General features: G+C 41.2%; 3 protein-coding genes across 7 annotated transcripts; all 3 read left to right on the top strand.

Annotated features, from left to right (window-relative positions):
* The first annotated feature begins 39,471 nt into the window (after positions 1-39,471).
* Positions 39,472-46,196, top strand: LOC120050382. The gene is made up of 9 exons (XM_038996968.1): positions 39,472-39,785; positions 41,326-41,460; positions 41,696-41,793; positions 41,915-41,963; positions 42,054-42,154; positions 42,441-42,527; positions 42,662-42,763; positions 42,974-43,093; positions 45,446-46,196. Exons 1-9 carry the CDS (start codon positions 39,617-39,619, stop codon positions 45,494-45,496), a joined length of 912 nt encoding a protein of 303 aa, XP_038852896.1. The 5' UTR covers positions 39,472-39,616; the 3' UTR covers positions 45,497-46,196.
* A 737-nt stretch (positions 46,197-46,933) lies between these two features.
* LOC120051095 (annexin A13-like) lies at positions 46,934-61,087 on the top strand. 5 transcript variants are annotated; one of them, XM_038997749.1, is made up of 11 exons: positions 46,934-47,056; positions 48,077-48,152; positions 48,340-48,434; positions 49,048-49,218; positions 49,342-49,375; positions 50,415-50,494; positions 50,853-50,921; positions 51,007-51,108; positions 51,329-51,404; positions 51,662-51,774; positions 59,382-61,087. In XM_038997749.1, exons 1-11 carry the CDS (start codon positions 47,042-47,044, stop codon positions 59,499-59,501), a joined length of 951 nt encoding a protein of 316 aa, XP_038853677.1. In that variant the 5' UTR covers positions 46,934-47,041; the 3' UTR covers positions 59,502-61,087. The 5 variants fall into 5 exon arrangements, with proteins under 5 accessions (XP_038853677.1, XP_038853676.1, XP_038853680.1 ...); XM_038997748.1 differs by having other exon boundaries at positions 49,045-49,218; XM_038997750.1 differs by lacking the exon at positions 48,077-48,152 and having other exon boundaries at positions 46,944-47,056; positions 49,045-49,218.
* A 3,128-nt stretch (positions 61,088-64,215) lies between these two features.
* Positions 64,216-71,863, top strand: LOC120051094 (annexin A13-like). Its single transcript, XM_038997747.1, has 11 exons — positions 64,216-64,822; positions 66,129-66,204; positions 66,395-66,489; positions 66,666-66,836; positions 66,925-66,958; positions 68,963-69,042; positions 69,325-69,393; positions 69,481-69,582; positions 69,722-69,797; positions 69,941-70,053; positions 70,404-71,863. The coding sequence occupies exons 1-11, from the start codon at positions 64,808-64,810 to the stop codon at positions 70,521-70,523; spliced, it is 951 nt and encodes a 316-aa protein (XP_038853675.1). The 5' UTR covers positions 64,216-64,807; the 3' UTR covers positions 70,524-71,863.
* Positions 71,864-72,089: the final 226 nt, after the last annotated feature.

The raw sequence follows: 72,089 nt of genomic DNA, 5'->3' as shown, positions 1-72,089 counted from the left end.
CTCAAAATTGGAAGCACAGAATCGTCTAAAATGTCCTTGTATGCTGTAGTTTTAAGATTTCCCTTCACTGGAACCAAGGGGCCCGAACCATGAAAAACAGCCCCAGACCATTATTCCTTCTCCTGGCGTTCTCCTGGCATCCGCCAAACTCAGATTTGCCCGTCGGACTGCCAGATGGTGAAGCGCGATAACTCCAGAGAATGTGTTTCCACTGCTCCGGAGTCCAATGGCAGCGAGCTTTACACCACTCCAGCCAACACTTGGCATCGCGCATGGTGATCTTAGGTTTTTGTGTGGCTGCTTGGCCATGGAAACCCATTTCATGAAACTCCCGACAAACAGTTATTGTGCTGACGTTGCTTCCAGAGGCAGTTTGGAACTTGGTAGTGAGTCTTGCAACTGACGACAGACCATTTTTACTCGCTACGTGCTTCAACACTCAGCGGTGTCATTCTGTGAGCTTGTGTCGCCTACCACTTCGCGGGTTGTTGCTCCGTGACGTTTCCACTTCACAAGACAGCACTTACAGTTGACCGGGGCAGCTCTAGCAGGGCAAAAAAAATGACGAACTGACTAGTTGGAAAGGTGTCATCCTATGACAGTGTCACGTTGAATGTCACTGAGCTCTTCAGTACGGGCCATTCTACTGCCAATGTTCATCTATGGAGATTGCATTGCTGTGCGCTCGATTTTATACACTTGTCAGCAATGGGTGTGGCTGAAATCAACTCATTTGAAAGGGTGTCCACGTACTTATTTTACCAATTTGAGGGTTATCTGTATAGTTGTCTAATGTTAATGGGGCATATCATTCTGTGTCAATGTTACTCCAGAATATATATATATATATAATAGTTTTTCTTGAGTTTATTTTTAACAAAGCTGAGATTCCCTTTGAATTTCAAAGTATAAGAATACAGGTAAAATCAGTTACTGACACAGATGCGTTGCCGTAACACAAAGATCAGAATACCGTGAACCAAGAGGTTGTGAGTTCAAATCCCAGGTCAGACCATGTTGAATAGTAGTTCATATATCAACATGCACAATCTAAGTAACATTTCAAAAATCCCCATCAAAATCCATCAGTTTAAAGATGCTCTATGCAGAAATTATTCTGCCATTTCCTGGTAGCCAAAAATTCATAATTTTCAGTTTATGTGCCGAAACAAGCAGTCATTGTGTAGAGAATCGTTGTACCTAAACTACTGAGAAATATTTATTTTTATGTAATTAAGGTATTTCTGGTTTTTATTTTTAATAAATTTGCAAACATTTCTAAACCTGTTTTCGCTTCGTCATTATGGGGTGTTGTGTGTAGATTGATGAGGAATGTTTTTAATTTCATCCATTTTAGAATAAGGCTGTAATGTAACAAAATGTGGAAAAAGTCAAGGTGTCTGAATACTTTCCGAATGCACTGTATGTATGTGTTATTCAATGTGTTTCTATGGGCTATAGTAGTGAAGACCAAATTCAATATTTTATCAAATCATAAAAAATACAAAAATTAATTATACCTAAAAGGGTCATAAAATTCTCAATTAAATAGCTAAATGATACATGGTATGACCATCGTAAAACAATTTCAAATGTTAGCTGTGAACACATTAAGAGGGATCTTTGACCATTCTTCCACACAGAATCCTTCCAGATTCTTGATTACCTTCGTCTGTGTTTATGGACTGCGCTCTTCAATTCAAACCACAGCTTTTCAATGGGTTTCAAGTCCGGAGACAGATGGCCATTGCAAAATGTTGATTTTGTGGCCAATTAACCATTTATTTGTGGATTTTGATGTGTGCTTGGTATTATTGTCTTACTGGAAGATCCACTTGCGGCCAAGTTTCAGCCTCCTGGCAGAGACAAACAGGGTTTTTGCTAAAATGTCCTGGTACTTTGTAAAATTCATGATGCCGTTGAGACGTTGTTCTTAACAAAGGACTTGTGCCGCTCCTAAAACAGCAGCACAAGATAACGCAGTACAGTTCTGTTCTTAGAGCAGCAGAAGACATCAGATCCTTCTCCAACAAATAACAACATCCCTACCATCTCTGCTAGCTCACCCAACACTCCCACCTCAGCTCAGCTCAGCTCCAAGAACAACATGGGGTTGTAGTCATTATCTGTGACTCCAATGGCAAACATCTACGGCAGTGGTAGGCAAACATGGTCCTGGAGTGCCTCAGGCACTTCATGTTTTGGATTTAACCTACCTGGAAGACCAGGTGTTTTGAATTTAGGCAATCACTGAACTGATGAATTAGCTCAGTTGGGCAGGTGTGGTGCCTAGTTGGAACAAAATCCTGCAGGACCAATCCTGCAGCACCTGTGGCACTCCAGGAACAGGGTTGCCTACCCCTGATCTACGGGAAAGAGAACTACTACCTGGCATGGAGGTGAGAAAAACACTGTGGGCCACGACCCAGAGTGCCATTCAATAGGAGAGAAGACAATAATAATCCACACTAGAAAGAACGACCTAAAGAACATGAGGATGTGTGGCCCCAGCTATGGAAGAAGTAGCTTTTATGGCCACAGAGAAATACCCATCTGCAAGAATAATAACTTCATCTCTTCTCCCGCGCTGCAATGTGCCATTCAATAATATTTTTGAAAACAATGCAGAGCTCTCACTAAAATATGCACTAAGGCCTAATGTATTTTTGGCACACCACAAAGTCATCCACCCTCACCACATGCAAAACCACATCCACCTAAACAGGTGGGGTGTAAAAATCTTTGCAAGGGCGCTAAAGTACATGGTCAATATGGGAAGAAAGACCAGGAGTATCCTGCCTATGGGAAGCCAGCAAATAAGAACACCACAGCCTCACACCCAGAGAGTCCAACTCTCCACTCCATTGGCCCTCACTTACACTTTTTTACAAACGCTAGGACCCATTTCTCAATGCTTAGATCACTTTTTCAAAACTCTTCATACAGTGAGCACAACAGCAGTCTATGTAGCCTAAACTGTGGATCATTTTCATTGCTTTGGCACAAAATGCATTCAATGACTACATCTTTCAAATTTCATGAATTATTTTCTCACTCAGACACAACCACCACCAAAACTTTATGTGCCTACAGGCCAATTTGCACATGTTTACATACTCTTTTCAAAACAGTTAAACTTAAGTTCAAAACCTAACATAACAAAAAATAGAATAAAACAGCAATTTGCTACATTTCTACAGTAATACCATATTGAAATATATTCCAAATCTAAAAAATGAAATACTATCAAAACAATTAGACCAACCACAGCTGATTCCCATTGTAGCTGAACACCTAGCCAGGTGTTAGTCTTTCAATTTCATTACCTTCTATATAAAAGGGGACATTGTAGGAATAACAGGGTACTGTAATGTCAACATGGACCCAGCTAGAGATAGAGACGTGGCTGACAGAGGAAGAAGAGTGGCTGGGAAAGGGAGAGGGAGAGGAGTACGTATGTGTGGTGGAAGAAGACTGAGAGGAAGATCAAGAGCTGTAGTCTCAGGTGAGATAAGGGGTACTATAATTGATCATGTAATAAATAATGGTCTATCAATGAGAGAGGCTGGTCTGAGAGTGCAGCCAAATCTGCAACGCTCAACAGTGGCATCTATTGTGAGACATTTCTGGCAAAACAACAGGTAAGATGTGCATTCTGCAAGGCCATCTGACTGAACTGCACATTACAGAAGTAAATTGAGCAAAGCCTCCAAACCCACTTGTGTGTAATTGTTTTTGTATTTCTGCTTAGGACCCAACGGTTACCTCCCACAGACGGGAGAGGTAGGATTTTCACTGCTGTGCAGTTAACTGCAATCGTTGATATGGTCATCAGAAACAATGGCATAAAACTCGCAGAGATTCGGGACAGAGTGTTGGCAGACAATATTACATTTGGAAATATTCACAATGTAAGCATAACAACTATTTCTATAGTCCTGAAACAACATCAAGTCAGGATGAAGCAGTTGTACACTGTCCCCTTCGAGAGGAACTCTGAACGAGTCAAGCAACTCAGGAACCAATATGTCCAAGTAAGATGACTATAAAATACAGAACTGATTTTGAACAAAACCAAACAGGGCAGAGGCACACAATGGCATGTTTTTAGGTATAATGTAACCTACCGTAATAGCCTAACTCTTATGTTGTCTTGTGGATTTATTTTAGAGATTCATGGAGATTGAAGCCAGGCAAACACCCCACATATTCATATTTGTGGATGAGGCTGGTTTCAACTTGGCCAAAACATGGCGGCGAGGAAGGAATGTGATTGGGAAAAGAGCCACAGTGGATGTCCCGGGCCAGAGAGGTGCCAACATCACAATGTGTGCAGCAATATCCTCTGATGGATTTCTGTTACACAAACCTCTAATTGGGCCAAACAACACCGAGCGTCTCATTTCATTCCTGGATGACCTCTATGGAAGGGTTGTGCCAGGTGAGGAAAGGGTTGCAGTGAGGCGAAATCGGCCAACGTTTGTAAATGTATGGGACAATGTGGCATTTCACCACTCCCGTGCTGTCACAGAGTGGTTTGCAGCCCATCCCAAGATGGTGTCACTTTTCCTCCCACCTTACTCTCCATTCCTCAACCCCATATAGGAATTATTTTCCTCATGGAGGTGGAAGGTTTATGATCACCATCCACATGATCAAATGTCCCTCCTAGACGCAATGAATGCTGGATGCCTGGACATATCTGCAGAAGATTGCCAGGGATGGACCAGGCCTGCCAAAATATTCTTTCCTAGGAGTATTGCCCAAGATGACATAAGATGTGATGTGGCTGAGAACCTGTGGCCAAATGCAGAAGACAGGGTTGACTAGCATTGCTACTGTATCTGTATCGGTAGATGGTGTATATACAAATGATTGTATTTTGCAATCACTCAATGCCAAATAAATGACATAAAACATATTGAAGCATATTGCATCATGTCTGATTCATTCCTGTAACATATACTGCAGTGAATTCTAAACAGTAGAGAGGTGTCGTTCTTGTTTTGTCAAGACATTTTTACAAAAGAAAACATTGTGTAATGCTACCTGTTGTTAGTGTTTTTTAGGTCATTGTTTTATGAGTGACAAAGTGTGCTTGTTGGGTGACAACCTTTGATAGTGTCATGGAAGAATGAGTTGATATGAGACATGTATGAAGTGTTTTGGTAGTTTTAGTGCATTTTGGACGTGAACTGCTGAACTGCTGTGCCAAGCTGAAAGTTGGTTAGGAGAGCTGTGTGAAGAGTTTTGAAAAAGAGACCTAAGTATTGAGAAATGGGTCCTAGCGATTGTAAAAAACTGTAATATCCCACCCTAATACCTCCGCATGCTGACAGTACAGCACGTCAGCATGCACTGTCAGTATCCAGATAATATGTGTGTATTGTTAGTTAAGGTCTCTGATGTTAACAGATAAATGTATTTTCTTGGTGACCTGAACATTGACTTGTTATTATCTAGTTGTCCTGTCAAGAGGAAGCTTCCTACTGTGACTAACGCCTGTAACATGACCAAGGTTATCACTCAACCAACTATAGTGTACTGTATACCAATAGTGTTGGATCTGTGACATCCACTTGTATTGATCATATCTTCACTAATGCTGCAGAGCTTTGCTACAAGGCAATATCAGTGCCCATTGGCTGCAGTGACCATAACATTGTGACAATAAAAAGGAAAGCCAAAGTAAAAGTTTAAAAAATTATATTACCAAAACAAGATAAATTACATTAAAAAACTGTGGAAAAAGACTTTGGAGCACCTTAAATGATATTATGGGCAGAAAACACAATTCATCTCCATCTTTCATTGAAGTTGATCGTCGTTTACAACAAAACGTTTGGATATAGCTAATCATTTCAATGACTATTTCACTGGTAAAGTTGACAAACTGATAAGTGAAATGACAACATTGAACGGTGAGCCATCATATTTGTGTATTGAAGATCTAATAATGAAAGAGCAGGATTGCTGTTTTGAATTTGGTCGAGTTTGTGTGGAAGAGATGGAAAAACGATTGTTATCCATCAATAATGAGGAGCCACCAGGTATAGACAACCTGATGTGAAACTATTGAGAATGGTAGCTGACTCTATTTCCACCCCTATTTGCCATGTCTTTAACCAAAGCCTAAAGGAGTATTTCAAGTTACAAGTTTTAATGTCACGTGCACAAGTACAGTGAAATGCCTTTCTTGTAAGCTCCAAACCCAACAATGCAGTAATCAATATCAATGTAGCACTAAAAATAACATAAGGTAGAACAAAAACACACGAGAAATAAAAATAAGAAGAACACGAGAAAGTAAGAAGCTATACACAGGGGCAGTTCCAATACCATATTTACAATGTGCAGGCATACTGGAGTGATAGAGGTAGATATGTATAGGGGTAAGGTAAGGTGACTAGGCTTCAGAATATATGATAAGTAGAGTAGCAGCAGCATAAAGGATGATTGTGTGTGTGTGTGTGTGTGTGTGTGTGTGTGTGTGTGTGTGTGTGTGTGTGTGTGTGTGTGTGTGTGTGTGTGTGTGTGTGTGTGTGTGTGTGTGTGTGTGTGCGTGTGCGTGTGTGTCAGTATAAATGTGTGTGCATGTTATGTGTGTGTTGGAGTGTCAGAGTGCATGAGTGTGTGGAGTCCTGTGAGTGTGCATAGAGACAGTGCAAAATAATGTTTGTATGTCCACAGCCGTGGAAGGAAGCTAAAGTAATTCCACTACCTAAAAATAGTCAAGCACCCTTTGCTGGCTTTAACAGCCGACCAATCAGTTTGCTGCTTGTTCTGTTCTGATGGAGAAAATTGTGTTAGAACAAATACAATGCTGTTTTCAAAAGAACAAGTTAACTACTGAGTTTCAGCAGGCATATAGGGAAGGACTCTCAACTTGTACTGCACTGACTCAGATGACTGATGATTGGCTAAAAGAAATGGATAATAAGATGATTGTTGGAGCTGTATTGTTAGAGTTCAATGCAGCCTTTGATGTTATTGTTCATAATTTGTCATTGAAAAAAAATCACCTGTTACATCACCTGCAATCACATCATTGGAGAATTACTTATCTAGTACAACCCAGAAAGTGTTTTTCGAATGGAAGCTTCTCAGGCTGTATCACATCCGGCCGTGATTGGGAGTCCCATAATGCGGCGCATAATTGGCTCAGCGTCGTCCGGGTTTGGCCGGGGTAGGCTGTCATTGTGAATGAGAATTTGTTCTTAACTGACTTGCCTAGTTAAATATATATATATATATAAAATATATAAAAAAACATCAGATATGTGCAGTGCGGTATCCCTCAGGGCAGTTGCATTGGGCCATTACTCTATTTTTACAAATGATTAGCCACTAAAATGACTATGTATGCTTATGATTGCCAATTCCACACATCAGCACCTACAGCCAGTGAGACTCTTAGCAAGGAGTTACAGTCAGTGTCAGAATGGGTAGTTAACAATAAATCTTGATTACTGTATGGTAATATGGTCAGGTGCAGCAAATAAAGACCTAGCAAAGCTGCAGCTGGGTCAAAATAAAGCAGCACGCCTTTCCCTTAACTGGAAACACAGAACTAACATCAACAGCATGCATGATAGTATTTTATGGTCGAGAGTTGAGGAGAAATTGACTACTTCTCTTTTAGTCTTTTTAATAAGCATTTTTATTGTTGAAAATGTCTCACCACTTGTATAATATTTGCATACACTTCAAACAGACATACTCTACCAGACATGCCACTGTGGGTTTCTTGACAGTACCCAAACCAAAAACACAAATACATAGCTCAGTTAATGTATAGAGCCATGTCTTCATGGAATGCTCTGCCACCAGAGGTTACTCAGACAAAAAGCAAGTTTACCTTTAAAAAACGGATTACATTTTTTTTTGTATCACAGCGCCTCTCCTCTTTCTAAAGATCTAATTGAACTGTACTGCGTATAAGAATAAGAATATGTATATATGAATAGTGTGTAAATAGTATTTTTGTTGTCTCTTGGTGTCTTTCCAATATATAAATCTTATTTCAATATTTATTTTGGATTTAATGTCCTTGTCTATAACGGTTCTGAACTTTGTCATGTATTTGTACGTGTTATGTGGACCACAGGAAGAGTAGCTACTGCATGTGCAGTCGGTACAGTAATGGAGATACTAATAAACTAAACTAAACACACACACACATCATCTTATTGTTAATATACATACAGTTCTATGAGATGAATTACTAGTTTTATCATCATTGTCATCATTGTCATCAACCCCATGTCTCTTTATGAACATTGTTTTCTCTCTTCTCTGTCCATCTCATTGAAAGCAGCTAAGAAATGGAATGGCTTCCCCTCTGCTCTGACAAAAATGTAGCAGCTTCCAAGCCTTCTCGACTGAGAGTCCAATTAGTCTTGTACTCATTGATTTTAACTTAAAAGGCCATACTAACTTTTAATGCATGGTTACATGCATAGTGGAGTCTTTTGTTTAGACATGTAGCTAGCTAGCTAAACAATGAACCATAATCCCAACTCATAACGTTACTACCCTGCATGAATCTGCAGGTAGCTAACCAATAAGGTTGAATGTTAGCTAGCTAACATTAGGCTATAAATAGCAATGCAAATGGCTCTGAGATACGAATAATATTATTACACAGATCATACACGTAATGTTAGCTAACAAGCCAGCCAGCTAACGTTAGCTAACTAGCTAACAGTACACTTGACTTGAATTGAAAACGACATTCTGACCAAATTAGAAAAGTGTAATATCTGAAAATGTAGCTAGCTAGACTATCTTACCCGTATACATGGATGGACGCTTCTCCCTCTCTGCCATGGTTGCCCTTAGTTTGAAGATGTAATCTGGAGACAGGTGTTTTATACAAGAGCCTTGTGTGTGTTCTCTTTTCAACTCCGTCTGCATATTTGCAATCAAATGCCAGAATTATCTCCATCTCCTTAACTATCATACTCTAATACCACTGATTTCAAAACTTGGTCCTTCAGAAAGTGGAGCGCAACACTTATGCAGTCCTATTACGTGATATCTTTAAAAAAAGCCATGTTAGAAAGGATTACCTACACATACTGACCAGTTCATGTTATAGACAGAAGCGTCATGTCAGACCAAATCCGAAATCATCTCTCGGCATGTCCAGCGCACTCATTATCTCAGCCAATCATGGCTAGCAGGAAGGTTGCTGACTTTTTCCGTGGCTAAACCAACTAAGCTCGTAATTGAACAGTTTTATTTGTATTTACAGATGACATACACATTTGTTATTAAGGCACATAAACGTTCACATTGTTCCAGAATGCGTTTTCTGCCAAAAACGCATTTTGATTAAAAAAGAGGTTCACGTTAAAATGGCTCTCCTGTGAAGTAGTGACGCTCGACATACGCCTAGTTTCCTGAAACGAGTCACAAATAGGCATAGGCCTATGCACAATCCACAGCTATTTTTAAAAAGAAGCTAATGATCCTCTGTGGCTAAGTCATGCTTTCTGGTGAAGTATTTTGAAGTATTTTATTTATTTATGTACAGACAGGACAAAATATTGTGTATATACTGTATATAATTTTAGCAAATGTATTTAAATTTACGTTAAGCCTATTGGACGGGGTTACCTGCTAAGGTTACCTTAGCACGTTCGTTCAAAATAATTCCATCATCCGAAGAGTACACCGTGCACACGCCAACTTTCCTTCAATTCACATGGATGAAACTATTTCCCTGGAGAAAGCATCCGGGCGAGCGAAACAGCACCCCTCTGTCTTACTATATGTAGCCCACTTATCTGATGCTGTCTGGCAAGAAATAGTATGACATGCCATACGGCATCAGATACATGGGCTACACATACTGAGACAGAGGGGCGCTATTTCGCTCGCTCAGATGCTTTATCTGAGATTGATGCGTCTTTCTGTTAGCACGCATCTCGGGTTAAATAAATTATCAATATTTGAACATTTTATTTGGACGGGCATGGAGGTACGGTAGCACGGGCCAGGCCCCCTAAGGCCCACCCATAACGCCGGGCCCTGCTCTCCTCCCTTCTTCCTGTCTTTCCCCCAGCTATGAGAAAGCAGCAGAGCTCTGATTCAAATGGGTTGGGTTAAATGCGGAAGACACAATTCTGTTGAATGTATTCAGTTGTGCAACTGGCTGGGTAGCCCATTTACCTTTCCCAAAGTGAGCCATGGAGATCAAAGAGGCAGATCCATCCCTGGTGTGTGGGAAGGCCCTGTCTTGACACTCGTCCAGTGGGGATATGTTAAGCCAGTAAAATTAAATCTATATTATTAATGTAATCATGTATTATTATTATAATAAAATAATGTGAAATGACATAAACAACACCATTTTCATGGCCTCAAACTCAGATTATGAAGGTTTTTTATTCAATATTCACAAACGTTTCCATATAAACATGTTTCTCTGTTACTATCTATGGAAGCATATAGCTGTAAAAATTCTATTTGAATTGGATAATGATAAATATATCACCAATATCACCACCGACTGACTGTAAGTCTTTCTGTATAAGAGTGTCTGGTAAATGACCAAAATGTTAATGTATTTTGACACCAACAGTATATTCTTCCATACCTATTGGATGTGTGCTCATATCAAATCATATAAAATTGTATTTGTCACATGCACAGAATACAACAGGTGTAGACCTTACCGTGAAATGCTTACTTATAAGCCCTTAACCAACAATGCAGTTCAATATAATACAATGAATCAGAGCTGTATTGATAAAGAATACTGAGATCTCTGGGGGCCCTTGGATCTGGGGGGATGGGGGTGGTCTGCCAGTCACTGGGATGAAATTTTGGAATCGGGGGTTTAGTGGGTGGAATAGTGGAGAACATTTGGAGGTTTACTTGGTAGCAATGCAAATATCATGGTACAGCTATATGGACACTCAATCGCTATGATACTTTTTAATGGTAAATTTACAAATATATATTATGATAAATAGAATTTAAACTTGTATCTCATTATGGTAAATGGTGAAATAACTATAGCCAGTTATAATTGTAATGGCTTAGCAGATAATAAGAAAAGACGATCAGTATTTACCTGACTGTATAGAAAGACTCATGTGAAGGCCAATTTACAGAGGAGGAAATTGATGCAATTAAAGCCTTTAAGTCCTGGAAAAGTCCAGGGCTGGATGGCATACCAGTGGAGGTATACCAAACCTTTTTTGACATACTAAGAGGACCGTTATTAGCATGTTTTAACCACTCCCATAAAAATGGTAGATTATCAGATACTCAACAAGAAGGTCTGATTTCATTATTACTGAAACAGGATCCAAGTGGTCAAAAGAAAGATCCAGTCCATTTAAAAAGTTGGAAGCCCTTTACACTTCAGTGTTGTGATGCAAAAAATTCTAGCAAAATGCATAGCGCATAGAATTAAATGGGTATTGTCGGATATTATTCATCCTAATCAGACATGTTTTTTACATGGACGATACATTGGAGATAATATAAGACAAGGAAGAAATAGAACAATATGAAAAATCTGGGAAACCAGGCCTGGTATTCATAGCTGACTTTGAAAAGGCTTTTGATAAAGTACGACTGGAATTTATATATAAATGCCTGGAATATTTCGATTTTGGAGAATCTCTTATAAAATGGGTTAAAGTTATGTATAGTAACCCTAGGTGTAAAATAGTAAATAATGGCTACTTCTCAGAAATGATTAAACTGTCAAGAGGAGTAAAACAAGGTTGTCCACTATCGGCATATCTATTTATTATGGCCATCAAAATGTTAACTATTAAAATCAGATCCAACAATAAAATCAATCGGTTAGAAATCCAGGGCTTAAAAACAAAGGTGTCATTGTACGCTGATTCATGTTTTCTTTTAAATCCACAATTTGGATACCTCCACAGCCTTATAGAGGATCTAGATACTTTTTCTAACCTCTCTGGATTACAACCAAATTATGATGAGTGTACTATATTACGTATTGGATCATAGAAAAATACAACTTTTACATTACCGTGTAGTTTACCAATAAAATGGTTTGACGGTGATGTGGACATACTACTTATACATATCCTGAAAGAAAGAAATGTTCTCACTACAATACATTTTAATAGAAAGTTAGCAAAAATAGATAAGATCTTGCTACCATGGAAAGAAAATACCTGTCTATTTGTGGAAAAATCACCCTGATTAACTCTTTAGTCATATCCCAGTTTACCTATTTGTTTATGGGCTTGCCTACACTTAGAGACCTGATTTTTAAACGATATAAGCAAAAAACGGCAAGCCAGACAAAATTAAACAGGCGTATTTATATAATGAATATGAATTCACAGGGCAAAAATTATTAAATATTAAAGCATTAGACATCTCACTAAAGGCATCAGTCATACAAAAGTTATACTTAAATCCAATCTTGTTCTCTAGCACAATAGTAAGAATGTCTCACCCCATGTTCAAGAATGGCCTTTTTCCCTTTATTCAGATTACAACCTCTGACTTTCGGTTATTTGAAAATGAAATCATCTGCAAAATATCGCTATTTTTAAAACAAGTCATAGAAAGTTGGTTGCAATTTCAGTTCAATCCACCAAAAAAGACAACAAATATTGTGGTTAAACTCAAATATAATTATCAGGTATGAAGGGAAAACCCAGATGCAGACATCGTCGAATTAACAATGGTTAAATAATCCAACAGGGGCAGGCAATAGACAGGTCAAGGCAGGCAGGGGTCAGTAAACCAGAGGTGGGGCAATGGTACCGGACAGCAGGCAGGCTCAGGGTCAGGGTAGGCAGAGGTCAATAATCCAGAGGTGGGGCAAAGGTACCGGTTGGCAGGCAGGCTCAGAGTAAGGGGCAGGCAGAGTGGTCAGGCAGGTGGGCTTAGAGTCAGGACAGGCAAGGGTCAAAACCAGGAGGACGAGAAAAAGAGAGACTGGAAAAAGCAGAGCTGAGACAAAAAATGCTGGTTGACTTGACAAGCAAGATGAACTGGCAACAGACAAACAGAGAACACAGGTATAAATACACAGGGGATAATGGCGAAGATGGGCGACACCTGGAGGGGAGTGGAGACAGCACCTCTCCTCCGGGCCATAACCCTCCCAGTCAATCAGGTACTGGAAGCCCCTGCCCCATGGTCGGACACTCAGGAGGCGTCTCACCGTGTACACCGGATGGCCATCGATGACACAGGGAGGAGGGGTGGGCCTGGAAATAGAAGACAAATCGCTGTGAGACACGGGCTTAATCCTAAACACATGGAAAGTAGAGTGAATACGAAGGGTACGGGTTAACAAAAGACAAACAGCAGTGGGGCTAATGACTCTAGAGATGGGAAACGGGCCGATGAAATGGGGGGAAAGTTTACGGGACTCCACCCGGAGGAGCAGGTCCCGGGTGGAGAGCCATACCCTCTGCCTGAGCCAATAGCATGGAGCAGGGGTCCGGTGGTGATCCGCTTGTCGCCTATACCTGGAAGTGGTCTTCAACAGAGCGGCTCTGGCTCTCTTCCAGGTACGGCAACAGCGGCGGATGAACATCTGGGCAGAGGGATTGCTGACTTCCTCCTCTTGCTCGGGGAAGAACGGAGGCTGATATCCCAAGGAACACACGTTAGGGCGAGAGACCCATGTTAGAGCAAGAAAGGGTGTTGCGAGCATACTCAACCCATACCAGTTGCTGACTCCAGGTGGTAGGGTTGGCGGTGACTAGGCAGCAAAGAGTCGTCTCTAAGTCCTGGTTGGCTCGCTCCGATTGGCCGTTGGACTGGGGGTGGAATCCGGAGGACAGGTTGGCCGATGATCCAATGAGCGTGCAGAACGCCTTCCAGAACCGGGACGAGAACTGCGTACCCCGGTCTGAGACCATGTCCACGGGGAGTCCGTGGATCCGAAAGACGTGCTGGAAGACGTTCTTCTCCGTGGCATTGAGGCGGTGGGAGAAGACGGCGCAGGGATGCAGCTTAAAGGTCCAGAGCAGAACATTGGGACAGAACAGCCCCCACTCTGACATCCGAAGCATCTGCCTCCACCACGAACTGACGGGAAGGGTCAGGATGAACCAGGATAGGAGCAGTGGTGAAGCGGTGTTTAAGGTCCCGGAATGCCCGGTCAGCAGCAGAGAACCACGTGAACGGAACCTTGGTAGAGGTGAGTGCAGACAGGGGGTGCCAGGGTGCTGTAACCCCAGAAAAAGCAGAGATAAAAGTTGGCAAACCCCAGGAAGCATTGCAGCTGCACCCTGGATGTAGGCTGAGGCCAATCCACCACCGCTCTCACCTTCTTGGGATCCATCTGGACACTCCCAGCAGAGATGATGTAGCCCAGAAAGGGAATGGTGGAGCGATGGAATTCACACTTTTCCACCTTAACAAACAACTGGTTCTCCAGAAGGCGCTGTAGAACCTGTCGGATGTGGAGCACATGTTCTTAGGGGAGTGGGAGAAGACGAGGATGTCATCAATGTAGACGAAGATGAACCGGTTCAGCATGTCGCGGAGAACATCCTTCACCAGAGCCTGGAACACGGCAGGGGCGTTGGTGAGGCCAAAGGGCATGACCAGATATTCATAGAGGCCGCTGGCCGTGTTGAAGGCGGTCTTCCACTCGTCCACCTCTCGTATCCGCACCAGGTGGTAAGCGTTTCGTAGATCCAGCTTGGAGAAAACAGTGGCCCCCTGGAGCGGCTCGAAGGCCGAGGAAATGAGTGGTAGCGGATAACGGTTCTTCACAGTAATGTCATTGAGTCCCTGGTAGTCAGTGCAAAGGCGCAGGGTCTTGTCCTTTTTCTCCACAAAGAAGAAACCTGTGCCAGCGGGAGAGGAAGAGGGATGAATAAATCCTGTAGCTAGGGAGTCTCCAATGTAGGTCTCCATAGCCTTGGTCTCTGGTCCTGACAGAGAGTACAGACGTCCCTGAGGCGGCATGGTGCTAGGGAGAAGGTCAATCCAGCAGTCATAGGGGCGGTGCGGCGGAAGGGAAGTGGCCCGGGACTTGCTGAACACCTCCCGGAGGTGCTGGTACTCCTCAGGAATGGCGGAGAGGTCCAAAACAACTTCCGAGCCCCCTGGAAGACATCCCAGGGCTGGTTGCGCCGACTTCAGACAATAAGCTCGGCAGAACGGACTCCAGCCCATGATAGCACCCGTAGACTAGTTGATGAGGGGATTGTGTCGCTGGAGCCAGGAGAATCCCGAAACCACAGGAATCTGGGGGGACTTGATGAGCAGGAATTGAATGGTCTCGCTGTGATTCCCAGACACACGTATGTTAATGGGACTGGTGTTATGGGTCACCCGACTTATAGAGTGCCCGTCCAGCACTCTAACATCCATGGGAATGGAGAGGGGCTGAGTGGGGATGTTCAGCTCGTAAGTCAGTGTGGCGTCCAAAAAGCTCTCATCGGCCCCAGAGTCAATGATTTTGCTGCGAAGAGACAGAATCATTAGATTGGTTGTTTTGTTACTGTCCATATGTAGCTTGTTTTTGGTCACAGGTCAAAGAATTGCAACATTTACCTGGAGCTAACTCTGCAGATAGCATTACTGGGTGATTTGAAAAGTCAATCGATCAATAATATAATAATACTTTTAGCAAAAAAATAGATATCTTTAATTTACAATCTGTAGAAACTATGACAATAGAAAGGTTCAGAACTTTTGTGAAACATCACAGCACAGTTGAAATATATATGGCAAATAGAAATCCTATATGGATGGTGTTATACGATAGATGGGAGGAGTTGAGTGGAGCTGAAGGGTGGGACTAATAACAACAAGATAACTAATGTAAAATGTATATAGTTTCAGAACTTTTGTGAAACAGCACTGTTAAAAATATATGGCAAATTGAAACGGGAGGGTTGAAGGTAGCTGGAAGATAGGAGTAAAAACAAACAAAAGATAACTATTGTAAAATAGATTGTGTCTGTAAAATGTATATGGTATGTATAAACTGGAAGTAGAAGGTTTGCGCGCGTGCGTGCGTCTGCGTCCGACATCACGCACGTGTTGAATTTGTCTACCCACGCCAGACGCGATCAGGACACGCAGGTTGAAATATCAAAACAAACTCTGAACCAACTATATTAATTTAGGGACAGGTCGAAAGGCATTAAACATGTATGGCAATTTAGCTAGCTAGCTTGCTCTTGCTAGCTATTTTGCCCTGGGATATAAACATTGTGTTGTTATTTTACCTGAAATGCACAAGATCCTCTACTCCAACAATTAATCCACAGATAAAAGGGTAAACCGAGTTTGTTTCTAGTAATCTCCCCCCCTTTGTGCTTCTTCTTCTTCTTTGGACTTTATATGGTGGTTGGCAACCAACTTTAAGGTGCATTACTACCACCAACTAGACTGGAGTGTGGACCTCAGTTCATCTTTCAATCACCCATGTGGGTATGTGCTCCTTAAAACCAATGAGAAGATAGGAGGCAGGACTTGCAGCGCATCAAGTTACACAAATAGAACCAAGTTCTATATTAGCTCCTGGCTATGCAGACGCTTGTTGCCGCTCGCAAGCAGTGTGGGTGCAATGATTGAATAGCATGTACAGTGGCAAGAAAAAGTATGGGAACCCTTTGGAATTATAAATTGGTCATCAAATTTGATCTGATCTTCATCTAAGTCACACAATAGACAAACATAGTGTGCTTAAACTAATAATACACAAATTATTGTATGTTTCTTGTCTATATTGAATACATCATTTAAACATTCCCAGTGTAGTTTGGAAAAAGTTTGTGAACCCCTAGGCTAATGACTTCTCCAAAAGCTAATTGGAGTCAGGAGTCAGCTAACCTGGAGTCCAATCAATGAGATGAGATTGGAGATGTTGGTAAGAGCTGCCTTGCCGTATAAAAAACACTCACAAAATTTGAGTTTGCTATTCACAAGAAGCAATGCCTGATGTGAACCGTGCCTCGAACAAAAGAGATCTCAGAAGACCTAAGATTAAGAATTGTTGACTTGCATAAAGCCCTGATGTTCATCAGTCCATGGTAAGACAAATTGTCTATAAATGGATAAAGTTCAGCACTGTTGCTACGCCCCCTAGGAGTAGCCGTCCTGAAAAGATGACTGCAAGAGCACAGCGCAGAATGCTAAAAAAGAAATCTCTGGAACATGCTATCATCTCTGTTGATCAATCTACGATACATAAAACACTAAACAAGAATGGTGTTGATGGGAGGACACCACAGAAGAAGCTACTGCTGTCCAAAAAACCACAATGCTGCACGTCTGAAGTTTGCAAAAGTACACCTGGATGTTCCACAGCGCTACTGGCAAAATATTCTGTGGACAGATGAAAATACAGTTGAGTTGTTTGGAAGGAACACACAACACTATGTGTGGAGAAAAAAGGACACAGCACACCAACATCAAAACCTCATTCCAACTGTAAAGTATGGTGGAGGGAACATCATGGTTTGGGTCTGCTTTGCTGCCTCAGAGCCTGGACAGCTTGCTATTATTAACGGAAAAATTATTTCCCAAGTTTATCAAGACCTTTTGCAGGAGAATGTTAGGCTATCTGTCCGCCAATTGAAACTCAACAGAAGTTGGGTAATGCAACAGGACAACGACCCAAAACACAGAAGTAAATCAATAACAGAATGGCTTCAACAGAAGAAAATACGCCTTCTGGAGTGGCCCAGAGTCCTGACCTCAACCCGATTGAGATGCTGTGGCATGACCTCAAAAAAGCAGTTCACACCAGACATCCCAAGAATATTGCTGGACTGAAACAGTTTTGTAAATGGTAAAAAATTCCTCCTGACCGTTGTGCAGGTCTTATCCGCAACTACAGAAAATGTTTGGTTGAGGTTATTGCTGCCAAAGGAGGGTCAACCAGTTATGAAATCCAAGGGTTCACATACTTTTCCCACCCTACACTGTGAATGTTTACACGGTGTGTTCAATACAGACAAGAAAACGTATAATTGTTTGTGTGTTATTCGTTTCAGGAGACTGGGTTTGTCTATTGTTGTGACCTAGATGAAGATCAGATTAAATTTGATGACCAATTTATGCAGAAATCCAGGTATTTCCAAAGGGTTCACATACTTTTTCTTGCCACTGTATGTGTAAAAAAATTGCAACTCTCGCGCAAGTGAAGCGGGCGGTGTGGTCAGCATGTAAGTGATGTTGTTCAATAGTTTACTCCAATTAGGGGAGGGGTGGTAGGGTTAGTTGAAAATAATATATATATATATACACAGTTGAAGTCGGAAGTTTACATACACTTATGTTGGAGTCATTAAAACTCGTTTTTCAACCACTCCACAAATTTCTTGTTCACTAACATTTACATTTAAGTCATTTAGCAGACGCTCTTATCCAGAGCGACTTACTAACTATAGTTTTGGCAAGTCGGTTAGGACATCTACTTTTTCCAACAATTGCTTACAGACAGATTATGTCACTTATAATTCACTGTATCACAATTCCAGTCGGTCAGAAGTTCACATACACTAAGTTGACTGCCTTTAAACAGCTTGGAAAACTCCAGAAAATGATGTCATGGCTTTAGAAGCTTCTGATGGGCTGACATCATTTGAGTCAATTGGAGGTGTACCTGTGGATGTATTTCAAGGCCTACCTTTAAACTCAGTGCCTCTTTGCTTGACATCATGGGAAAATCAAAAGAAATCAGCCAAGATCTCAGAAAAAGATTGTAGACCTCCACAAGTCTGGTTCATCCTTGGGAGCAATTTCCAAATGCTTGAAGGTTCCACATTCATCTGTACAAACAATAGTACGCAAGTATAAACACCATGGGATCACGCATCCGTCATACCGCTCAGGAAGGAGACGCGTTCTGTCTCCTAGAGATTAATGTACCTTGGTGCAAAAAGTGCAAATCAATCCCAGAACAACAGCAAAGGACCTTGTGAAGATGCTGGAGGAAACAGGTACAAAAGTATCTATATCCACAGTAAACCGAGTCCTATATCGACATAACCTGAAAGGCCGCTTAGCAAGGAAGAAGCCACTGCTCCAAAACCACCATAAAAGAGCCAGGCTACGGTTTGCAACTGCACATGGTGACAAAGATCGTACTTTTTGGAGAAATGCCCTCATGAGGAAGGAAAATTATGTGGATATATTGAAGCAACATCTCAAGACATCAGTCAGGAAGTTAAAGCTTGGTCGCAAATGGGTCTTCCAAATGGACAATGACCCCAAGCTTACTTCCAAGGTTGTGGCAAAATGGTTTAAGGACAACAAAGGCAAGGTATTGGAGTGGTCATCACAAAACCCTGACCTCAATCCTATAGAAAATTTGTGGGCAGAACTGAAAAAGCGTGTGCGAGCACGGAGGCTTACAAACCTGACTCAGTTACACATGCTCTGTCAGGAGGAATGGACCAAAATTCACCCAACATATGGTGGGAAGCTTGTGGAAGGCTTGACCCAAGTTAAACAATTGATAGGCAATGCTACCAAATACTAATTGAGTGTATGTAAACTTCTGACCCACTGGGAATGTGATGAAAGAAATCAAAGCTGAAATAAATCATTCTCTCTACTATTATTCTAACATTTCACATTCTTAAAATAAAGTGGATGACCCTTACTGACCTAAGACAGGGAATTTTTACTAGTATTAAATGTCAGGAATTGTGAAATACTGAGTTTAAAAGTATTTGGCTAAGGTGCATGTAAACTTCCGACTTCAACTATATACAGTCCCAGTAAAAAGTTTGGAGACACATACTCATTCCAGGGTTTTTATTTAATTTGACTATTTTCTACATTGTAGAATAATAGTGAAGACATCAAAACTATGAAATAACACATATGGAATCATGTAGTAACCAATAAAGTGTTACTTAAACAAATCAAAATATATTTCAGATCAAGGCAAAGTAGCTACCCTTTGCCTTGATGACAGCTTTGCACACTCTTGGCATTCTCTCAACCAGCTTCATGAGGTATTCACATGGGATGTATTTCACTTAACAGGATTGTTTAGTTAAAAGTTAATTTGTGTAATTTCTTTCCTTCTTAATGCATTTGAGCCAATCAGTTGTGTTGTGACAAGGTAGGGGTGGTATACAGAAGATAGACCTATTTGGTAAAAGACCAAGTCCATATTATGGCAAGAACGGTTTAAATAAGTGAAGAGAAACGACAGTCCATCATTACTTTATGACATGAAGGTCAGTCAATCCAGAAAATGTCAAGGACTTTGAAAGTTTCTTTAAGTGCATTCCGAAAAACCATCAAGCGCTATGATGAAACTGGATCTCATGAGGACCGCCACAGGAAAGGAAGACCAAGAGTTACTGTAACGTCCTGACCAGAGTTCTTATGTGTTTTGCTTGTTTAGTGTTGGTCAGGACGTGAGCTGGGTGGGAATTCTATGTTGTGTGTCTAGTTCGTCTGTTTCTATGTTCAGCCTGATATGGTTCTCAATCAGAGACAGCTGTCAATCGTTGTCCCTGATTGAGAATCATATATAGGTGGCTTGTTTTGTGTTGGGGATTGTGGGTGGTTGTTTCCTGTCTTTGTGTTTTGTCTGCACCAGCAAGGACTGTGACGGTTAGTGTGTTTTGTCAGTTTGTATAGTGTTTTTGTTTTGTCTATTAAATTTCATTATGTCTAATTACCACGCTGCACATTGGTCCTCTGATCCTTCTCGCCTCTCCTCGTCTGAGGAGGAGGACGAAGTAGACTGCCGTTACAGTTACCTCTGCTGCAGAGGATAAGTTCATTAGATGTACCAAAACCCTGCCATTTTATATGTGCCAAACAGATCATATTCCAAGTGCATTGTCATACTGTGGGCAAACGCATTCTGTATTCTGGCTAATACATACTTTATTGAAACAAAGTGTGCACAGAGAGTCAATCCATACAGTTTCAGAAGAGAAAGTTTCAGTTACAGGTATATAATTTTAAACAGCTGACAGTATGACATGGAGCAGCTCTGGTCCAGATCCTTTAAACTTCTTGACGCACGGATCCCTTTAGCGGGATCATTTTCGTAAACAACCGCTGAATTGCAGAGTGCCAAATAAAAAAGAAATACTAAAAATATTTATTTTCATGAAATCACAAGTGAAATATACCAAAACACAGCTTAGCTTGTTGTTAATCCACCTATCATGTCAGATTTTGAAAATATGCTTTACAGCGAAAGCAATCCAAGCGTTTGTGAGTTTATCGATCACTAGACAAAACAGTAAGAACACCTAGCAGCCATGTAGAATGGTCATGAAAGCCAGAAAAGCAAAAAAAGTAATCGCTTACCTTTGATCTTCGGATGTTTGCACTCACGAGACTCCCAGTTACACAATAAATGTTCCTTTTGTTCGATAAAGATTTTTTTTATATCAAAATACCTCCATTTGTTTGGCGCGTTATGTTCAGTATTCCACAGCCTTAGGCAAGTCATCTAGGCTTGACGAAAATTCCATATAGTATCCGCAAAGGTCGTAAAAACATGCCAAATGTTTTTAATAATCAATCCTCAGGTTGTTTTTAACATCAATAATCGATAATATTTCAACCGGACTGTAAACTATTCAATACTGGAGAGAAAGAAAATGTTGAGCAACGAGTGTCTGGCGCAACAACTAATGGAGGGACATTCGCCTATCCACTGACGCGTTTTGATAAATCTCGCTCATTTTTCAAAATAAAAGCTTGAAACTATGTCTAAAGACTGTTCACACCCTGAGGAAGCTACAGGAAAAGGAATCTGGTTGATATCCCTTTAAATGGACGAAAGGCAAGCAATGGAACAGTGATTTTTCAAAATAGAAGTCATTTCCGGGTTGGATTTCCTCAGGTTTTCGCCTGCAAAATCAGTTCTGTTATACTCACAGACAATATTTTGACAGTTTTGGAAACTTTAGAGTGTTTTCTATCCTACTCTGTCAATTATATGCATATTCTAGCATCTGGACCTGAGAAATAGGCAGCTTACAATGGGAACGTTATTTTTCCAAACATAAAAATTCTGCCCCTTAGCTTCAAGAGGTTTTAACCTTTAAGGCTAAAACCACACTTAAGACCCTGGACCAGAGCTAGACATGGACCAGATGAAGTAAAGGCAGGTTTGTCCTGCAGAGAAATGTTAGGCCTCTTTCACCATCATTCAAAATGTTTTAGGAAGGGAAAATGCATTACAGTAGTAATTATTGGTCAGAGGCTGCATCCATAACTGCAATGACTGATTACTTATTAAATTCAGAGTGTTACAACAATCTTTCCTCTCTGTCAACATGTGACACATAAGCATAATTAAATATACAGCTAACATCTGTATGTACTTGGTCCATTACATCAAGCTTAAGTTAATTTAAGAGAACTACATACGATTTAGGGGCAGGTAGTAGGCTAATGTTAGGGTATTGTAACTTCCAGTTTAGCTGTCTGATGCTGAAATTCAAATGTACAGCTATACGCTTCCACACTGAACAGGCTTACACTAGTAAATTCTTACCCTTAGTAAATTCCTACCCTTGGGGTACATGAAGATCATCAACAGCAGCACTTTAAGCTCATTAACCATGCATTGCCTTCCCTTTGTGCAGAGGTACCTGCAAGCATTATTGCTACTGTAGTACGGTTAGTGGTAAAGAAAGAGCTCGCTCTATTTTATCATGTGGAGATACAGTAAGATACAGTATGCCCGCTGCAATGAAGCTTGCGGTGTCAATGCTTCTTTATTAAAAGGTGGTAGATGTACAATGTTGGTGAAATAAGCGATGCATGGCGATGATAATGTATGCGTCCCAAATGGCACCCTATTCCCTTCATAGTGCACTACATTTTACAAGAACCATAAAGTAGTGCACTATATAGGGAATAGAGTTTCATTTTGGACATAGCCAATAATGGTTGCCTGAAAGCAGAGGTGTCTTCCTACTTCCCGGCTACATCTTCCTCATCTGAGCCATCAGCTCCTCTCCTCTAGAGTCTCAACCTCTCCCCTGCCCCTGTCTTCTGGGAACAGAGCAACAACATTGTGAGGAAAACTTTGTCTTGGATCATGTCTGAGTACCCATACTAGAGTTTCATTTTTGGTAATTGAGTATCCTTTCCAGCCATTACTATGAGCCGTCTTCCCCGGGCCCTCACCAGCCTCCACTGATACATGGTGACTTTGTTTTCTGTTCTCACCATACAGATACTACAGTATTCTTAAAAGGTTTGTTTGGTACTGACCTTCTCAGGGATGGTGTAGGCCACAGTGATGCCCTGTGGGAGGCTGGGGATGGGGCCTGTGGCTGCCTGGAGCTCCTCATCAGTCACCTCCTACACCAACTCAGAGAAACAACATAGGTCAGTAATGTTACTTAGACATGATGACTTACTATGGACAGTACATTGAGACAATATCACTCTAGCTTACCCCAGTCGTTCTCCTCGTGAACCACCTCCTCCTCCACCACTTCCTCTACAACCTTTTTTCTGTGGTCCACAAAGTACACAACACCGACAATATTAACTGGACTTGGTCATATACAGTACATCCCCTCACACATCCTAGGTTATGATGGGTGAGGTAGAGAGAGAGAGAGAGAGAGATACAGCGACAAAGAGGATGAGAGAGAATTAGAGAGAGAGATAAAGAGATAAAGAGATAAAGAGATAAAGAGATACAGAGATAAAGAGACAGCAACAAACACAGCGACAAAGAGGATGAGAGAGAGCGAGAGAGAGAGATAAAGAAACAGCGACAAAGAGGATGAGAGAGAAAGAGAGGGAGAGAGAGAGAGAGAGAGAGAGAGAGAGAGAGAGAGAAAGAGAGAGAGAGAGAGAGAGATAGAGAGAGAGAGACAGTGACAAAGAGGACGAAAGAGAGACCGCAAAGCATCCACACACCATGAATGAGTAGGTGTGTCCAAACTTTTGACTGGTACTGTATATATATATATAAAAAAGTCGGAAGTTTACATACACCTAATAGGCTGACCACACCGCTCGTGTCGCGTGTGCGAGTGTTGCAAAATAAATGTAGAAATCTATGTTATTCAATTATTGCACCCACACTACTCGCGCACGTCAACGAGCGTCTGCGTTGCCAAGGGCTAAAATAGAACTCCTTTCTATTTCTGACGCAGATGGCGCTGCAAGTCCTGCCTCTCCCATCTCCTCATTGGTTTATAGAAGCAGGTACCCACGTGCCATCTCCTCATTGGTTATACCCACGTGGGTGATTGAAAGACGAACTGTGTTGCCGATCGGTGTAGTACTACTATGAAAGCTTAGATGCCAATCACCGTTAAAAGATGAAAAAGCCTGGAAGGAGGAGAGATGACTAGAAACGATACGGTTGACTGTTTTATGTGTGGATTAATTGTCGGAGTAGAGGATCTTGTGCCTTTCAGGTAAAATAACAACTGAATGTTTATATCCCAGGACAAATTAGCTAGCAACAGCAAGCTAGCTAAACAGGACAAATTAGCTGGCAAGTGCAAGCTAACTAGCTAAATTGCCATAAATGTTTATTGCTTTTCGACCTGTTGTCACGCCCTGACCGTAGAGAGCTTTATATGTCTCTATTTTGGTTTGGTCAGGGTGTGATTTGGGTGGGCATTCTATGTTCCTTTTTCTATGATTTGTATTTCTGTGTGTTTGGCCGGGTGTGGTTCTCAATCAGAGGCAGCTGTCTATCGTTGTCTCTGATTGAGAACCATACTTAGGTTGCCTTTTCCCACCTGTATTTGTGGGTAGTTGTTTTCTGTTTTGTGTTTCTGCACCTGACAGAACTGATTCGGTTTCTGATCATTTCTCTTTGTTATTTTTGTTATTAGGGTTCAGTTGAAATAAAAGCATGAACACTTAGCACGCTGTGCTTTGGTCCACACCTTCTTCAACAGACGATCGTTACACCTGTTCCCAAATTAATGTAATTTGTTCAGTTTGTTTTGATCTTTTAACCTGCGTGTCGTGATCGCGTTTGGTGTAGGGGGACAAAATAAATGTATGCATGATGGCGCACGATGGCGCACGATGGCGCACGATGGCGCACGCGCGCAGCCGATTTGGGTTCCGTGTTAGCTAAATACAGTTTTCACAAATCCTGACATTTAATCCTAGTAAAAAAATCCCTGTTTTAGGTCAGTTAGGATCACCACTTTATTTTAAGAATGTGAAATGTCAGAATAATAGTAGAGAGAATGATTTATTTCAGCTTTTATTTTTTTCATCACATTCCCAGTGGGTCAGAAGTTTACATACACTCAATTAGTATTTGGTAGCATTGCCTTTAAATTGTTGAACTTGGGTCAAACATTTTGGGTAGCCTTCCACAAGCTTCCCACAATAAATTGGGTGAATTTTGGCCCATTCCTCCTGACAGAGCTGGTATAACTGAGTCAGGTTTGTAGGCCTCCTTGCTCGCACACGCTTTCAGTTCTATATCCACATAATTTTCTTTCCTCATGATGCCATCTATTTTGTGAAGTGCACCAGTCCCTCCTGCAGCAAAGCACCCCCACAACATGATGCTGCCACCCCTGTGCTTCATGGTTGGGATGGTGTTCTTCGGCTTGCAAGCCTCCCCCTTTTTCCGCAAAACATAACGATGGTCATTATGGCCAAACAGTTCTATTTTTGTTTCATCAGACCAGAAGACCTTTCTCCAAAAAGTACGATCTTTGTCCCCATGTGCAGTTGCAAACCGTAGTCTGGCTTTTTAATGGCGGTTTTGGAGCAGTGGCTTCTCCCTTGCTGAGCGGACTTTCAGGTTACGTCGATATAGGACTCGTTTTACTGTGGATATAGATACTTTTGTACGTGTTTCCTCCAGCATCTTCACAAGGTCCTTTGCTGTTGTTCTGGGATTGATTTGCACTTTTCGCACCATAGTACGTTCATCTCTAGGAGACAGAACGTGTCTCCTTCCTGAGCGGTATGACAGATGCGTGGTCCCATGGTGTTTATAATTGCGTACTATTGTTTGTACAGATGAATGTGGTACCTTCAGGTGTTTGGAAATGCTCCCAAGGATGAACCAGACTTGTGGAGGTCTACATTTGTTTCTGAGGTCTTGGCTGATTGATTTCTTTTGATTTTCCCATGATGTCAAGCAAAGAGGCACTGAGTTTGAAGGTCGGACTTGAAATACATCCACAGGTACACCTCCAATTGACTCAAATGATGTCAATTAGCCTATCAGAAGCTTCTAAAGCCATGACATCATTTTCTGGAGTTTTCCAAGCTGTTTAAAGGCACAGTCACCTTAGTGTATGTAAACTTCTGACCCACTGGAATTGTGATACGGTGAATTATAAGTGAAACAATCTTTTTGTAAACAATTGTTAGAAAAATGTATTGTGTCATGCACAAAGTAGATGTCCTAACCGACTTGCCAATTAACTTCTTTGGGATAGAGGGGCGGTATTTGACGTGCGGATGAAAAGCGTGTCCAAAGTAAACTGCCAAGTAAAACTGTTTGAATCATGTCTGTGAGTATAAGATAACTTATTTGGCAGGCGAAACCCCAAGGACAAACCATTCAGAATTATTTTTTTTGAGGTCACTCTCTTTTCAATGGTTTTTCATTGGGAATCCAGATTTTTAAGCGACTTTCTTGCTGTTCCTATCGCTTCCACTGGATGTCAACAGTCTTTAGAAATTGGTTGAGGTTTTTCCTTTGAGAAATGAAGAAGTAGCGCTGTTCAGAACGAGGGTAGAGGGAAGTGTAATCTTTGTTAGAGGCGCGTGACCTGAAAAGCACTCTCCACTTTGTTTTCCTCCGGTATTACATTACAACGGAACGACTTGATTAGTGTAGTGTTAGCTAGCTACATAGTTGTCTTTGCTGTCTTTGTATCTAAGATAATTGTGTAGTTTAGAGTAATTATCGAGGTTAGCTAGCCAGCTATTTTCGTCCGCCGCGCCGCGCCACCGTTCTCCTACTAAGTCAACAACTGCTAGCTAGCTAGTCAACTTCTACCGACTAGCAGCACTGTAGAAACTAATACATTACAACGGAACGATTTGATTAGTGTAGTGTTAGCTAGCTACATAGTTGTCTTTGCTGTCTTTGTATCTAAGATAATTGTGTAGTTTAGAGTAATTATCGAGGTTATCGAGGTTACCTAGCCAGCTACACTTTCAAACAAAGTCAACAACGCAGCCACTGCTAGCTAGCCTACTTCACCAGCCAGCAGTACTGTATCATTTTAATCATTTTAGTCAATAAGATTTTTGCAACGTAAGCTTAACTTTCTGAACATTCGAGACGTGTAGTCCACTTGTCATTCCAATCTCCTTTGCATTAGCGTAGCCTCTTCTGTAGCCTGTCAACTATGTGTCTGTCTATCCCTGTTCTCTCCTCTCTGCACAGACCATACAAACGCTTCACACCGCGTGGCCGCTGCCACTCTAACCTGGTGGTCCCAGCGCGCACGACCCACGTGGAGTTCCAGGTCTCCGGCAGCCTCTGGAACTGCCGATCTGCGGCCAACAAGGCAGAGTTCATCTCAGCCTATGCTTCCCTCCAGTCCCTCGACTTCTTGGCACTGACGGAAACATGGATTACCACAGATAACACTGCTACTCCTACTGCTCTCTCCTCGTCTGCCCACGTGTTCTCGCACACCCCGAGAGCTTCTGGTCAGCGGGGTGGTGGCACTGGGATCCTCATCTCTCCCAAGTGGACATTCTCTCTTTCTCCCCTGACCCATCTGTCTATCGCCTCCTTTGAATTCCATGCTGTCACAGTTACCAGCCCTTTCAAGCTTAACATCCTTATCATTTATCGCCCTCCAGGTTCCCTTGGAGAGTTCATCAATGAGCTTGACGCCTTGATAAGCTCCTTTCCTGAGGATGGCTCACCTCTCACAGTTCTGGGCGACTTTAACCTCCCTACGTCTACCTTTGACTCATTCCTCTCTGCCTCCTTCTTTCCACTCCTCTCCTCTTTTGACCTCACCCTCTCACCTTCCCCCCCTACTCACAAGGCAGGCAATACGCTTGACCTCATCTTTACTAGATGCTGTTCTTCCACTAATCTCATTGCAACTCCCCTCCAAGTCTCCGACCACTACCTTGTATCCTTTTCCCTCTCGCTCTCATCCAACACTTCCCACACTGCCCCTACTCGGATGGTATCGCGCCGTCCCAACCTTCGCTCTCTCTCCCCCGCTACTCTCTCCTCTTCCATCCTATCATCTCTTCCCTCTGCTCAAACCTTCTCCAACCTATCTCCTGATTCTGCCTCCTCAACCCTCCTCTCCTCCCTTTCTGCATCCTTTGACTCTCTATGTCCCCTATCCTCCACGCCGGCTCGGTCCTCCCCTCCTGCTCCGTGGCTCGACGACTCATTGCGAGCTCACAGAACAGGGCTCCGGGCAGCCGAGCGGAAATGGAGGAAAACTCGCCTCCCTGCGGACCTGGCATCCTTTCACTCCCTCCTCTCTACATGTTCCTCTTCTGTCTCTGCTGCTAAAGCCACTTTCTACCACTCTAAATTCCAAGCATCTGCCTCTAACCCTAGGAAGCTCTTTGCCACCTTCTCCTCCCTCCTGAATCCTCCTCCCCCTCCCCCCCTCCTCCCTCTCTGCGGATGACTTCGTCAACCATTTTGAAAAGAAGGTCGACGACATCCGATCCTCGTTTGCTAAGTCAAACGACACCGCTGGTTCTGCTCACACTGCCCTACCCTGTGCTTTGACCTCTTTCTCCCCTCTCTCTCCAGATGAAATCTCGCGTCTTGTGACGGCCGGCCGCCCAACAACCTGCCCGCTTGACCCTATCCCCTCCTCTCTTCTCCAGACCATTTCCGGAGACCTTCTCCCTTACCTCACCTCGCTCATCAACTCATCCTTGACCGCTGGCTACGTCCCTTCCGTCTTCAAGAGAGCGAGAGTTGCACCCCTTCTGAAAAAACCTACACTCGATCCCTCCGATGTCAACAACTACAGACCAGTATCCCTTCTTTCTTTTCTCTCCAAAACTCTTGAACGTGCCGTCCTTGGCCAGCTCTCCTGCTATCTCTCTCAGAATGACCTTCTTGATCCAAATCAGTCAGGTTTCAAGACTAGTCATTCAACTGAGACTGCTCTTCTCTGTGTCACGGAGGCGCTCCGCACTGCTAAAGCTAACTCTCTCTCCTCTGCTCTCATCCTTCTAGACCTATCGGCTGCCTTTGATACTGTGAACCATCAGATCCTCCTCTCCACCCTCTCCGAGTTTGGCATCTCCGGCGCGGCTCACGCTTGGATTGCGTCCTACCTGACAGGTCGCTCCTACCAGGTGGCGTGGCGAGAATCTGTCTCCGCACCACGTGCTCTCACCACTGGTGTCCCCCAGGGCTCTGTTCTAGGCCCTCTCCTATTCTCGCTATACACCAAGTCACTTGGCTCTGTCATATCCTCACATGGTCTCTCCTATCATTGCTATGCAGACGACACACAATTCATCTTCTCCTTTCCCCCTTCTGATAACCAGGTGGCGAATCGCATCTCTGCATGTCTGGCAGACATATCAGTGTGGATGACGGATCACCACCTCAAGCTGAACCTCGGCAAGACGGAGCTGCTCTTCCTCCCGGGGAAGGACTGCCCGTTCCATGATCTCGCCATCACGGTTGACAACTCCATTGTGTCCTCCTCCCAGAGCGCTAAGAACCTTGGCGTGATCCTGGACAACACCCTGTCGTTCTCAACTAACATCAAGGCGGTGACCCGTTCCTGTAGGTTCATGCTCTACAACATTCGCAGAGTACGACCCTGCCTCACACAGGAAGCGGCGCAGGTCCTAATCCAGGCACTTGTCATCTCCCGTCTGGATTACTGCAACTCGCTGTTGGCTGGGCTCCCTGCCTGTGCCATTAAACCCCTACAACTCATCCAGAACGCCGCAGCCCGTCTGGTGTTCAACCTTCCCAAGTTCTCTCACGTCACCCCGCTCCTCCGCTCTCTCCACTGGCTTCCAGTTGAAGCTCGCATCCACTACAAGACCATGGTGCTTGCCTACGGAGCTGTGAGGGGAACGGCACCTCCGTACCTTCAGGCTCTGATCAGGCCCTACACCCAAACAAGGGCACTGCGTTCATCCACCTCTGGCCTGCTCGCCTCCCTACCTCTGAGGAAGTACAGTTCCCGCTCAGCCCAGTCAAAACTGTTCGCTGCTCTGGCACCCCAATGGTGGAACAAACTCCCTCACGACGCCAGGTCAGCGGAGTCAATCACCACCTTCCGGAGACACCTGAAACCCCACCTCTTTAAGGAATACCTAGGATAGGATAAAGTAATCCTTCTAACCCCCCCCCCCCCCCCCCCCCCCCCCTTAAAAGAGTTAGATGCACTATTGTAAAGTGGTTGTTCCACTGGATATCATAAGGTGAATGCACCAATTTGTAAGTCGCTCTGGATAAGAGCGTCTGCTAAATGACTTAAATGTAAATGTTAAATGTTATTGAAGACAGTATGTCCCGTCTTAAATTTTATTGATTATTTACGTTAAAAAATACCTAAAGTTGTATTAGGAAAGTAGTTTGAAATGTTTGGACAAAGCTTACAGGTAAATTATGAGAAATTTTGTAGTCATGTTGCGCGAGTTGGAACCGGTGTTTTTCTGGATCAAATGCGCCAAATAAATGCACATTTTGGATATATATTGATGGAATTAATTGAACAAAAGGACCATTTGTGATGTTGATGGGACATATTGGAATGCCAACAGAAGAAGCTCGTCAAAGGTAAGGCATGAATTATATTTTTATTTCTGCGTTTTGTGTCGCGCCTGGAGGGTTGAAATATGATTGTCTGTGTTTGTTTGCTGGGGTGCTATCCTCAGATAATTGCATCGTTTGCTTTCGCCGTAAAGCCTTTTTGAAATCTGACATGTTGGCTGGATTCACAACAAGTGTAGCTTTAATTTGGTGTATTGCATGTGTGATTTCATGAAAGTTTAATTTTAATAGTAATTTATTTGAATTTGGCGTTCTGCATTTTCACTGGATTTTGGCCAGGTGGGACGCTAATGTCCCACCTATCCCAGAGAGGTTTTAACAAGAAATTTGTGGAGTGGTTGAAATATGAGTTTTAATGACTCCAACCTAAGTGTATGAAACTATGTATATACATACGCATATATATTTTCAAAAGTTTGGCGTCACTTAGAAATGTCCTTGTTTTTTAAAGAAAAGCAAATTTTTTGTGTTTTGTTAGCTAATCCAAGTTTATTATTTTAAAAGGCTAATTGATCATTAGAAAACCCTTTTGCAATTATGTTAGTACAGCTGAAAACTGTTGTTCTCATTAAAGAAGCAAAACTGTCCTTCTGTAGACTAGTTTCAGCATTTGTGGGTTCGATTACAGGCTCAAAATGACTAGAAACAAAGACTGTCTTCTGAAACTCGTCAGTCTATTCTTGTTCTGAGAAAGTAAGGCTATTCCATGCGAGAAATTGTCAAGACACTGAAGATCTAGTACAACGCTGTGTACTACTCCCTTCACAGAACAGCGCAAACTGGCTCTAACCAGAATAGAAAGAGGAGTGTGAGGCCCCGGTGCACAAATGAGCAAGAGGACAAGTACATTAGAGTGTCTAGTTTGAGAAGCAGACGCCTCACAAGTCCTCAACTGGCAGCTTCATTAAATAGTACCCGCAAAACACCAGTCTCAGTGTCAGCAGTGAAGAGGTGACTCCAGGATGCTGGCTCTTCGCTTCTTCATATACAGTGCATTCGGAATGTATTCAGACCCCTTGACTTTTTCCACATTGTGTTACGTTACATCCTTATTCTAAAATTGATTCAATATTTTTTTCCCCTTTTCAATCTACACAACTTATGTTTAATACATTTGGAAAAATTCATGAAAACCTGTTTTCGCTTTGTCATTATGGGGTCAGTGAAGTGGATTGAATACTTTCCGAATGCACTGTACCTTGAAAAAAAATGGATCTGAAAACCAGTTAGTATCTGGTGTGACCAACATTTGCCTCATGCACGCATCTCCTGTACGAAGTTGCTGGATATTGGTGGGAACTGGAACACGCTGTCGTACACGTTGATCCAGAGCATGCTCAATGGGTGACATGTCTGGTGAGTATGCAGGCTATGGAAGAACTGGGACATTTTTAGCTTCCAGGAATTGTGTATAGATCCTTGTGACATGGGGCCGTGCATTATCATGCTGAAACATGAGGTCATGGCGGCTAATAAATGGCATGGTATCGCTGTGCATTCAAATTTCCATTGATAAAATGCAAGTTTGTTCATTGTCCATAGCTTATGCTTGCCCATACCATAACCCAACCGCCACCATGGGACACTCTGTTCACAACGTTGAGCAAACCACTCGCCCACACAGCGCCATACACATGGTCTGCGGTTGTGAGGCCGGTTGGACGTCCTGCCAAATTCTCTAAAAAGACGTTAGAGGTGGCTTATGGTAGAGAAATTAACATTCAATTATCTGGCAAGATCTCTGGTGGACATTCCTGCAGTCAGCATGCCAATTGCACCCTCCCTCAAAACTTGACACATCTGAGGCATTGTGTTGTGCACATTTTAAAGTGGCCTTTTATTGTCCCCACAGCACAAGGTGTAATGATCATGATGTTTAATCTGCTTCTTGATATGCCACACCTGTCAGGTGGGTGGATTATCTTGTCAAATGAGAAATGCTCACTAACAGGGATGTAAACAAATTTATGCACAAACTTTGAGAGAAATAAGCTTTTTGTGCATGTGGAAAATGTCTGGGATCTCTTATTTCAGTTCATGAAACATGGGACCAACACTTTACATGTTGTATTTATATTTTAGTTAAATGTAGTTGACACAGTTCTGTTCAAAGACCAACAGCGCTACCAGTATACTAATGCTGCTCCCAGAACAGCAACATAAAAGATGACACAGTACAATTATTCTCTTAGAGTAGCAGAAGACCCTGTTGGCTCAAACTGATCTCAGAGCAGCAATATCTACTGTGGTTGACACAGTTCTGCTCCAAGAGCAGCAGTGCTCCCTGTTCATTCATGCTTCTACTAACACAGCAACATATTTATCTGGCTAGCTAGCCTGAATGCTTAAATTGGTAACCTAAGGCTAAAACTAGATTGCTAGCTTGGTAACTAATGATAAACTATGACAGTTTAGCCTTAGTTACCAAGCTAGCTAGCTAGCCTAACAGTTGGCTAGCTAACAACATTAGCTCGAAAAACACATTTTAGCTAACTAACTCCAGCTTGCATCACATTTAATATTTAATCAATTATTTAGACTAGCTGGAAACAGGACATTGATGTGCAAAATGAACAACTTGCTAGCTATATTGAACAGCCCTTCCCCCCGCCACTCTGTTTGGTATTCACGTCACCTCTCCATTTTCATTGGTTGCCTGACACAACCAATCATAATCCTTTCTTCTCTGAGAAAATGTTTGAGTAAGTCAAATTCCCATGAGCAACCTGCTCATCCATGTGATTGAGACAGCGAGTGGTGATCTGATTAGTCTTTGTGCCTCTGAGGCCCCCTGGTCTCATCTTATAACACGCTACACGTGGATCTCTCTCCTCAGGCCTCTCTTCATCATGATTTCTCTCCCACCTAAAGAGCAACGTCTTGAGGGAATTCGCCTGTGCTGAGCCCCACTCCTCCTCTCTGCATCACAGGCCTCCCACTCTTCCTCTCCTGTTGCTCGTGTGTGCTGCATGTGAACACAGCGGTTCAATTGGCCAGACTGATGGGATGTTGTGTCTCTGCGTGTTGTCTTTATGGGGAAACATCATTCTGAATGGCAGGATTTATTTTTAAACCTCAGACGATGATTGGTGTGTCCGGATGAATCATATACCCTTTGTGGTGGGGTGCGTGGGTGGGGGAAGAGAGGGAGAGAAGGAGAGAGGGAGCAGGACAGGAGATGGGTGAAATCTGATCGCTAGGCCCAGGCCAGGCTGTGTCACTGACTCATCTTTCTTTTTGCGATGGTGGTGAGGGGCGGGGAACGAGGGAGGGAGCCAGGGTCAATGAGGTCATCATGTCTCGTGGCTGGCTCATGACTCACACGCCTTGGCTCAGTGCATGCATGGCAGGGGCAGCAGGATGGCACACACACACGTGACATTACTATAACACCCCTACACTCTATGCATGTAGCCCACACACTGGCTTGAGGGAGGTTTTAGTCCTGAATCATAGTTGTCTGCCAAGCAAATAGTTGGAGAAAGTCCCTCCCCTTCTGCAAACAGAGGCCAACTTTTGCATCCTCTAATCAGATGCAACACTTTTCTGCTGGAGGCTAAACATGACATCAGCAGAAGGCAAGTGGCTACAGTCAGTGGACTGTAGACTTCCAATCCTAACAGTCTAACAATGTCGGTTATGTCACTGAAGCTGGACTGTGCTCAAGGTGACTTCCCACTGAGCACAGATGTCAGTTTAGTTTTAATTTATACTTGGTTGCATTTTCAACTAACATGAATTCAACATGAAATTAACAAAAGATCACCATGTCATTGCATTTAGGTTAAAAGATGTGTGGGAAAAAATAGGAAATGCCGTGGAGTTTATGACTTTTTGCTAATCCAATCAGTTTCCCACGTCGATTCAGCGATATCACATAGATGAATGGTGTGTCCGGATGAATCATGTTTTGGGTTGAAATAATGTGGAAACTATGCTGATTCAACCAGTTTTTTCCCAGTGGGTTTGTTACAGAAGTAAAAGGTCCGGGTCTGGTGTTGATTAAACAAACAAGATATATGGCTTATAGCAGCGATATGAGATTCAGCACAAGATTCAGCACAAAATTATGGCATTCAGCACCACAAAATAGTGGACAGCGGCCATCTGTTACAACCCGTCCACACTCGGCGAATCTCAAGATTAGTACAGCTAGCCTGCTGCAGCTATCTTACATTTTTCAACCCAAACCTTGAGAATTATAAATAATAGGAAATTATTCTGCAAGTGATTAAACCATACATTTCCGGTGCCCGTAATTGTTTGAAACGGTACGCCTACAGTGCTCAAGGTGATCATGCTTTTCTGATTAGCTGCTTGTGTTTTTATAACATATTTTTTTATTTGGGGATTTTCTTGGCAATTGGAATTCATTTATGGGTAAATCTCATAGTCCATTGGATTATCTATTCAATAAATAGGATTGTAACATCTCAGAGTAATATAATTCAAATAATCAAATCCGTATAGTATTAACGTAACCAGCACTGCCAGTGGGTAGACCGCCACCCACAGAGATCTGTAGCTCTTCATTTTATCCTCAACAAATCCCAATTCTGGTCCGGACACCTACACAGCTTTTTCACCACCGCTGTCATCACTACTAGAGGGTCCCCCGTGTTGCGTAGGGGTTCCATGACTCACCACGCTCCATTGTTGAGCACCCCCGTCGTCCGCCCGCGACTAGACAGCGCCGTTGTTAAAGTAATGAATGTGTAATCTATTTGCCCATTATTTCTCCATGTCAAGGTTTAGCCCGATTGATTGTGTTAAATTGAGATGAACTGCTGGAAATCAGATGCTTTGGGTAATGGCATGTTGACCTGCTATTACGCACATGTAGGTGTTTAGCCTGTGTCACGCTGCAAGGGAAACAAACACATCAAGCAACACGTGTGTGTATGGGCCATAGTCATCTGTAGGCTTCACACGTCATTAAAATAATACATTTATCTGCATTGGATGCCTCAATCTTCTGGATGTCCTTAACTGTGAGGCCATAATAGTGATATGGATGTGTGGTTTACATAAATTAATCAATAATCGTGATTGCAGTGATGAAATGACATCGCAAATTATATAGGCCTATCATGTAACACGACAGGACATAGGCTATTACCCTACTTAGTACTATCTGGCCTCATATTGTAAACACTATAGCACACCTTTGCAATACTGCACATCAAATCAACAAAATGAGGATCAAGACTTATTGAAATTAATAGCCTGATGCATATTCATTGAGATTTTGAGACCAGCTTATTATGCTTGAATGGTTAGTTATAAAACATTGTTTGTAACACCTTTTCAGCCAACCACTTTCACTTGTCATCAATAATCCCCCATTTAAAAGTTGGGAGACATTGTATTTTGTGCATCATAATAAGTTATTATCTGAGCGAGATATACAATCAGACATCATCTTTATTTATGTCCATTCTCTGGTGCTAATGAAGGACTTTTGCTGAATGTAATTTCCACAAAAAGTACCATGTCTATCTCTGTGTTCAAGAGGCAACAGGTGCAATCTACCAAATTAATTGAGCAGTTTCAATAACAATGCATATAATATGTGAGCTATTGTCTAGATTAAATATGATTATAGACTAACTTACTGTCATTATCAAAATCTGTTTTAAACATGCAATATATTTATATGGGGGGGGGGGGGGGGGGGGGGGGTCAGTGTCTGACCAATAAAAATGTAAGACTATTGTTATTTATCTATACTGTTTGGGAGGTCATTGAGGGATTGTCGTGTTCAAATAAGCAAATGAACACATATAGCATTGATTCAGGAATTGAGGAAGCTTAGAGGTTAGATTGACATACACAAGCCAATGAACTGAACACATAGTAGTCTATAGACTCCAATTAGAACATGAACAGAAAATGCTGGGTCATGATTTCCTCAGGCCAACCTCAAAAGTCTCCACACTCCTCATTGAATGGTGACTATTTCCCAAATCATCTTTCTTCTGTCTTGTCTTTCTCCTTCACTTTGCTATGATTAACTGCATGCCCCTGTGGCACCTTCCCCCAATTAAAAGTTCCTTTCAGCAGCCTCTTGTCTTGTGTGGAGAGAAGACCATTTCTGTGAGAAATATCTGTGTGCGCCTGCCAGAAAATACTGTCTGCTCGTTGGAAGCACACCCACACCTTCTCCACCCGCACCAGTTTTATAAGATTGTGTAGGGTAAGTCTATAGTATGTGTGCGTGTGTGTGTGTGTGTGTGAGAGAGAGAGTGTGTGAGAGAGAGGGGGGCATTTGGCTTACAGTCAGTTGCCTATTTATTGCTATTAGATTGAAATGGCTTCTCTTAGGGTAATAAAGTGATGATTATTTGACGTAAGCCTTTATTGTTAGTAGTTTGGACTTGAATCGTGTGGAGCTTATGACCCTATGCAATCAATACCAATAGGCTATCTGTTTCGTGCTGCAGTAAAGGATTTGAATGTCTGTAGCCTTTAAGACACAGTTGGCTATTTTCTAATCTATTACACTTGCATCCTCGCTTCAAGAGCGTTGTTTAGTATACTATTACATTTTCGTACATCGACTTTGCTAGAACGGGTTCTCAACCTGAGGGAAATCAGTGGTTGTGCACTGACCCCTCGTGGATACAACCAGTAGGCTACTGTCACAGAAACGAGGAAAACATGAATGAAAGCAGTGCGCAGTTTAGGCCTACTTGATGAAGAAATCAGAGACGCGCGTTGTCATGGCATTTGGCATTTATGACGTAAGGATAAAGTAGATCGCAATGTTCTAGATCAATTTAGCGCCATTCGCGACACCATCTATGTCGCTTTCTCCCAAATTCCCATTTCTGATCGGTTTCTATCATCTGAGTCGTCTGCGGTCCAAAATTATTATTTTATGTGCGAGTGTTATATAAGATCAGTTCTTGTAAGTATTGACTGTATGAATTAAAATTATTTTATTTGAGTTGTTTTATCTAATGAAGAAGCTCTCAAATATGTTTATTATGACCACTATAGTTAAGCAGTCTGCCTGCATTTTGATTTATTCTCATAAATCAATGATATATCACCTTGATTAATGCTGTAGGCTACTGAATTACTTCTCATGATTTGGTTTGTTTCAAAAGTTGGCCTACATCAGATCTACCATCAAGGGAAAGTATGGAGACTCCGGAAAGTGACCAGTTCAATCCTACTCAGGAAATGCAGTGTCCATCAATTGTGGTGTGTATTTTTCCACATGCATGGGTTTTGCGTACTGTAGGGCAGGCAATGTCATTCTATGCTTCCCTCATTCATATTGTAGGAAACCACTTGGAGTGATGTTTATGCCACTGCCCATGTTAAATCATCACCCTAAATAAAATAAAGACAAAATAAAGTTATGTAAGAAAGAATAGACCGACAGAGTTCATTTCAAGAAGTGAAGAGTTATTTCGATAGTCAAATCTATGACTTGAATTTGGTTGACAATAAACGTATAATGTTAATGTCGTAAACCACAAGGTTCCATGGTTGAGATGTGTATAGGCTGTGGGGTCCACCCTGGTCATTCCCTAGCCACACCCGTAACCACTTCCTTGTTTAGAAACCGACTTGATTTTGCAATTTCGTTTGTGACTCTTGGCCTGATCCTACAATCTACATGTGAGTGCATTTTGGGGAATTTTGGTTAGATTCTCTATGGCAACTGATTCATCTGTGAATGCACGTGATGCCTTTTAGTGCTGATTGACAATTAAAATGTTGTCTGTGCACTGGATGAAGGGCAGGCGAAGTGTGGAGATGAAAAGTGTCGCGAAGGAGTTCTTCTGTCTCACTGGTGAGACGGACCAAGGGAGGGTGAGTGTGTCAACACGTGGAGCCAGTATGAGGAGCAGCCACACTCCTGGACACCGCAAAGGGTGTGAATCTGTGCTGCGCAGGTGAGTACTTCCCGTTTATTGGCATGCTAGTTAAGTATAGGTAGCAGCGTCCCGGACTGGTCTCGGAGTAGTAGGCGTGTCGAAAGAAATGGGAAAAATACATTTTGATTGAACCGGGTTTTTGCCAGTGCCACTGTTTAGAGTAGCCTATTTTGTTCAGTCGCTTTTCGGAAGTGCATGGAGGATGCTAAAGCATTTTTAATCACATACAACTCAAACTTTTATGAAAGCGAACATGGCAAATTGTTCCCCTTGTACTAAGTGCCATGAACAGTATTGTTTAGTCTCAATAATTTTCACCTACACACCTCTAACTTATATTAAAGCAATCGTGACGAAACATGAAGATCTGCCTTCAGGGTAACCTAATTGTAATCTCCTGATTTTGTAACGTGCTAGTAGTATCAGACGGGTATCAGTGTAGGCAATTTTCCCGGGAAGCTCACTTCGTAAATTGGTCATCAACTGCAGCCAGGCACGCAACCCATGTCTGCCCTTGTGTTTAGAAATGGGGCATCGACAAGTTTAATAATGACATTGCTTACACTAGCTTATACAATTGCAATGGAATGGGATACATGTAAAATGTTTACAACATGAAAGCATGTTAAGATACGTGCATTTACATGCAATGTTTTTCCACTGCCTGAGTTATTTCACGACACCACCATTCTGAGTTTCCCAAACGTCCTCAAATTAATTTCGATGCGCATTCATACACAGTCATGTTTCCACAAATATCTGCACTCGCTGACAGAAAGTCAGACCAATACATGTGCGCTTTCGATACGCCTACTTTCTTTCGACACACCCAGTCTCTGGCCGCCATATTGGGCTGCAGCTATCCCCTTCTCATGCTAGTACTTACAGTGATTGGCCAACATAGGCCATGAACTGGTGCTTTCAAGACAACTGGGAACTCGGGAGGAACGATGTCATATCATGACGTCAGTGATCTTCAGGTCAGGAAGTCAGAGCTCGAGAAAGCTACCCGAGTTCACTTGGATTGTTCAAAACTATTTTTGTCATGAACGCTCGGGAAGTTGGAGAATTCCGAGTTTCCAGTTGTTTTGAACGCGGCATTAAGAATCAAGAGACTTCTTTCAGGACTGTGACCTTGGATTATAATGATGGTGATGACTATGATGATACAGAGGGAATCGCTGAACATACAACAAAACCAGAAGTCACAGAAGGTAATAATTATTTCACTCTGTACAATACAACTAGCATAACAGATAATAGGCAGTGGAAATAATGTATCAGTTATTGACACTTCTCTCAATTACAGTCTGTTTGCTTCTGTGTTTAGAATGGATGTCAGTCATGGGGGCAAAACTCCCAGAGTTACCAGTTCATAAAAAGGAGACCTCAAGAACGGTAAACAAGAACAAGGACCTCCCATGACGCAGACACAGAAATATAGAATTAATTGAACAATTAAAACAAATATAGAAATAGAATTGATTTTTGAATTTCAGAAATGTGAGTCACCAAAAGAATATATTCAGCTCCAAAGTGATAAAGGTACATTGTACACTGTAGACATAATCATGATGTTCTGTTACATCAACAACTACCTATAATCTCTCATGCCAACTAAGAACTACCTAAACAGACTGACACTTGTTTTGTTTTCAGTCAAAGAAAGAACTAGCTTATGTCCTCAGAATGCCAGTCTGCAGTACTTGGCCTATAACTTTTACAATTTGAACTGCTCTCCTACAGTATACTGTAAATGTTGGCATTTGAAAAAGCATGACATTTTATTTTATAAGGGATGAGTGTACCAGAAACACAGACAAGGATGAAAGATCAGGCCAAGATACTGGTGAGTCACAACGTACCAGAGGAGGCTGGTGGTAGGAGCTATAGGAGATCTGGCTTATTGTAATGACTGGAATGGAACAGAGTCAAACATGTGATTTACATATGTTTAATGTGTTTGATACGTTCCGTTTTTTTCCATTGCTGCCACTTCAATGAGCCGTCCTCGTATAACTCCTCCCTCCAGCCTCCTCTGCAACGTACTGTCTGAATCAAGGACAAGTGCCCATAATTACCACCCGTACGTCATTATACACTCTTTCCCCTTGTATTTTCTCTGAAATTTCAGCATGAATGTTGTATGTTATAATACGTTAAAAAACTTGCTCGTTACCTAAGGTTATGCCATACTTTCTGTTTCATGTTCTTGCTTGATGTAGATAGGCTCTAGCCAAGTACTGCATTTGAGATTTCTCAAAACCTACTGAAAGCCCTTGCTGTTAGGGCCGCTGTGGTTCACTGTGTTTACGCTATCTGCTTTCAGTTACCACTAAAGCCTTTCAGTGAGGGATATGAGGCTGCATTCCTCAGGGACAGAAGTGAGATCATTATTATTATTATTATTAGTCATTTAAACATTACTGTTACAAATGGAGGTATGCGTTATCATCAATCACATTGATGACATAAGTTAGTTTCAAGAGATTTGAGTCTCAAACATTGATTATGATAAATGACACTAAGGGAGGTTGAAGATGGGTCGTCCCCAGGCTGGTGTCGTTTAATCAGTATAATTACAAATAATCCTTGATCATAGATCATTTTTATGAAATATCTGCCTCCCATTGAGTCATCCCATGATGTCTGTGTTTTGGTACTATCATGATGATGGAGTGTCTTAATGGAGGTTTCCTCTGTGAAGCCACCTGGTTTGTGTCATGGTCCTCTGTCACTTCCTGTGTTTTGCAGTGCGAAGGCTCTGCAGAAGATCAGGACCTCCTTTCTCGCTGTTCTCCCCTACGGAAAGCCTGCAGGACATAGTGTACAGGAAAACCAAGCATGTGTTTGACTACACAGTCACGGACATGAAAGACAAAAAGCCTGGTGAGTCAGCCTGATAGTGGGATTTGAAAATAAAATGTATTGAACGCTACAACAAAGAGACAGATAGGATAGCATCTATTGGAAAGGCCTGGGGCCCTATTCAGTCATAATCGGTCACAGGCGTTCAGGATTAATGCCAGAAAATATATTTGTATATAAGTATAGTAGTATGATCTTTTTTATTTCACATGCTTTGTACTATAGATTAAATTAATCAAATGATGCCACATTTCAGATGTTTCAAGGTGTGGTTCCAATCTAAGCCAATGTGTTAGACCAGCCCCCTTCCCAGTACGGAAGGGCTTCAATGTATCCACATCTAGGAACAGCCAGGTGAGTAATATACTGTAACTGAGATGATGTTCACACACACACACACACACACACACACACACACACACACACACACACACACAATGGTACAGTGGTAACCTGTATTTACCTTCTTTTTCAGAGAAGGGAACAATCAATTTATCAGATGACGGTGATCAGAAAAGATCATGGTAAGATCCTATACTAATTCCCTGTGTTTTAATGTACAAAGAAACACACTGGACATACCCAATTGTAAACTGTTCTTGTTCCCACTTTAGTCGGTAGGCCTTTACTGATGCTGAAAGGCAATGCAAGTCTAACCAACATTGATGGCAGCAACAACACGGATTCATTTGCTTATTCATCCAGACTCACAAAGGTATCAGAACCCTTTATTGATATCATGTTGGTATTGATATAGTGAGAATGTCATTAAAGTTTTACAGTCCTGAATAAACTAAGCAACATTTTTATAGCCGTTGGCTTTTTTTACTGACATCATTGATAATGAGCCAGTAGTGGTACATGTACTAGCTTCAATTAAACACAGGAGGCCAGTGTTGCTCTACATTTGACTCAATCATCCAACATGCTAAGTTTATTCATATGTGGACCACGTAGGATAGGCTCTGCCATAACAAAATATATTGACATCTTTAATCTAGGGAAAACCATCAACCTCTTCTCAGCCAGGATCTGACATCAGGATCCCACCAGTAGTAACCAGGAAGCATTCTGCCATCATCAGAGAGGTAATCACTTTAGAAATTGGTGTGCCCCCCAAAATAAGCTTTTGTCCATGTTAAAAGAGCAGATCATGCTAATTTTGCTGTTTTTCTTTTTCATGTTGAACCATACTCCATGACCAATATGCTGTAACTTATAGGAAAGAAAGATGCACTACTACAAAGACCTGTGTCAGCAGGTGGAGGAGAAGAGACAACAAAAAGTGAGGGAGAGGAGAAGGATTACCACCGCCGAACAAACTGTGAGTCATCGCAAGCATAATGATTCTATGTTACCCATACCTTCTATATAGAGATCGGACAGGAACTTGTCACCTTTTTTAGTCACATGATCCTCATTTTTTCATGATTGTTTGGAATAATTATACACAACAATGGTCACTGATAGTGATTGACTCAATTGGAAGGACGGACATTGACAGATTGCACTTCAATCGCCTTGTCGTTGGCAGCACAACGAGACAATGCAGTTCTGCACCTGGGGGATGCCAGGGAGCGGAGCCCCAAACTACCACCTGGACTCTGTGAGAAGGAACAAGTTCAGTTGCACAGGAATGATACCCCAGGAACAGGTAACATATCAACATGACGTTTATGTTTAGTAGAGGAGACCAGGGAACAAAGTAAAAGTTTTAGGCTTTTGCTTAGTATGAAAATAATATGGGTTAGGATCAGGGTTAGGATTAGAATTTTAGGTAAGGATTTAATTGTAACAAATGTTACAATTAACCCCCATTACAACTCTAATCCGAGTCTTAATAATTATTGTCATCAACTATACCAATCAAAATACCTATTTTTATTGATAACAATGATACATGATTAGATACATGGGAAATGTTCTGCAGGTCAATAATCAAAAAAGAGAGCCAGCAAGAATATTTAGAATTCAACCACATTTTTTGGGGGGGGGGTCAATAAAACAATTATTTATGGATTTAAGCAAAATTTCCTAGGCAGGTACTGTAGATACATTAGCACATTGAATAACAGCCGTCAAAGTTATTTCTAATTTGAGTTATTTAGTTACTATGTGCCCGTGTTACTTTGTTCCCCGGTCTCCCCCACTACCATTCACTACATAGAAGCAGGTAACCTTTATTAACAGGTTTCAGGGCCCATATTCACAAGATGTCTGAGTTGGAGCACTAATCTAGAATCAGTTTTATTTATTTTAATTTTTTTCTTAGGGGAGAATAAGTTTAGCCTTTTTACATAATTAATAAGATTATATGGACAAGGGGGATCTCATCCTAGACCAGCACTCTTACTTCAAGACCATTTGTGGATCCGAGATTATATCCACTATACAGTGCATTCGGGAAAGTATTCAGTCTGCTTGACTTTTTCAAATATTTTCTAGCCTTATTCTGAAATGAAAAAAAAATAAAAAAAATCAATACGGTTTGACACAAAACCCATAATGACAAAGCAAAAACAGGTTTTGGGATTTTTTTGCAAATGTATTACAAATACAAAACTGAATACCTTCCGAATGCACTGTATAACTGTGCCTTGTAAAGAATCCGTCAATTTAAGCAGCATCCACCTGTCGGCCTTCCGCATCTCCGATGGAAGGTTGCCGAGCTACAGCGGTGTTTGTCAGACCATGAGACATCCCGAAAATCGGTCTTCTGACGAAACGGTTTGGCCTACGGTTTGACCTTTCTATTCTATGGAAAAGGGAGACTCTCACGAACACGATGGTGACTCATCTGAAGTTGGTAATGCTGATGTGCCAACTTCTGTCTGTAGTGTCCGAACCATTTGAGCTACAAACTCATTTTAAATCACCACCTCAAAACAATTCCACAATCCCCCCCTCCTCCTTAGACATTTAGAGGTTTAAAGAAGCCAGTGAAACGTGACACTTTGATTATAGATGATATAGCACCAGGAGTTACCCAGACTTAAAGCAAGTCTTGTTTGAGGTCATTTGAAAAAGAACAGGAGAACCGCAATACTCTAGGAGCTCAGATGCAATAATTTAATAACCAACGTTTCGACAGACAAGCTGTCGTCATCAGGGTATAATGAGAAACACTGCGGGTCACTAGTTTATATAGTTTCAAGGGACACACAGGTGTCTGTAATCATGGCTGGGTGTGGCTTGATTATATTGGTTAATTTACAGATATAAATAGAACATTTAAAAAGCATGAACGGATAACATACGATCATAGATACAATTTGGCTACATAGGCCTACAAACATTTACAATGAATAGCAAAATCACAAGAATGGCTTCAGATCAAAGTCTACGTTGAGACCGACGGGAGCAAGGGTCTTTAAATTAAAGATCCAGGCAGCCTCTCGTTTTAACAATACATTTTCCCTCTCCTAGGGAAGGGGACTTGTTCGATGCCGATATAATGAAGGGACAAAATAGAGTGGTTTGCTTCCAAAAAGTGGGCCGCAACTGGGTATGTAGAGTTTTTGCACCTAATGGTGCTTTTGAGATTCTTACTTATAATTCACGCTTCGTTTTACCCACATAATTTTCGTTAGTGGAGTTCAGTACGTGATAACACCTTTGACTGGGATCTGTTTCCCTGTTTGAGGGTGTTTGAAGGATCTGCATTTGTAAGAGCCATTACACTTGTAGTTTCCATCGGGGAGAGGCGCAAATAGACATTGTGCGGGGGTATTTTTGGGTGTTAAATCAGTGTTTACCAATTGATCTCTGAGATTTCTGCCCCGTGAGAATACAACCAAGCGAGGGTCTGAAAACACATTACAGATACTGTCATCAGATCTTAGAATGTGCCAATGTTTGTGAACGATTCCCTTAATTTGTTCAGAGCACTTTGAATAGCACGTTGTTTGAGGTCATAACATAGTCTGGATGCTGATTCATAGTGCCAATTAAACCCTGTTTTGGTGGATAGATGGACCTCTGAATGCTGTCTTTGTTCTCTCCTCAGCTCCGCTGTAAAGGCTTCAGCGGGATCCCTTTTCATCTGCATGTCAAATGACGTCCGTTTTATGGTCCCCAGCCCAGACGATTGATGCTCAGCTCAGACAACTGATAAACCCATTAAACTAACGCAGTAGTAGACCAAAACACTACACTCTGCTGACTTTTGTCCCATAGGTGGTAGATAAGTCATCGATTAGCTGGATTTCAGCACTCATTGGCACTTGTATCCATTGATTCATTTACTGTTTCAAACTCCCATGCGTGCATAACCACACTCAAAACAATTCTGGATCTAAGGTTTTACACATTCTGATGGTGTTCAAATCAGTTGTGATGGTAGTGATGCACATAAACAGTTTTTTTTTTATATATATATATATATATACACACACATAAATGGGTATATAACAATGGGAAGTGTAACTATAGTATTTACAAAAAGCTTTTCAACATGAGGACCGATGCACAAACGAGCACTGATACAGTAAGCTGCTCTTCAGGTGGCCACTAACATTTGTATATACAATGTACTACAATGATGACATAACATGCGACTATAGGTATTTTTATCTGTATAAAATATAGCTGATTGATCATTGTCTAATACATAGTAAATGTATGTTCTAATGCCTTATTGTCATCCACAAACTTCCTGTAAGGGTAATTAATTACGGTAAAGTTGATAACATTGAATAGGTTGTTCCTGTTGGTGCTGTCAGGTTGGCTTGCACATTAAAATCCAAGAGGGTGAGTCACTCTCTCTAATTGCACTGTTCTGTTGCTGTGGCATTGTGATATTTAATTGTCCCATGGTTTTTTAGGCCAACTGGGTTTAATTTCAGTGGGGACAGCATTATTTTCCTCCAGTGGGTGGCTAATTAACATAGAGAGAATTCTAAAGTGCAGGGAAGAAGCTGTGATTAAACTGTAGGCTACCAAGTTTGTAATTTCAATGAACAGCAGCCTGCCTAATCAACACGAGAGGTGGCTGTGAAAAGGGGTCTAGCTGTCACTGTGATACTCTGGACATAAATCCTGATCTTACTGTTGTATTGGTTAGTGTGGGTGGACAGTGGGCACGCACAGACATCAATACTGTCAGCAGGTTGAATTTGATTCCATCAGCATTTTCTTTGGAAAGTTTTAGTAGGTCTAGCTCTTAGGCTACTTGATTTACTTGTATATTTTTAGTAATTATTGATATATCCATATTTACTAGTATAGACAATTGGAGCACAAAGTTCATACATTTTATTATTCTGAGTAGCATATGTATCAATGTAGTCTCTTGGAATCATCTTTGAGTATAACATAGTTTGGAGAATACTAATCTGTTTAATAATATCCCCATAGTAATCGTAAATGTAGTTTTGTGTTCATAACATTTCAAATTTAAGGATGAAAATCAGAGTCGCCTTTCGAGTCGCTATCTCCGATGTAAGTAAATGGTTAACTGAAGGAGGTGCTTTCAATTCTGTTATATTTCTGGGCGATGACGTTGCACATTCGTGTCACTCGCCAGTCCTTCCACAACTACCGTAAATAATCCGACTCTCGCCAGCAGCCTAAAACTCACAACAGCGGGACAAACATTTCGAAAATGGGCAACTGTCAAGTGAGTACCATGCTTGTTTTTTACGCACCAAATGTAGGCCTATGCGCATGCTGAAATTGCGGATAGAAATGCGAATTAAATGTTAAAATTTAGGCCCCTAACGTTACCCTATGGTCAGAAGAAAAACATCTCGAAGATGTGGAAAAAACGTAGTAAAATAAGGTGTATCTATTGAAAAGTATAGGCCTATAAAATACGTTGAATACATTTCTACAATTGCTGTGTAAAGGTTTCATTGTAAGGGATATGGACATCTTCATCAAAACGATTATCCAAACGACATTCCACACTGATCTCAAGTAAAATCTCGCGTAATTTGGTCAACTACGTGCAGAATGTTGCCACGGGAGATTACACACTACTACAATTGAATGCGGGGTTATGGATCACTTTCTGAGATAGATTTTTTTTAAATCCACATAGCCTTTGAAATGTGACGCATGTGACAGTGAGGCAGGGGAAAAGCAGAGGAAGTGGCCACTGCGGAATTCGTCACAATCCCGTTAGATGAATGTAGGCCTAAACAATGAGTGAATCCGAGAGGAAGGGTACGGATGGGAGTAGGGGGATGAGTGTGTTTCCATTGTCCTCTCAATTTCGCCTATGGGGCGCTGCGCCCTTCTACTTTGTTTGGTTAAAACACGGCAGCGGCCAAATTCCTGAGCCAGTGCATTTCTTGCCATTGCAGTTCATTGCGTTCTCCCCCTCCCATGTCATGTTACATTCTAATAGGCTTACTGCAGTTTTATAACATATGTGAACAATTGATTCAAAACTTTAATAAAGCTATTCAGATGTCCAATATTTTGTTGATTTGAGGGGTGGCAGACATGAAGAACTAGGCTAAGGGAAAGCAGAGATGACCGTTTCTGTTGTAGTGTGTTACAATAGATTAGGCCTACTAAGTGTGTATTTTTTTAAAATTCCCAACATAACATTGAGATACAATGGTTGTGTTGATATTAGCATTTTATTGTCCTGTTTATGTCATAACAACAACAAGAAATATGTTAATTTCAGCCCACTATCGTGCCATATGAGGAGTTTGATGTTATGGCTGATATAAAGGCCATACGCAAAGCTTGTAAAGGCTTGGGTAAGTTGTGATCTTTTTAGTTAATATATAATTCTGGCATTCCAGGGATGCTTCTGCTCAGTGAGTGAGAGATTGTTTGGAACAGTCTGTCAATGTGTGTTTGCTTATAATTAACATATCTGTGCGAATGCTCTTTAAAGGTACAGTGTGGCACCAGTTTATTTATTGATTGCGTCCTGTTGTGCAGGCACTGATGAACAAGCCATCATTGACATACTGGCTAACCGCTGTGCAGCCCAGCGGATGGAAATTAAACAAGCCTATTTTGATAAATATGACGATGTGAGTATCAAACACATTTTATTAGAAGTAGAAGAATCTGACCATAGCACCGGTTCCAATCCAAGTGCCAATGGCGTTTAGCAAACTCCAGGCGGTGCTATGGTCAGATGACATGAAAATAGAGGTCTTTGGTCACAAATATCAGTCGTGGGTTTGGTGTCAAAAAACCGATGCATATGCAGAAAAGAGCCTCATACCTGCTGTAAAATATGGTGGTGGATCTTTGATGTTATGAGGCTATTTTGCTTCCACTTGTCCTATGTTAAGGTCTAAGACATTTTGAAGTACTAGGACATTTTAGCCCAAAACCTGGTCACCTCTACCAGGAGGCTGAAACTTTGCTGCAAGTGGATCTTCCAGCAAGACAATCACCCCAAGCACACATCAAAATCCACAAAGATATTGTTAATTGACCACAAAATCAACATTTTGCCTTGGTCTTGGACTTGAACCCCATTGAAAACCTGTGGTTTGAATTGAAGAGGCAGTCCATAAGCACAGATGAAGGATATCAAGGATCTGGAAAGATTCTGTATGAAAGAATGGTCAGAGATCCCACCCCCCCAATGTGTTCTACAATCTCTCTCTCTCTCTCTCTCTCTCTCTGGAGAAGGAGTTGGTGGATGTGCTGAAGAGTGAGCTGGGGGGGAACTTTGAGAATGCCGTCCTGGCCATGTTGGACCCTCCAGTCGTCTATGCAGTGAAGGAGCTCAGGAGGGCCATGAAGGGAGCAGGCACTGATGAGGATACTCTGGTGGAGATTCTGTGCACTGCCACAAATGCTGTACGTTTCAGTTTCATTCTGAATAGAATCTTTTAAGTCATGTGAAATAGAAAAGGCTGTTCAAGATTTAAAAACATAATGGTCTGCTTAAGAGGATTTCTTTTTCTCTTTCTTTTCCGACAGGATATTCACATGTTCAAAGAATGCTACTTTCAGGGTAAGTATCAATTTCACCCTCACACTGAACCTTAAAGCTGGAATCTTTAATGGTGAAACAGCCACATCCAGCCAGTACCAATGCTCACCTCACTCAATCAAGTTGTCTTTTTACATAATTATTTCTAACAGAATACTTACCAGGGTTGTGAACGCAGGAGGACACTCATTGGTCTCCAGTTAATAGTTGGCATAACTTGAGAGGCCCATAAGGCTTTGTAGCATACAGGTCACATTATCAAAATCTAGAACAGTGACTAAAGTTCTAAAGGTACCTGCTGTGCTAGGCGGTGATACAGCCTGACAGGGTGCTCTCAATGGTGCGTCTGTAGACGTTTGTGAGGCCAAGCTGTCTGTGTGAATGGACCCTTTTAGGTTGCCAGTGGCGTGCACACCGAGGAACTTGAATCTTTTGAACCTCTACTGTAGCCACGTCTACGTGGATGGGGGCGTGCTATCACTTTTGTCTCCAGTAGTCCACAATCAGGTCCTTTGTTTTTGTTGAGGGAGAGGTTATTCTCCTGGCACCACTCCGTCGTTGCACAGGGAGGGTTTCAGTCACAGGGTACCTAGCTTAGTGATGAGCTTTGAGGGCACTATGTTGTTGAAGGCAGAGCTGTAGTCCATGAACAGCATTCGCGAACGCTGCCATCTATCCAGGTTTTTGGGTTTGGATACGTTCTAACTGAATCGGGGTCGTTATGTTTCCATTCTGCCCATCCTGTTGTTTTCTGTGCTGCTGATTCACTTTTGATTAGGGTTGCGATTTTTAAAAAAAAGAGAGAAAAAAATTGTTTTAAAAACACTTCTTGTTTTTATGACACGCATAATAACAAGATGTTTTTTTTAACCACAATCCTGAGTCAGAAGTTAATCAGCAGTACAGAAAACCACAACCGGTTGGGAAGAATCTTAACAGAATGACACCCGCTTTCCACAATGGCTCAACTGGAATAATGACATCAGCAGTTATAAATAACAAGGGAACTCCCATTCCTCTGCCCTTAATCTCATATTATCTCTGTCTGTGACTTCTCTAGTGCATGAACGGGACCTGGAATCAGATGTCGAAGGGGACACTAGTGGAGATGTGAGAAACCTGCTCACTGCTCTTTTACAGGTAAGTGGCCCCATGGTTTCACGCTTGGACTCTTGCCATGTAACACAATTCGATTTCTTTGGACTGAAATCGAGCTCCCTCTGCCTGACCTCTCTCTTAACCCTAAGTCTCTCTCTTTCGGTCTCTCTTTCGGTCTCTCTTTCTGTCTCTCACACACACACACACACACACACACACACACACACACACACACACACACACACACACACACACACACAAACACTGGCTGGTTGGCAGTCTGCCTGCTTTTCCGATTTCCTTTCATTAGTAAAATGGAGGCCAGATACAATATCCTGAGCCAGACAGAAAGGCTACATTTCATCTCACCACAGAAGTCAGTGAAAGCTTTCTGTTCTAGGGCACCAGAGATGAGAGTTACGATGTGGATGAGGGTCTGGCTGAAGCAGATGCCACCGCCCTGTTTGAGGTATTGCACGGAGAAGTACATTCAAGAAACAATAATATCAAGAAGTGGATTTACCCGTTTCATTTCAGTCATATTTACTATTTAGGCTGGTGAGGGATGTTTTGGAACGGATGAATCCACGTTCAGCTTCATCCTGGCCAACCGAAACTACCTTCAGCTACAGGCCACCTTCAAGGTGTATGAGCAGGTGGGTCCACTATTAGCAGCCTATGTCTGTTCACACAAGCTGAAATGAGTGCCTTGAATATTTATAGATATAAATAATAATATATGGTTATACTTCAGTGTAGTTTATTTAGAACCTGTGATAAGTCTATTTAATTGGAAGCACATCAGGCTCCTTTTGTTGTAGCTACCCTCTGTACCAGTGTTTCTGCTTATATTCATTCCCTCCCTGCTTTCCCCAGCTCTCTGGAACAGAGATTCTGGATGCCATTGATAATGAGGTCTCTGGGACACTGAAGGACTGCTACATCACACTTGGTATGTATACAAGTTGGCTTGTGTGGGTGCAGAGATCATCTGAGGCCAGAGACACCGAAGGGATGCATGTGACTTGAGTAAAGTGGGTATTACTCACTATTTAGTTGGTTGTGTGGGTGGCTGTTCAGAATTTCCTTTAGCTAGCCTGCGTTTGTTCAAAATGTGAAATGGTGTTTTACAATACAGGCCTAAAAACCAGTAACGAATTAGAAGTAACTGACAGTATATTTGAATGCCTTTTGATTATATATTTTCAGTGAGGGTTGCTAAAAACCCTCAGCTGTATTTCGCCCGGCGACTGAATGAAGCCATGAAAGGAGCAGGCACTGATGAGGACACCCTCATCCGCATCCTTGTATGCCGCTCTGAGGTACAGTAACATATGGATCCAAACTCTGACAGAACCTTAGCTTGGTTCTATCAGACACCAAATAATTTGACAACTGACTACATTGTGATTACATGCATCTAAGTGATTTTTGAATACTTTTTGTTATGGACACGTGATAATTTCTCAATAGCACATTTTTAAAACCGGGGGAGTCTATGCTATCAAGCAAGGCTATACTAACTTTGTGGACTACCATGGCAACACTTGAAGGCATTATAAACTCAGCAAAAAAAGAAACGTCCTCTCACTGTCAACTGTGTTTATTTTCAGCAAACTAACGTGTGTAAATATTTGTATGAACATAAGGTTCAACAACTGAAACATAAACTGAACAAGTTCCACAGAACAAGTTCCAAGGTACCTGCAAGTTCCCGGACATTTCTGGGGGGAATGGCCCTAGCCCTTACCCTCTGATCCAACAGGTCCCAAATGTGCTCAATGGGATCCGGGCTCTTTGCTGGCCATGGCAGAACACTGACATTCCTGTCTTGCAGGAAATCACGCACAGAACGAGCAGTATGGCTGGTGGCATTGTCATGCTGGAGGGTCATGTCAGGATGAGCCTGCAGGAAGGGTACCAATTGAGCATTGAGATTGTCTGCAATGACAACAAGCTCAGTCCGATGATGCTGTGACACACCACCCCAGACCATGACGGACCCTCCACCTCCAAATCGATCCCGCTCCAGAGTACAGGCCTCGGTGTAACGCTCATTCCTTCGACGATAAACGCGAATCCGACCATCACACTTGGTGAGACAAAACCGCTCTCAGCCTATTGTGGACAGTCTGAGCACTGATGGAGGGATTGTGCGTTCCTGGTGTAACTCGGCAGTTGTTGTTGCCATCCTGTACCTGTCCCGCAGGTGTGATGTTCGGATGTACCGATCCTGTGCAGGTGTCACACATGGTCTGCCACTGCGAGAACGATCAGCTGTCCGTCCTGTCTCCCTGTAGCGCTGTCTTAGGCGTCTCACAGTACGGACATTGCAATTTATTGCCCTGGCCACATCTGCAGTCCTTATGCCTTATTGCAGCATGCCTAAGGCACGTTCACGCAGATGAGCAGGGACCCTGGGCATCTTTCTTTTGGTGTTTTTCAGAGTCAGTAGAAAGGCCTCTTTAGTGTCCTAACTTTTCATAACTGTGACCTTAATTGCCTACCGTCTGTAAGCTGTTAGTGTCTTAACGACCTTTCCACAGGTGCATGTTCATTAATTGTTTATGGTTCATTGAACAAGCATGGGAAACAGTGTTTAAACCCTTTACAATGAAGATCTGTAAAGTTATTTAGATTTTTACTAATTATCTTTGGATGACAGGGTCCTGAAAAAGGGACGTTTCTTTTTTTTTTTTTTTTTTTTTTTTTTTTTTTTGGGGTGGATCAGCTTAATATTGCGGAAAGAATGTTGCTTCCAATGTAATTGTCTGCATCATTTCCAATCCCCCATATTTTTTTGGGTAAATATATATATCCATACACGCATGCATACATATATACATATATACATACACATACCTATATAGACATACATACTTTTTTAAAGAATATACCTTTATTATTATTCCCCGCAACCCTACCACCGCTCCCCCAATTGGAGTAAACTAATAAACACTTCTGCTTTTACCTTCAATTTATACATCTTATACCTATTTTACAGACACAGACTACTTTATAATAGTTCTCTCTTGTTTGTTCTTAGTCCTTCCTCTATTTCTGTTGTCCATCCAATTTTATTTCCACTTGTAACTGTGCTATTTCACAAAAGCTCCGCACCTATACACATTTCACAGATCCCGTATGCCCTACATTGTTTATCTTGTTATTAGTCCCACCCTTCAGTTCTACTCAACCCTTCCCATCTATCTTCCAACATCATCCATTTCGGATTTTTATTTGCCATATATTTTTCAACTGTGCTGTGATGCTTCACAAAAGATTTGAACCTTCCTATTCTCATAGCTTCTACAGATTGTAAATTAAAAATAAACATTTTTGCTAAAATAATTATTATATTATTGATTGATTGACTATGGCTTTTCAAATCCCCCAGTATTGCTATCTGTAGCGTTAGTTCTAGGCAAATGTTGCAATTCTTCAGCCATTCCTGGACCTGTGACCAAAAACGAGCTACATATGGACAATACCAAAATAAATGGTCTAATGACTCTGCCTCCTCACAGCAGAATCTACAGAGCTGGGAAGATTGTATACCCCATATATATAACATTCTATTAGTTGCAAGAATTTTGTACAATAATTTAAATTGAAAAATTCGAAGTTTTGAATCCGGCGTTGTTTTGCGTATCAATTCATAAACCATGTGCCATGGAATGGGTACATCGAACATCTCTTCCCAACTATTTTGCAATTTATATGGCACAGCTGTCAGTTTTTTGGTCCTTAAATGAAATTGGTATATGTTTTTATTTATCACACTTTTCTTTAACCATTTATGTTCTTTAATACAGGGCCGACATACAAGTTCCTTACTTTTTTCCCCTTCTACTTGCCTCTTCCATTTTTGTGGTAATGCTGCAATTAATTGGTTGTAATTTTGGGTAGAGCAGACATTTCCATATGTCTGTGTGAGCTGCATGTGTGACATAACTCCACCAGTCCTATTTATGATATCATTCACAAAAATTATACCTTTTTTAAACATTTCTTCGATAAATACAGTTTTTTTATCAATTACTATATTTGAATTTAACCACAATATTTGTTGTACTATTTGTTCCGTCCTTTCAGGTGGATTAAACTGAAATTGCAACCAACTTTCTAAGGCTTGTTTAAAAAATAAGGATATTTTGGAGATTATTTCCTTTTCAAACAACCGAAAGTGAGCAGGTGTAATCTGAATAAAGGGAAAAAGGCCCTTCTTGAACATAGGATGAGACATTCGTACCAATTTACTAGAGAACCAGTTTGGATTTAAGTATAACTTTTGTATGACTGATGCCTTTAGTGAGAGGTCTAATGCTTTAATATTTAATAATTTCTGCCCTCCGAATTCATATTCGTTATATAAATAGGCCCTTTTAATTTTATCTGGCTTGCCGTTCCAAATAAAATGGAATATTTTTTGTTCATATAATTTAAAAAGCAGGTCACTAGGTGTAGGCAAAACCATAAGCAAATAGGTAAACTGTGATATGACTAAAGAGTTAATCAGGGTGATTTTTCCACAAATAGACAAGTATTTTCCTTTCCATGGTAGCAAGATCTTATCTATTTTTGCTAACTTTCTATAAAAATTTATTGGAGTGAGATCATTTCTTTCTTTTGGGATTTTTATACCGAGTATATCCACATCTCCGTCAGACCATTTAATTGGTAAACTACATGGCAATATAAAATGTGTATTTTTTAGTGATCCAATACGTAATATGGTACATTTATCATAATTTGGTTTTAATCCAGAGAGGATAGCAAAGGTATCTAGATCCTCTATGAGGCCGTGGAGAGACTCTAGTTGTGGTTTTAAAAGAAAACATGAATCATCAGCGTACAATGACACCTTAGTTTTTAAGCCACGGATTTCTAATCCATTAATATTAATGTTTGATCTAATTTTAACAGCTAACATTTCGATGGCAATAATAAATAGATATGCCGATAGTGGACAACCTTGTTTTACTCCTCTAGATAGTTTAAAACTTTCTGAGATGTAGCCATTATTTACTATTTTACACCTAGGGTTACTATACATAATTTTAACCCATTTTATAAGAGATTCCCCAAAATTGAAATATTCTAGGCATTTATATATAAACTCCAGTCGTACTTTATCAAAAGCCTTTTCAAAATCAGCTATGAAAACCAGACCTGGTGTCCCCGATATTTCATAGTGTTCTATTGTTTCCAGTACTTGCCTTATATTATCTCCAATGTATCGTCCATGTAAAAAACCTGTCTGATTAGGATGAATAATATCTGACAAAACTTTTTTTATTCTATGCGCCAAGCATTTTGCTAGGATTTTTGCATCACAACACTGAAGTGTAAGAGGTCTCCAATTTTTTAATTGGACTGGATCTTTATATATACCACTTGGGTCCTGTTTCAGTAATAACGATATCAGACCTTCTTGTTGCGTGTCTGATAATCTACCATTTATATAGGAGTGGTTAAAACAAGCTAATAATGGTCCTTTGAGTATATCAAAAAAAGTTTTGTATACTTCCACTGGTATGCCATCCAGCCCTGGAGTTTTCCCATCCTTAAAGGCCCCAATTGCATCAAGCAGTTCCTCCTCTGTAATTTGGCCTTCACATGAGTCTTTCTGTACAGATGTTAATTTTACATTATTAATAGGAAAAAAATCCATACAATTAGTTTCAGTTAGTGGAGATGGAGGAGCCTGAAACGAAAACATATTCTTAAAGTACTTTACTTCCTCTTTCAAAATATCATTTGGTGAATCATGCGTGACTCCATCATTTGTAACAAGTTTTAATACATTTTTTTTGGTAGCATTTCTATATTGAAGATTGAAAAAGAATTTGGTGCATTTTTCCCCATATTCCATCCAGTTCGCTTTATTTTTATAATGTATTACACTGGATCTTTCTTGAATAAGTTCCTCCATTTCTTTTTGTTTTTCCTCTAACTTATTCTGTGCCTCTATGGTACTGTTTTTATTGCTATCTAACTGTACTGTTAGTCCTTCAATTTCCTTTGTTAATATGGACTCTTTTGATCTAAATTGCTTTTGTTTTATAGATGAGTACTGAATTGCATGGCCTCTAAAGGCACACTTAAAAGTGTCCCATACAATAAGGGGATCTGCTGTACCTATGTTATGTCTGAAAAAGTCAGTTATAAAATCTTCTGTCCTAGTTCTAAACAATTTATCATCTAGTAGACTTTGATTAAATTTCCAATATCCTCGCCCACGTGGAAATTCTGTAAGAGAAATATATATGCCAATTATGTGATGATCCGACCGCATTCTGTCCCCTATCAACACTTTTTTAACTTTTGGTGCCAGAGAGAATGGTATAAGAAAGTAGTCAAGACGACTAGCTTGATTCAGCCTCCGCCATGTATATCTCACTAAATCAGGGTATTTAAGTCTCCATATATCCACTAATTCCAATATATCCATGACATTCATGATTTCCTTAAGTGCCTGAGGGTGATAGTTTGTAGTGTGATTTCCTTTCCGGTCTATAGAGGTATTTAAGACCGTATTAAAATCTCCCACTATAATAATAGAGTCTAGTGTTGCTTGTAGAGTTGATAAATTCTTATATATATTTTCAAAGAAGCTTGGATCATCATTATTCGGACCGTATAGGTTAACAAGCCATATTTGTTTATTGTCCAATAACATATTTAAAATAATCCATCTACCTTGAGGATCTGTTTGGACAATTTGCACATTTGGATCAAAATTATTGTTAATTAAAACCATCACCCCTTTTGAATTTCTTTGCCCATGGGAGAAATATATTTTTCCCCCCCAGTTCTTTTTCCACAAAACTTCATCTAAAACTGTTGAATGGGTTTCCTGTAAACAATAGATATTATAATCCTTCTCTTTTAGCCAGGTAAATACTGATCGTCTTTTCTTATTATCTGCTAAGCCATTACAATTGTAACTGGCTATACTTATTTCACCACTTACCATAATGAGACACACCTTTCATTCTTTTAATCAGAATATATTTTTGTAAACGTACTATTAAAAAGTAACATAATGATTGAGTGTCTATATAGTTGTACCATGATATTTGCATTTCTACTAAGTAAACCTCCAATTGGTCCCTACTATTCCACCCGCTAAAAGGCCTCATCTCGAGATGGCTTGTCATCCCAATGCCCGGTAGACCACCCTCGACCCCCTGTATCCCATAGCCCTGAACCGACTGGGATCCATTCTTTGAAAAGAGCATACAGTGCCATTTACCGAATTGAAGAAGATCAATTACCATATGCATTTCCATTGCCCTCACCTCGATTTGTATTATATATATCTGTGGATCATCCTCTATTGTCCCTAACATCTTTTACTTCTTCCTTCGCAACAGTTGTGGGATACACACATACACCCACACACACTCAGCCCTTACCCCCACACAACCATAAGCTCACTTTCTCAACAATTGCACCATCCCAGAGCCCAACTCAAGATGGGTCATGATTTACAAATGCACTTGCAGTTGCAGCTGCATGAGAAGGCCTGCAAGACCGCACAAAAAATTAGCAAAAATTGAGAGATTTATTTACCATTGTCATATCCTAGATAATGGAGGTCAAATGTACACCTTATTCCTGAAACACCCACAATACGGCCACCCGTCATGACCATGTCCCCACGCATCTCCATGCAGTCCGACTTTGATTTTGTGCCGCCAGGGCCACAATAATATACCCCCTCTCTGAATGTCCGAGTGTGACCCCCTCCCCATGGGTTACTGCAGCTAGTGTTGCCAGCACTGCCACTGCCTGGGTGGGGGCACCCCACCGGAATCCCCACCGGCTAGGTACAAGGTCGTCAAGGTTCTCATTAGCAGCTTTGAGAATTTCCTTGTATATTATGCTCTCCCTTATTGGGGCTTTGGCTTTGCAGGACCAACCCTGCCAAGCAGGCTCAGAATCTTGAGGGGGCAGTGCTGCTCTTGGTCTCTGACCTCATTTTAGCTGCATACAGACCGCTTACAGCGGGCACATAAAACAGTTAGGGACTTCTCCTTAGTATCTGGGTCATTCAGGTGGGTGTCTAGGGTATAGTGCCATGGACCGTACCATTAAAATAGGATAATAAATAATTAGATATAATTTATAAAAAAATAAATAAAAAATGTAGTTCTCCATGATAGGACAATAAATAAATAAGACGTATAATTCATTATAAAAGTATATCCATCATCTGAACAACATTGAAAGCCCTCTCATACCCGGCTCACAGCAATACATTGGCTCTGGGATATGCAACCATTTCATTACTCACTCACTCAACTTTCCAAACATAACAAATAAAATAAAAAATAAACACAAACCATACCATCCACACATACTGTGCCTTCTGTTTACTTAGTTTTTATCTTCACTATGTTGAATTAGTGCTTGTGTGTTCAATTAGTTATATGTGAAGATTTATAGAAAAGCTATATTTTTTATTGTATTGTTACAATCAGTAACCGGGCTTGAATTGTGTTTATTTCCCTCGTCTATGAGAACTTTGTAATTTTTAAAATAACCATGGAGTAGTCTTTGTGTCTCTGAACAACTGGTTATCAATATATAGTTTATCAACGACGAGAGCTACTCGTTTCGCTTTTAATCTATTTTCTTTGAAAATTGGATACAGAACTTTGCGCCGTTCTGCAATTTCCTTCGGAAACTGATCATTCATGCCAATTTTGGTCCCAGCAAGTCTTTTACCCAGGCTTTTAACCATTATTTTATCTTTAAATGAAGCAAATTTGGCAACGATTGGACGTTTCTTTTTTTGCTGAGTTTACATGGCTCAGGGAATTGTGTAATCATTAAGAAAATGCCCCTTCTAGACTACTTGACTTGGAATCTAAAAGCAGACAAATGTCAGCTAAAGAGATATGTGTATTCTGTTCAACAGTATGATCTGGAGACCGTTAAAGACATGTACCTGGAGAAGTATGACATGTCCCTGAAGGATGCCATCAAATCTGAGTGTGGTGGGGACTTCAAACGTCTCCTGCTGGGTATCTGCCATTGAGCGAGCGAGAGAGAGAGAGTGGCGAGAGAGCAGAGTGCCTGAAAGGGACCGAGGGTGCTCCTGCTCACTCCTGGACAAACTAACGCTACTTACAATCGGTCCCACTGTCCTCAAGCATGCGACATTCTCGTATAGGGCAGGGGGTGGAACTTGAGATAGCTCAAATCCAGCTGGTTCTGTTCTCCTGATTTGGCATTGATGTCTAGGTTCCCTACAAAAGTGTTATCAATATGTGTCTGCTATATTTGATCTACTTATCCAAAGGCAGTTGGATGCTCATAACATACCATGTGGTGTGATTGGTTTTGATCGAGAGGAGTGCTAGGATTAGAGACTTACCTTAGACCAGCGATCCACAGTACCAGTGAAACTTAGTAGCCCTAGTCCTTGATATTCTGTTTACTGTGTACACTTGTGACTAGATCTGACATTCCTAAATTCTCTTTTCTGCAGTTAAATTGAAGTTCAGTAGGATCAGGTGGTTCAGTGCTTGGCAGGAAGGTCAGTCTGCACACAAAAGGGCATTTGTAGGAACTGGAACAGGGTGTAGCTGGAAGATTACGGTTATAGCATTGTATTGGACGTATCTGTCTTACACAGATGAGACCTATTCCATGGAGCAGTGATCATATTTTTGAGCTTGCATTTAAAATGAACAAACATTTTGTCCATGCTTAGTGAGACACCAATTGGATTTGATCTATCCAGTGCCAGTATCTTCCACCCCAAACTCCATCTTCAGTATTAACAAGTGTTTATAAACTGTTAGCTAGCTAGTTATATGCAATCTGTCCATCTACCTTGAAGTTATAACTTAAATGAAGGAGAAATGAAAGTGTCCTTATGAAGCAATGGTATTTTATATGACACGAATCAATGCACATATATTTTTTAAATAATCCACACTACCACTCCAAAGATAAGTACAGTGTAATTCTACTGTCTGATTAATCTTCACGGTGTCAGTCAAAAACAGTTATTTAATCCCAAAAAAGTAACTGTACATTGACTTCATGCTTCAATATGTTGCAGGCAAGGGAAACTGCTGTGACAAATCTTCAACACCTCATAAAATGTTTGTATTGCAAGACTAAAACTATTAACTGCATTAAGACTGCAGTATTATGTATCATTTAAATGTGTTTAAAGATTTACTGTATACACAAGAAGGTGTTTGAAAAGGTCTCGGAAGGTATTTGAGAAAAAGATTTAGACTTGTACCTTTGAAGTATCTTAACTCTTTGAATAACATGGTCTAAAATGTTATGACCACTGTCACTTCTGTGTCCCATAACGGCAGCAGTATTTTTAACATATTCCTATATTAGGAATGAGGTCATATTAGAAAGTCCTGTAATCTCAGCTGAATAACTTGCGATAGTTGTAACAATTATAATGCTGGCTAGGCTACTATGAATTCCATGCAAGAGAGGATAATGTCAACAGGGTTCAGACCGTGCACACCTGCCCTTATGGAAATATATGGAATAGGGACCAATATTTGCCTCTGTATCAGCAAAATAATTAGTTTGGTAACAAATAAACACATGCAAATTACAGAATAAAATTGATGTTCAAAAAGTATATATATATATTTCTTTGTGAACATGGGTCTGTTTATGGAATCACATTTTACTGTACCTATTCAATACGTTTATTGGCCTATATAAAGGCATACATAAATATCATTAGTGTAAAAGGGGAAATGTTACACTCACTGCAAAGTGCTCGTGTTTCAAAGTTGAAGCTCATTTACTGCATTTCTACACAATTGCTAAACTGTAAAATGCTATTTGGAGCTTCATTCACCTCAGTCGATAGGGGACTAAACATTCTATGAACACGTAATACAGCATTTAGCTGCAACGCACTAGCTCGGCACCAGTATTAAAAACTATAGTTTAGTGCCCTGTAATTTCTATGGACAGCTGGGACACTTTTCAGCTATGAATGAACCCAGCGTTAAACGGCAGGAATTCGCCCATTGGTCGATGCAATTTATAGACTGCACAGGGAAGACAACCTTCTGTCCTTATAATACAGTTTGTTTCATGCTCTCTGTGATGAGTCTTTGGATGTGTTCCCCTCCTTAGATGTTGCATGCATCAACCAATGGTTACATGCCACCTCGACTGTTCTGTCAGAGACCAGATTGCTATATTGTGGGTTGTGTTCCTCTGCTCAGAGAAATGACTGTATATGAATGGACAAAGCCATTGATCACGTGAAACCATTCATTCCTATGTGAAGACTGAAAAGCGCATTGAAGCCAAATGAAGTCAGTTAAGATGGCGTCTCATGGAGACATACAATGCTCAGTTTAAGATATTCTAGGAAGTGACGTTGCTGGCAAGCTCAGTGCTGCCCCCTCATTGAGTAACTCAAATTGAAGGCTGAATTGGGTACTGCAGACTGCATTTAGTAACTAGATTATCCATATACAGTGGGGCAAAAAAGTATTTAGTCAGCCACCAATTGTGCAAGTTCTCCCACTTAAAAAGATGAGAGAGGCCTGTAATTTTCATCATAGGTACACTTCAACTATGACAGACAAAATGAGAAAAAAAATCCAGAAAATCACATTGTATGATTTTTAATCAATTTATTTGCAAATTATGGTGGAAAATAAGTATTTGGTCACCTACAAACAAGCAAGATTTCTGGCTCTCACAGACCTGTAACTTCTTCTTTAAGAGGCTCCTCTGTCCTCCACTCGTTACCTGTATTAATGGCACCTGTTTGAACTTGTTATCAGTATAAAAGACACCTGTCCACAACCTCAAACAGTCACACTCCAAACTCCACTATGGCCAAGACCAAAGAGCTGTCAAAGGACACCAGAAACAAAATTGTAGACCTGCACCAGGCTGGGAAGACTGAATCTGCAATAGGTAAGCAGCTTGGTTTGAAGAAAACCAACTGTGGGAGCAATTATTAGGAAATGGGAGACATACAAGACCACTGATAATCTCCCTCGATCTGGGGCTCCACGCAAGATCTCACCCCGTGGGGTCAAAATGATCACAAGAACGGTGAGCAAAAATCCCAGAACCACACGGGGGGACCTAGTGAATGACCTGCAGAGAGCTGGGACCAAAGTAACAAAGCCTACCATCAGTAACACACTACGCTGCCAGGGACTCAAATCCTGCAGTGCCAGACGTGTCCCCCTGCTTAAGCCAGTACATGTCCAGGCCCGTTTGAAGTTTGCTAGAGAGCATTTGGATGATCCAGAAGAAGATTGGGAGAATGTCATATGGTCAGATGAAACCAAAATATAACTTTTTGGTAAAAACTCAACTCGTCGTGTTTGGAGGCCAAAGAATGCTGAGTTGCATCCAAAGAACACCATACCTACTGTGAAGCATGGGGGTGGAAACATCATGCTTTGGGGCTGTTTTTCTGCAAAGGGACCAGGACGACTGATCCGTGTAAAGGACAGAATGAATGGGGCCATGTATTGTGAGATTTTGAGTGAAAACCTCCTTCCATCAGCAAGGGCATTGAAGTTGAAACGTGGCTGGGTCTTTCAGCATGACAATGATCCCAAACACACCGCCCGGGCAACGAAGGAGTGGCTTCGTAAGAAGCATTTCAAGGTCCTGGAGTGGCCTAGCCAGTCTCCAGATCTCAACCCCATAGAAAATCTTTGGAGGGAGTTGAAAGTCCGTGTTGCCCAGCAACAGCCCCAAAACATCACTGCTCTAGAGGAGATCTGCATGGAGGAATGGGCCAAAATACCAGGAACAGTGTGTGAAAACCTTGTGAAGACTTACAGAAAACGTTTGACCTCTGTCATTGCCAACAAAGGGTATATAACAAAGTATTGAGAAACTTTTGTTATTGACCAAATACTTATTTTCCACCATAATTTGCAAATAAATTCATAAAAAATCCTACAATGTGATTTTCTGGATTTTTTTTCCTCATTTTGTCTGTCATAGTTGAAGTGTACCTATGATGAAAATTACAGGCCTCTCATCTCATTTTTAAGTGGGAGAACTTGCACAATTGGTGGCTGACTAAATACTTTCTTGCCCCACTGTATATATTCTTATGGGTGCGATTTAAAATATAATTGGTTCAAGGACATGCATCTTGTGTATTAGAAGTAATTATTGTTACCATGATTTTCTTCAATTTTGTGTTTATTTATGCGAAGACTGACCACAAAGATCGCCATTTTTCCATTCACTACGCTCCTGCCTACTCATCTATTTGAATACTTTTTCGAATATTCGATGAGTGTTGATGTCAACCACCTGTATCAATGAAGAGTGAGACGCTATGCTATACTCATGAATATGCATAGGCCATCTCGAATTTCAACAGGGACAACCAATATAAAGTGTTTTTCTCAAAGTCGCGGGGTCACGTGCATCACACTTATATCAGTAAACTCGAAACAACATTAAGAAACTTCTATTAGATCAAATAAGCCTCGCGTATCAAAATAGCAATTCATTTTTATCTTGACTAAATTTGACACTCGCTCGTTTCCCCCCATACAAAACGTCTCACTTGCTTAATAATTAATGATCTGCTTAACGTGGACAGATTTTTGGCGGAGTAAACCCTCATGCTTCGCCTCTCCCTCTCTGTCTGGGCTTAGAGCAGGGTGTCAAACTAATTCCATGGAGGGCCTAGTGTCTACTTTTTTCCTTTCAATTAAGACCTAGACAACCAGGTGAGGGGAGTTCCTTACTAATTAGTGACCTTAATTCATCAACCAAGTACACAGGAGGGTCGAAAACCAGGAGACATTCGTCATTCTGTGGAATGAGTTTTGACACATGTGGCTTAGAGTTTTAGCAAAGATAAGTTTAGAAACTCTGTGGTTGTTGTAGCCAGAGACGGAAAAGGAAGCGAGACAGCACACACACTACTTTTTTCTGGTTCAATGAAAGTCAATTAACTAAATCATATTTCACTTAGGGCCCCCAAAAGGCTAGGGCTAGCTCTGACTGCATGTGTGGGTATGGATGTGGGTAGGTAGACCTGTGAGCCACTGCAACCCCCATCAAAGTTGCACATCCCTGAACTAAGTAAACCAGACCCAGCTGCTATTTCATTGGTGTCTATGGGAGACACACCCAGTTAAGTAGACCGGAACTGACACATTTATTTCAATTGTAAACGGCCTGAGTGAACTGTCTTTATTTATCCACCAACTTTGGTTTAGCCTCGCTAAATCGAGGCTGATCTCGCGAGTTTACATGAATGTCCGCTACCACAGCTGGTAAATACGAGGATATCTCAACTATATACGTCAGTGATCTCAACACAGCGGGACAAATATCTGTAAAATGGGAAACTGCCAAGTAAGTACCGAAACCTTACATCCTTTTATAAATTTACAAAGATGTGATAAAATAAAGTGTAACCGGGGCAAGTCGATTGGAAATGATAGACATTTGTGAATATTATCTAGGCTACTGTGTAGGCCAATACGTTTTTTATTTTTTTGGTCAATTATTTTTGTAAGGGGTGGATTGTTATAACGCCATCAAAACTATTTTGATTTTGTATCCGACATTCCACACTGTACCACAACTGAATGTAGAATTATAATAGATTCTGCAATTTTTATTCAGATTGACACATTGTGTCAAATCTGTCACCGTGATTTATTAAATCCAAATGCCCTACAAATTACAAACCAGCGCATGTGATAGGCCCGGGGAAACGCAGAGGAAGCAGCCACACCTCTGCGGAATTAATCACAATCCCGTTTAGATTAACCTAAATAATGAACGAGTGAATCAGAGAGGAAGGGTGCGGGTGGGAGGCTATGGTGGGAGCAGAGCATGAGGGTGTTTCATAGAGATAGATAGAGGACTCATCTTTGTATCTGTGCTAATATGGAGTCTGCGACATCATGGGCAACGCCCTTGAGACTATCTCCATTTTAAAGTAGTCAATATTCTTCTTTTGTGTTTGAAAAAAGTATAAAGATAATATTGGGGATTGAACCAAATCTTGTGCGTTAAGTTATTGTGGCCACTAGATGGCAGTGATATACCGGTAGCTTTAAGCTATTTACTAACCATAGGCAACTCAATTTGAAGAAGAATGCAATGCTGTGATCATTGGCTGATCACTCCCAACCTATAGGAATCCCCACCCAGTTGACTATTATAAAATGGTGAAAGCCCTCAATGGCACTGTCCGTGCTAAAATGGTTATGTCCATCTAGAGTCCTCTGTCTTTTTCTATGGGGTGTTTCCATCATCATGTCTCAATTTTGGCTATGGGGCGCTGCGCCCATCTACTTTGTTTGATTAACACACATCCGCCTCCAAATTCCTGAGCCAGTGTATTTCTTGCCATTTCAGTTCAATATATTCTCCCCTCCCCCATGTCATGTTACGTTGTTTCTAATGCTACAGTGTTATTACATGATACATACCTGAAAATGCCTACTGATTTCAATGTTTTTAAACTATTGTGATGTTAAATAGTTTTTCTCACTAGGATTGGAAGGGAGGGTAGACTAGACCAGGCTACTATATAAGGGAAGTCATGCATCAAACTGCTCCCAAAACGTTTTCTATTAGGGTGTTTTTTTATGTGGCTATTAGCTCTTATGTAGAGCATGTCATAATGATTATCTTTATGTTAATTTAGCCCACAATCATGCCATGTGAGAACTTTGATGTTGGGGCTGACATAAAGGCCTTACGCAAAGCCTGCAAAGGCTTGGGTAAGTTGCGATTTATTTTTTGTTAATTTATAGCATTCCAGGGATGTTTCTGCTCAATGAGTGAGAGTATACTTACAATGAACAAGTAGCTGTGCCCAAGCTATTTAATCTCACAACATTGTACCATAGTCCAAATAGGGCCTACGGATGGTATTTGTGTTTTTTTTAATGATTGTATTTTGTTGTACAGGCACTGATGAACAGGTCATCATTGACATACTTACTAACCGCTGTGCAGCCCAGCGCATGGAAATTAAACAGGCCTATTTTGACAAGTATGGGAATGTGAGTATCAAACTCGTACATAATTCCTTGCCTATTAAATGAATATCTTATACCGCACCAGGAAATATGTCGTTTTGCATAACCGAAATGTGTGGCTAATTTGAGGAAACCAGCCAACTACACCCATCTCTCTCTCGCTCTCTTTTTTTCTCTGTCGCTCTCTTTCTCTGGAGAAGGAGTTGGTGGATGTGCTGAAGAGTGAGCTGGGGGGGAACTTTGAGAATGCCGTCGTGGCCATGCTGGACCCTCCAGTTGTCTATACAGTGAAGGAGCTCAGGAGGGCCATGAAGGGAGCAGGCACTGATGAGGATACTCTGGTGGAGATTCTGTGCACTGCCACAAATGCTGTACGTTTCAACACATTCAAGATTAGAAGAAAAACTTCTTCTTAATATGTATTTTCTTCCCTCATTCTCTTTTTTTCCCCCCCAACAGGACATTCACATGTTAAAAGAATGCTACTTTCAGGGTAAGTATCAATTTCACCCTCACACTGCACTTTAAAGCTGGCATCCTTAATCTCAGACATCATTGCACGTGTGATAGAAGAGCACAATATGTACTACCAAGAGTCGTGCTCCTCAGCTCGGGAACAAAAACAATAACAACGGTAGTTGGGCGGCCAGTGGCACTGTTTCCCCCTACCGGGCATGACATCTTTAAAGGGACAACCTCATATTCATAATCTCCAGCACCACCCCAACATCAACATATGTGAAAAGACAAGTGTTTCTGATGACATCATACGTCATCACGACGTTGACATCATCACACTGTTGACATCATCTGGTGTACGTCGTGATTTTAACCAACTATGAGTAGGCAAAGGTTACTTCACCCGTTACTTTATTAACCTTCGCTCGCTCATACGTGGCTAAAATTACATGATGCACACCAGATGATATGGAAAGTGTTTCCGGTGACATCATCTGGTGTGCATCTTTTTGACTGCAAAACAGAGAAACTCACTGTTTTCACGTGTTGATGTTGGGGTGGTGCTGGAGATGATCAATAAGAGCTGCCCAAGCTCCTGTGGATTACGCACTGTCAAGCCATTATTAGAATGGTGAAGTTACGTGATAGCTAGTCGTTTTATTTCCATGTCAATTTCCAACCGTCTACTAGTGGCAACGCGAGTGTCTGTTAACATCTAGTTGGCTCGCGTCAAGCTAGGCTGTTGGGGATAGGCTAAAGCGTAAGCTACAGCTCCGAACATTGCGGGTTCAATCCCTGTGCTAGGCACTCGTTTTTTAATTGTAATTATATTCTAACCCTGACCAACACCTTAACCCGAACCTTATGTAACAGTTTAGCTTCCGTCCCTCTCCTCGCCCCTACCTGGGCTCGAACCAGGGACCCTCTGCACACATCGACAACAGCCACCCTCGAAGCATCGTTACCCATCGCTCCACAAAAGCCGCGGCCCTTGCAGAGCAAGGGGAACAACTACTTCAAGGTCTCAGAGCGAGTGACGTCACCGATTGAAACACTATTAGCGCGCACCACCGCTAACTAGCTAGCTCACATCGGTTACAATTACCCACTTGGAATTAATGCCTAAATTTAACCCATGACCTTAACACTTACTCAGAATTAATGCCTAAACTTAACCCTCAAGGTTAGTTTCAGTTTCAGTTTTCCGCAGTTTGACTGATAGCTACAGATGTAGGATCTTCTTTTGAGCCAGTATGATACAGCAGATAAATAATCCTGCAGCAACAGGAAATGTGAATTATTATGTGGATTATAATTCATGGAATTTTTTTGTAGGCGTCTGACATTTTAAAGTGTAATTAAAAACTTTAGAAGTCTTTTAAAACCTTGAATACACTACACGTTTGCATTTCCTGCTGAGCAGGAAAATTCTCAGCAGCAAGAGTGACCAACTTAAGACCCTACATCTGTAACAGATGGCAACACGGTCCATAATCAGCCACACACTCTGTTTCCTGCAGTTACGGCAACTCTCTCTGTCTGCCTTAAAGGTTGTGTTGAATATAAGGATGAAAAATATATTTTCCCCCATTAACTTAATCAAGTGTCTTTTTGCATGATTATTCATTATATAATATTTACTAAAGTTGACAACGGTTAACATGAAGAAGCCCTGAAGTGAACCTAACTCATTTGGCTGGTTTAGGGCAAGAGTTCATAGTTTGCATGACCTGTAAAGTCCATAGGCTTGCCATCCCAACCACACTGGTCACCTTATTCTGCTCATCCTGTTGTTTTCTGCACTGCTGATTCCGTTCTGATTTGGGATTGTGATTAAAAGACATATCTTGTTGTTATGGGTGGGGCTTTCCACCATGCCTTTTCCCAATTGGCTTAGATAGAATAATGATATCAGTGGTTTTATCAACTAGGGAACACCTATTCCTCTGTGCCTCTCAATGTTACATCTGCCTTTTAATAATATATTCCCAATTCTTCAGTTGCATTCTCTCTCTTTGTTTCTCTGTGACTTCTCTAGTGCACGAACGAGACCTGGAATCAGATATCGAAGGGGACACTAGTGGAGATGTGAGAAACCTGCTCACTGCTCTTTTACAGGTAAGTGGCCCCATGGTTTCACTCTTGGACTCTTGCCATGTAACACAATTCCCTTCCCTTCTTTGAACTGAAATCAAGCTCCCTCTGCCTGCCCTCTCTCTTAACCCTATGCCTCTCTCTCCTTCTATCTCACTCACTCACTCACACAAGTTGGCTGTCTGCCTGCCTGCTTTTCCAATGTCCTTTCATTAGTAAAATGTAGGCCAGATACAATATCCTGAGCCAGACAGAAAGGCTACATTTCATCTCACCACAGAAGTCAGTGAAAGCTTTCTGTTCTAGGGCACCAGAGATGAGAGTTACGATGTGGATGAGGGTCTGGCTGAAGCAGATGCCACCGCCCTGTTTGAGGTATGGCACGGAGAAGTACATTCAAGAAACAATAATATCAAGAAGTGGATTTACCTGTTTCATTTCAAATCATATTTTTTTATTTAGGCTGGTGAGGGATGTTTTGGAACGGATGAATCCACGTTCAACTTTATCCTGGCCAAAAGAAACCATCTGCAACTTCAGGCCACCTTCAAGGTGTATGAGCAGGTGGGTCCACTGCTGGCAGCCTGTGTCTGTTATCAGTCTCAGTATATTTCTTTTGTACGCACAGAATGCTCCATGTGATCTGTCCTCTGTACTGCTGTGTATGCTTAGTGTTACGCTAACCCTGTTTCCTTTGTCCCAGCTATCTGGAACGGAAATCCTGGATGCCATTGATAATGAGGTCTCTGGGACACTGAAGGGCTGCTACATCACACTTGGTGTGTACACAACTTAAAAGCAGTACATTCAACTAGATAAAAAAGTTACTCACTTGAATGCGATGTGTCGGGTGCCTTTACAAATAGCTATCTTTATTTTGGTTGAGAAAATCAGTGTATTTTAAGGCGTTTTCTCTTTTCAGTTAGGGTTGCTAAGAACCCTCAGCTTTATTTCGCCCGGCGACTGAATGAAGCCATGAAAGGAGCAGGCACTGATGAGGACACCGTCATCCGCATCGTCATATGCCGCTCTGAGGTAATGTATGGACATACACTCTCTGACAGAGTCTTAGGACCGTGCTTTGCTCTATCAAAGACACCAAATAAGTTTGTGACTACTGACTACATGCATAAAATGTATATTAAATACTTTACTTTATGGTAACATTTGTAAACCATGCAAATAATGACATGAAAATAGGTTGGGGGTATGTCATCCAAAGAGGCTATGCTAATTTTGCGGACTACCTCAGCAACAATTGCAAATGCATTATACATGGCTCAGGGAAATCATTAAGAAAGTGCCCCTTTTAGACTACTGGACTCGGTTGATTAAGCTAAATGCAGACAAAGGTCAGCTGATGAGATGTGTTTTCTGTTCAACAGTATGATCTGGAGACCATTAAAGACATGTACCTGGAGAAGTACGACATGTCCCTGAAGGATGCCATCAAATCTGAGTGTGGTGGAGACTTCAAACGTCTCCTGGTGGCTGTCTGCCATTGAGAGAGGGAGGGAGGGAGAGAGAGAGAGAGAGATGTATAGAGGGAGGAGAGATCACAGAGTGCCTAAAAGGGACCGAGGGTGCTGCTGCTCACTCGGACAAACTAACGCTACTTACAATCAGTTCTACTGTCCTCAAACATGCGACATGCTCAGATAGGGCAGGAGGTGGAACTGGAGATAGCTCAAATCCAGCTGGTTCTGTTCTCCTGATTTGGCATTGAAGTCTAGGTGTCTCTACAAAAGTGGCATGAGTATACTAAAGACAGTTGTGTGCATGTGACATGATTCGTTTTGATCTAGAGGAGTGCTAGGACTAGTATAGAGACTTAACATACTGTACTTTAGACCAACAATCCATATTACCATTGGAACTTATAGTGGCTCTAGTCCTTGAAGTTATCTCTAGATATCAAAGTTCCTAACATTCTCTTTGCTGCAGTGAAATTGGCTAAGTGAAGTTCAGTAGGATCAGGAAGGTCAGTCTGCACACAAAAAGGCATTTGTAGGAACTGGAACGGGGTGTAGCTGGAAGATTACAGTAGAGCATTGTATTGAACGTATCAGTCTTATACAGATAAGACCTATGTCCAATACAGCATGTACATTTGATAGGATCTGTAGTGCACAGATATGTGGCAGTTTATAAATGATTTCTATTTCAACATGACATGCACTGCTGATAAAACTGCATTGCCTAGAGCAGTGATAACAAATATTTTGACCCACCTGGTAGCTTGTGTACAAATATGTAATGGTTCATATTTTTACCCTTGCATTTTAAACGAGCAGCAAAACATTTGGTCCATGTTTAATGAGACACTATATAGATTTGATCAATCCAGTGCAGTATCTTCCACCCCGAACTCCATCTTCAGTATTAACGAGTGTTTAGAACTGTTAGCTAGGGTATTCAAATATTACCTTTATTTAGACTACAATATTATATATTCAATAAATGTGTTTACAGATATAGCCACAAAAAGGTGTTGGGGAAGGTATTTGAGGCAATGTCAGAAGGTATGTGTTCTAATGACACTAAGAATAGTCAATTGTGTGTTGCGTAACGGCAGCTGTATTTTTAACATATATTAGGCATTTGGTCATATTAGAAAGTCCTGTAATCTCAGCTGAATAACTTGCGATACCTGAATTTATAATGCTGACTACTAATGTGAATTAAATTCACGAGAGGAGATGTTAACAGGGTTTAGACCATGCACACCTGCCCTTATGGAAAGATATGGAATGGGGACCAATATTTGCCTTTGTATCAGCCAAAGAATATGTTTGGTAACTTAACTACATGACGATTACAGAATTAAAATGTGTGTTTATTAACATTTTTCTGTGTGTTTGTCTTTGTGAACATAAGCCTAATATAATCACATTTTCAATAATATATAGGCCTAATATATATATATATATATATATATATATATATATATATATATACAGACAGTACCAGTCAAAAGTTTGGACACATCTACTCATTCAAGGGTTTTTCTTATTTATTTATTTTACAATTTTCTATATTGTTGAATAATAGCGAAGAAATCAAAACTATGA

This window comes from Salvelinus namaycush, chromosome 7 (assembly GCF_016432855.1).
Source record: "Salvelinus namaycush isolate Seneca chromosome 7, SaNama_1.0, whole genome shotgun sequence".
NCBI classification, from domain to species: domain Eukaryota; kingdom Metazoa; phylum Chordata; class Actinopteri; order Salmoniformes; family Salmonidae; genus Salvelinus; species Salvelinus namaycush.
This window is presented reverse-complemented; position numbering and strand designations above follow the sequence as displayed.

Bases quoted from the DNA above. Each gene is read 5' to 3' on its own strand.
- LOC120050382 (XM_038996968.1), top strand. From the start codon at position 39,617: ATGAACGCTCGGGAAGTTGGAGAATTCCGAGTTTCCAGTTGTTTTGAA. The intron at 41,964-42,053 runs GTAAGATCCTAT...TTCCCACTTTAG, and splicing joins GGTGATCAGAAAAGATCATG to TCGGTAGGCCTTTACTGATG. The intron at 42,155-42,440 runs GTATCAGAACCC...TCTTTAATCTAG, and splicing joins ATTCATCCAGACTCACAAAG to GGAAAACCATCAACCTCTTC.
- LOC120051095 (XM_038997748.1), top strand. The intron at 51,109-51,328 runs GTGGGTCCACTA...TGCTTTCCCCAG, and splicing joins CCTTCAAGGTGTATGAGCAG to CTCTCTGGAACAGAGATTCT. The intron at 51,775-59,381 runs GTACAGTAACAT...TCTGTTCAACAG, and splicing joins TCCTTGTATGCCGCTCTGAG to TATGATCTGGAGACCGTTAA.
- LOC120051094 (XM_038997747.1), top strand. The intron at 66,205-66,394 runs GTAAGTTGCGAT...TTTGTTGTACAG, and splicing joins CAAAGCCTGCAAAGGCTTGG to GCACTGATGAACAGGTCATC. The intron at 66,837-66,924 runs GTACGTTTCAAC...CCCCCCCAACAG, and splicing joins TGTGCACTGCCACAAATGCT to GACATTCACATGTTAAAAGA.